At 38.8% G+C, this 72089-nt stretch overlaps 4 protein-coding genes across 8 annotated transcripts in view; all 4 read left to right on the forward strand.

Moving 5' to 3' along the window:
• Window positions 1–30315: 30315 nt before the first annotated feature.
• On the forward strand, window positions 30316–36345 carry siae (sialic acid acetylesterase). Of its 2 annotated transcripts, none has more exons than XM_043264024.1 (10): window positions 30316–30457; window positions 32889–33050; window positions 33202–33362; window positions 33445–33583; window positions 33760–33934; window positions 34593–34717; window positions 34795–34928; window positions 35034–35188; window positions 35281–35467; window positions 35617–36345. In XM_043264024.1, exons 1-10 carry the CDS (start codon window positions 30397–30399, stop codon window positions 35851–35853), a joined length of 1536 nt encoding a protein of 511 aa, XP_043119959.1. In that variant the 5' UTR covers window positions 30316–30396; the 3' UTR covers window positions 35854–36345. The 2 variants fall into 2 exon arrangements, with proteins under 2 accessions (XP_043119959.1, XP_043119960.1); XM_043264025.1 differs by having other exon boundaries at window positions 32892–33050.
• A 1355-nt stretch (window positions 36346–37700) lies between these two features.
• LOC122362993 (CLK4-associating serine/arginine rich protein) lies at window positions 37701–46625 on the forward strand. Of its 3 annotated transcripts, none has more exons than XM_043264835.1 (21): window positions 37701–37833; window positions 38608–38747; window positions 38872–38969; window positions 39102–39203; window positions 39823–39902; window positions 40012–40096; window positions 40183–40322; window positions 40432–40528; window positions 40671–40749; window positions 40848–40921; window positions 41195–41236; window positions 41882–42064; window positions 42387–42710; window positions 42832–43008; window positions 43735–43774; window positions 44767–44827; window positions 45732–45790; window positions 45886–45932; window positions 46039–46127; window positions 46291–46315; window positions 46420–46625. In XM_043264835.1, exons 2-21 carry the CDS (start codon window positions 38649–38651, stop codon window positions 46460–46462), a joined length of 1944 nt encoding a protein of 647 aa, XP_043120770.1. In that variant the 5' UTR covers window positions 37701–37833; window positions 38608–38648; the 3' UTR covers window positions 46463–46625. The 3 variants fall into 3 exon arrangements, 2 of the variants coding, with proteins under 2 accessions (XP_043120770.1, XP_043120769.1); XM_043264834.1 differs by having other exon boundaries at window positions 37714–37833; window positions 38605–38747; XR_006253182.1 differs by lacking the exons at window positions 46291–46315; window positions 46420–46625 and having other exon boundaries at window positions 37714–37833; window positions 38605–38747; window positions 43735–43778.
• Window positions 46626–47774: 1149 nt separating this feature from the next.
• On the forward strand, window positions 47775–58300 carry znf296 (zinc finger protein 296). The gene is made up of 3 exons (XM_043216652.1): window positions 47775–47970; window positions 50340–50672; window positions 55246–58300. The coding sequence occupies exons 1-3, from the start codon at window positions 47919–47921 to the stop codon at window positions 56769–56771; spliced, it is 1911 nt and encodes a 636-aa protein (XP_043072587.1). The 5' UTR covers window positions 47775–47918; the 3' UTR covers window positions 56772–58300.
• Window positions 58301–64360: 6060 nt separating this feature from the next.
• capn12 (calpain 12) overlaps window positions 64361–72089 on the forward strand; it is a 20606-nt gene continuing 12877 nt past the window's right edge. Inside the window, exons 1-5 of one of the 2 annotated variants that reach the window (XM_043216702.1) lie at window positions 64361–64628; window positions 65428–65497; window positions 67737–67855; window positions 71190–71323; window positions 71562–71733. In XM_043216702.1, coding sequence (XP_043072637.1) covers window positions 64443–64628; window positions 65428–65497; window positions 67737–67855; window positions 71190–71323; window positions 71562–71733 — 681 coding nt within the window. In that variant the 5' untranslated portion in view covers window positions 64361–64442. Of the gene's footprint in view, window positions 64629–65427; window positions 65498–67736; window positions 67856–70958; window positions 71003–71189; window positions 71324–71561; window positions 71734–72089 lie in introns of those variants that run through there. The other variant, XM_043216703.1, reaches the window with a different exon arrangement.

The following is a 72089-nucleotide window of genomic DNA, read 5'->3' on the forward strand; positions in this document are numbered from 1 at the left end:
TTGTAAGAATTAGACTAAAATGCGTATTGCATAAACATGTGCAATATGCAGTGCAATAAGTATGTTTAATAAAAAAAATAACCTGCCTTGAAACATGACCTCCTACCTACACCTTCAAATAATTTTACTAATCGCTTTGTGAACAGCCCCTTGCCTTCTAGTGTGAAACTAGTCTATAAGCAAATAAAAGCCTGCTAAACATAAGTACATTCAGGCTTGCTTGGGAGCTAAGTATTAAACGTTAGGTTAGGTTCATATCTTTCATAATTAGATGAGCCTGCCAAAACTGGACATATTGAAGAAATCTGTGTACACCGAACATAATGAAGCCAATTGCCTTTTCTTGACAAAATGTCTTTTTTTTATAACAAAATACATTTCCAAAGTGTTTTTTTTTTTGTACACAGTCTCAAAAAGTGTTGCCTCTTTATATCTTTCTAAACTAGCTAAGATGTTGATATTTTTCTGTAATTACCAGCCAGACAAATCTGCCTACGACTAATTCGCCCATTTATCCATTTATCTCATTTTCTGAAAGGCAAGGATTGGTAAATAATTGCTATGATTCCCACTTATTGCATGCGGATTACAGACATACTTGTTTGGCTTTTGCTTGGCTGTTTTACATCACACGTCCCCAAAGTTATCACACGGCAGAAATAGTTTGCTTTGTGGCTATGATAAAAACCGAAGCAAGGGGTTGAAGAGTCTCACTGCATCCTTCGACAGCACACAATGTATCGCAGAAACTGCTATTTTTGAAAATCCGCGTTTAATCATAATAACATTATGTTTGAAACCAGTGCAGTGCCTCACATTTTTAAAGGACAAATCATGCTGTCTTACTACATCAAAGATAATGATACTTTTAAAGCTTACAGCACTCAGAAAATGTCTGTTTTTAGAAAAAAAAGTCGCTTTTTATTTTACTACTTATATTAAGGATGGGAGTCATTACAGTCCTGTATAGCATGAAAGGATATTCTGCTTTCTGAATCTTTTTTCCTCCTGCTAGATATTCTGTCAGACCCTTACTTTATTCTCGGTTTTTCAAACACAACTATGACACCCACTGAACTTGTCACTGACGTACCATGGCAAACAAGCTTCCTGGCATTTTCCTCCATTATTTATGACTACATAGATGATGGAACATATTAAGTACTTTAAGCTCAGTGGCATAAATCTCTGACTTCAATGTGCTATAAATTTAGTGCTGCTGATGCTTCGAGAGTATTTTACTCATATTAAAATAGCATCTGTCTTGATCTTTCTCTGGGAGAATTGCATCCTATCCAATTAAAATCACATTGTAAATCTAGAAACACTGGTTCTCATTCCCTTTACACCCTTTAGGGTACACCTTTTATTATTATTATGTACTATGTTTTATGCGCACTGATGTTGGGGTAAATGTGTGTATATTTGCACTGGTGAAAAATATGTGTGTGTTATGTGTACAACATTTTTTTAGTCCAATAAGGCACAAATCTGAATCTGAGCTAAAGCAACCGAAGCAGCATTATTTGTAATATTTACATAAAGTACACTTTTCTTTCTGTTTTCAATTGCTCTACGAATAGTGTATTAGCTGAAATTGGAAATCAAGATGATAATAAACATAAACTGACATTTCCCAGCATTCCCTGCATTACATTTGCATTTGAATTTTATGTTTTTTCTTCTCAGCTTTTCTTATCAGTTATGTTAATTAGGGTTGTATGTTACATCTAACGTTGTTGAATGAATGTTTATTGCGTATTTCAGTTTAATGATGGTGTTTAGTGTTTGTGTGAATGACACTGAGCACCAGTTCTCACTATTAGCTAGTTGCTTATTAACATTATTACCATATTGACTGTTTATTAGTACTTATAAAGCACATATTCTTCACAGCAATGCTCTACAGCCCTAATCCAATACCTAAAACTACCTTACTAACTACTAATAAGCAGCAAATCATTCGTTTATTAAGTCATATGCAATGGTTTGTTAATGCAGAGAACTGGACTTTTAAATAAATTGGAGTTAATTAAAACTATTGATTGAACGGTTCAATTATTTAGGAGCCCCACAGGGGTTCACAAATGTAATCAAATCAATTCAACTAATATATAGTGTGAGCATTGGCAACAACTTATTTTAGGGTCTCTTAAGTAGCTGATTATTAGCATGCATGTTACTAGAATATTAGCCATTTATAAGTAGTAATTAAGTACATATTAATGCCTTATTCTGCATCCCTAATCCTACTTTATTAACTATTTATTAGCATCAAATTAGTAATTCACTGAGAGTCGTAGTTAATAGTGAATAAGTGTTCCCTTTCTCTAAAGTGTTGCAGAGGGTTTACATAATCATCTGTTAGATTTTCTGATCATTGCCAGCAAGTTATATTGTCAACTGCAAATGCCATGACACGAATATAATGGTTAAACGATGCTATCTGCCATCAAACCTCTTAACGGGGAGATTTTGACTCCCACAACGCCTCTCCAAACAAAAAGTAATAATAATAGTAATTAACTCCAGTAATTAGCACTCATGCTGTATTCACTCTTGACCAGAGAGGTGATGAATGAATTCTGACCAGCGCTCGCAGTCATGCGCTTATTGTAGGATCGATAATGAAACTCAATCTCACAGCTGACCCTCAAGGGGACAACGCTTGATGTTTAAAAAGCACCCGGATAACAGTCGTTGAGCGCTAAAGATGGATAAAGAAAAGACAAACGGCAAAACCCGAGCACCTCTCGAGATTTGTCGGTCAATAGATCTAATTCCCCTACATTCGTATCTTTCCAGATTTTAGTGTTTACAACTGAAGCTACAATGCAAGGTGTGCACATTTGTCGTTCTCGTTAAGGTATTTTGCATCGTTTCAATCAGGCGGCTTAGGGACAAGCTGTCAGTCGCGCTGAATGACAGGGATGATAATGTTCTGCTCTGTGTGACGGATTGTCATGTCAACGCTACAAAGTGGCATGGCAGATTGCTGGGGATGAGGAAATTAGGCTTCCATATCATTTACACTCACACTGATGAACCTTCGAGCCCCGTTTTCAGATAAGCAGGTGGCGACGATGCATCTAGGGCACTAACATATTTAAACAATGCCAGAAGAGGTGCTTGTCATTTTCCCTTTTTCCAAAATAATACATCACACGTATTGCCTATAGCATGCAAACACGTCTGCATCGTTCAGATAAAGGAGCGTCACCCGGCGGAGGAGAACCGCCTCGGTCCAGCCGTGGCTTTGTAAAGAAATAATCTGGCTTCTTGTTTATTTAATCTCTTTTCGGTGACAAAAAAAGACCAGGCCCTACAAAGAGAATTCCATTCATCTTTTGTCTCTCTTCATTTCAAAGAATGTCACTTTCGTCTGTAATCGCCATCGAAAAGTAGGAAGATTGAGTATTCGAGCTCAGCATGTGCTTGCCAGAGCTCGGCTCATTTGTCAAAGGCAGCGTGCTGAGCTCTAACACCAGCCCTGTTTCGGCTCGTATTGATCAATTCTGTCATGTGTATCTGCAGCAGGTGATACTGAGTATCTTTCCCTGTGTTCTGCATGACATTTTAGAGATGGCAAACAGACAGTTGGCCAACACACAAATAAGCGAAAGAAGAAAGGAAAGTTTATTTCACCTTTTTATATATACTACTACAGTGCACGCCTAATTTCCTGATAACAGTTTGGGATAATGAGATGTAAAAACCAGCTCGCATCAAATAAAAGGGGTTATAATCACATCCATGAGTTGTAAAAAGCCGGAGCCAGTCATGAAAGAGTGCAACCCGTGCAGGTTTTCCTTTTTTCCCTCTAAAGTATGTTTTCGCTGCTGGGACAAAAATATTTCTGTCTGCTTGTATGTTTCGATTACGGTGATTTGAAAAAAAAAAAACGTGTCAAATCTGTCAAGTGAAAGATATGAATAAAAAACAAATCTAGATATTTTTGATGGCATCAACTTTGAATACTGCATTCTGCTCAACAGGGCTTCTAAAATACGGAGGGGAAAGTATTAAATCATTAATCAATCTTTATTTTGTATTTTGAATTTTATCGTTATTGCCATTATTTGACGTTCATATAATATAAAACGTTACTGTACATTGGGTAAATTTACAATTTGAGCTGTCATTAACAATGTCATTAATAGCCCAGTTTGAATGAAAATACAAAGCAAATCATGGCAGCAAAAATAAAAAAGACATTTACTTTTTTTGAAAGTGTATTCGAGGTATACATAATTGAGCCGTGACCTTGCATTTTAGCCACATGCTCATACACCGTTTTGAGAAAGGTTATTACATACAAACATGCAAAGTGTTTTATTTTTTATAATAAAATACATTTTATAGGCTAACATCTTTATAGGCCGTCGTTAAACAGCCTATTACAGGCTTTTCAACAAAAATGTCAACGATAAAAAAAAATATGCAAAGCAAAATATGTGATATGATTACACCTTATTTTCATAATGCGCTTGAGACATTCTGCTAACTATAAGTAGCTTTGTAACTACATGTCTACTAGTTCTCATTCATTTTCAACTACATCTTCAAGTCTTTTTTTCAAGTTTCTCACACTCAGTATATTTTATGTTTTAGGACCCAAAAATGTTAGAAGATATAAAGCAGAAATGCAGATATGTGGTGTTTTTCCCAAGAGCCTGGGCTGAAATGCATGCAGGATCTGATAAAAAATGTATACCTTGAAATAAATGCATTGGTTCTGGATAAAAGTCTCTGTGGAATTCATTAAAATGTAAACGTATAATATTAAAAGATCTTGAAAATCTGCCTCCTAATACAGGAGTCACTTCCAGTTGTGTAATTTCCTCTTGTTGACATCCTTGTCATTTACTCCCATTGTTGTCTTCTATGGATAGGCCTCATTACCCAGCATTGCTATGCCACCTTGCTGAAACCTAAATAATTTTGAAACATGTCTCTCTCTGTTTGAAGCAGTGAACACCTGATTGGGCTTCACGTACCCAACTGTTCTCAAGCCTAATCCGCCCCAGTAAACAAAGAGCAGATGATTGGTAATGTTCAGGAGGCGGCAGGTGCTCTCATGTGATTGCATTCACCCCAGCGGCCATTAGAGGTTTATCGGCTCTCAGCCAGGCTAAGCTGGGAGGTGATGGTGGATAAATGTAGCTTCGCCATTTGAAATAGCTTGAATGAAAAGACTTTTGTTGTTGTGTCTTAGGTGATAGATTAGGCCCGGAAAGGGTGAAATATGTCTTGAGGGAAACAATGTTGGTAAAAGAGAATAGATGGCCATATTTACCATGCTGACATGCAGATGTATCCATTCCTTACACTGGTCTTCAGCTACGCTAAAAACAGCCCCTGAATTCCCCTGAGCCTGGTGGTCCAGCCAAAATGCTCATTAACAACATGACCGCAGACATGGATCCTTGCTCAGATTGATTTATTCATGCATCTCTTGTCTCCAGCTCCTGGGCACCAACGTCTGATAACAGCAGTGTACTGGAATGACACATTTACAAGGCGTTATATCAGCCGGGTTACGGGGTAGAGCAAGGACTGGGAAGTAACAGGATGACTGCTCAAAGATAAAGAGGATAATGATGAGAATAGTGATTTTTTTAAGACATCACACATACGGGTCATAAGGTGTTGCTTTGTAGATACTGGCTAGGCTACAGAGATAAACTCATTATCATGCATGAGTAAGAAAATGTTCTGGAGTTAAAAAAGGAAATGTTCACATGTATTTGATTTCAATGATGTTAAATTACTGAATTAACCAGGGACGTTTCTTTCCTTTCATCGATGCTGGGGATTCCTTCCTAGAGTGGATTGCAGGTAAAAAAAAAATCTCTTACAGAACTGTTTTTGTGTTTTTATGAAGTCCTGTAAAATATCGCGTCGCTATTTCGGTGTGAGAAATGGCTGCAAAAGTATGTCTGCTTAAACAGCTTGAATGAATCAAAATTAAGGTGCAAATAAATTTCGCCTGCACAGTAAAAAAAAAAAAAAAAAAAGTTAACCAGTTGAGTAAATTAAAAGAATATCTCTGTGTGATTTATTCTCTTAAGTGATTTATTTTCAATACTTTGTTTAGTGGATGCATTATGATAATAAACACATTAGTGATAAATTGGTCATTTAGAGGATTTTTTGCTTATTGGCATTAATCAAAAGTGCATTAGAGAGATTGCTTAACGAAACAATGGAAGGGTCCACTGATCCGTTCATCCAGCGTTTAATTCTGCAAGCTCAGCTGAACTGTTGCACAGTCTCTAATGTAATGCTAATTACTACCAGATGGAATATTACACAACAGGCCTTGACGTCTTGAGTGGCAATTGAAGCCCATAAATTAACATATCGCAAAGTCACAAGAAAATTGTGAAACTGCTACATTTTTGACCCACATAGCACTGAATATCCTAACCAAGATCCACCAAGGAACACTGGAGGAGTTAGCTTCAGTAAGAGACCCGAAAACCAGCTTTATGATAACCGCAATATAATACATCCTGTAGACATACAAAACAACATCATTCTTCTGTTGCTAATATACTTGTTTTGCTGGAAGATTTCAATGCAAAACGCAGAATTCAAGCCCATCCTGACAGTTTTAGGAATAATCATGTATAAATTATAACAATAACAATAAAATGATAAGGGTAACACTTTACAATAAGATGCATTTGTTAACATGTATTAACTAACATGAACAATACATTTATTAGAGTATTTAGTCAACTTTATTACGGTTAGTACGGTTATTTATTTTTTTAGTTCACGTCAGGTCACAGTGCATTAACTAATTATAACAAACACAACTTGTGATTTTTGCATTAATGCTGCAGTATTACCATTCCTAGTTCGTGTTAACTAATGTTGTTAACTAATGTTAACTAATGAGGCCTATTGTAAAGTGTTACAATGATCAATTCTAAAACAGAAAATGATACAAATTAACCTCAGTTAGCAACTGAAAATAGAAGAAAGAAACATGATTTGCAAAGTCAACGATCATGCTTGATAAACAACCTCTCACTGAGAGAGAAATTTAGTGATGATATTAGAGCAATGTGATTGCCCGTTATGATCACAAAAAAAAAAAACATAATAATACAGAACAATGCAATTAGCAGCACACATCAGTGACATTTATTCCACGTTGTCATGCGGTGACAAAATGTGTCACAAGTCAACAGCTCAGTTGTCTCAGCTAAATGATTGACATTTACTTAATGAATTCTAGCTGGAACTTTTTTTAATTCACTATTCATCTCAGATAATTGCACCCGCTGTGTTAGAATATATTTGAAATCTCTGCTGATAGAGTTGAATAGCAGGAAGTTATTTGCATGAAAATTAAAATTATACAACAATGTCTACAAAATTTGGAAAGTTTTCTTATCTTGCTTGCTCTGTCACACACACATAGACACACATTCTCTCATTTGAATACTGTCTCAACCTAATAACAGCACTCTGAATGGTTCCCGAGATTGGCAATAAGCCGTAATTCCCCAGCTACTGGTGACTCAATGGTCCCATAATTCCATAGATCACAGCTCTGACTCGAGCTTCCTCTATTGGGATATGATACATACGAGCAGAGATCATTTATGCTTAGTCTGGCTCTAAAGGAACTGTCTCATCTAGCGACTATACTCTCATTCTGATGTAATGATCATCAACGCAAGGATTAACGCAATGATATTACCAACCTGGTGTCATAAAAAATGTTCCCCTGTGCACTTTTTGTACAAAACTGAGTGGTACTAAAACACAGGTTCAATACGTGAACCCTAACACATTTTTATTACGTTGATATAGGTATGTATTGCGGTGGTTCAGCATTAAAATATATGCAGACTGTTGCTAAAAGTTAATGCTCTATCATGTGGGAAACCAAATCCAACCCTAAACCTTCCTGATAGCGTTATCAAATGGAAAACTGATAGAAAAACGCATTTGTTTATGCAACTGTGTAACTCCCTTTAACACAGATTTTAACTGTTTTGTCCAGTTGTAGTTACACAGGAGCTCATCGCCTCTCATGTATATGTATCCATACTTCAAGAGTGACTGAATAGACCTACTGTCTACGAAAACCCTTTAAAATTAAGCTGGATTTGCGTGACGCTAACGTTCAAAAGCATCCGTTTTGAAATATCCAAGCATAATTAATATTGTTTTAAAATCATGACAAAAAGAAACCTCAAGTAATTGTGCGGAAATTATTTTTTTATTAATAGAGATTTTGTGCATTTTTGTGAAAAGAAATAAAAGCTGTCAGAGTTTTAGTGCCTCTTTTGAAAACTGCAGTGTACGTTTAGATTTTTTTATTTTTATGCCAGAATGAGAGTATAGAATATCGCAGCTTTTCATTTTCTGTTGATCTTAGAGCACAGTGCAGCTACAGAAGGGTCAAATTTGGATAGGAAAATGATCAGATGTTTGAGCGAGATGCTAATGGTCTAATCAGATTCAATGACGCATGCTAAGCTACGACTACCGCCAAACCCGGAGACTGGCTGAATGGATTCGAAAAAAGTAAAACTCAACTGTTTTAATACAAGGGGAGTTGAAAAAATAGTCTATTTTCAAAAAGCGTGGCTTGCTCCTTTAAACATGAAATGGAACTTTGTTGTTCACTAGACTTTAAAACATGCAAAAAAAGACCATGTCCCTTCGTTTCAGATATCCGGCACGCAACGCAGAAATGTAGCCACGGGCAGGGACACTCAAGGTTATGTTATGTGAGCAAACAAACGCTTGACTAAAAATGAATTGTTTTTGTTTTTTAATAGTTTGTTAATGTCTGATAATAGTAATAGTATCCTCAAGGACATCGCAGGTGGAACTGGCTGAGTTCATTTTGTGCTCAGGTTATAATGGTTCGTACATTTGTACAAGCTTGGGGCAAAGTTGTCGCTTCTATTTACATTCAGGAAATGAATTGTGTGTTTGCGTGAGCGCGTGTGTCCCATGCCCTCTGTGTAGGAGACAGACGAGGAGCTCATGGTAACAGCCCAGAATAGAAAGTGCAGTGTCATTGTGCTGAGCTGTGTGGGCTGGAGCACTGAGTGTGCAGGTTTGGGGTGACATTGGCCTGAGCTGAGGCACACACTGCAGTGGGATTGTGTTTCAGAGAAAGAGGAAAAGGAGAAGGTTGTGTATGGAAAGGGCAGGGGCGGGGGGTTGTGGAGGTATCCTGTGGAACACCTGACAGTGCAGAATTCAAGAAGGTCAGTATTACATTGAGAGGAAAGCTATACGTTAGCATTCACACTCATCTCAATGGCAATGCTTTGGAACCCTTGTAAATGAAAACCCTGAAAATCTTGCGGTGGTTCATTTTTATTCAGACTTTTAACCACGGCTATAGCATGTACATTTTCTTTCCTTTATTCAAATTTTTTGCCTTACATTTGATCCAGGTCCAGATTTGACAGCAGTCTCGATTCGTATGAGTTTCACATGGCTAATTTGTACGAATTCATGACCCCACTCGTACGATTCATACGATTTTGTAGGGTTTGTCTAAACCCCAGTGATGGGTAGGTTTAGGGGCGGGGTTAGGCGTAGGTCGCTCTCACGAATTCATATGAATTGGCAACTTGCAAAATGCGCACAGTTTAACAAAAATCTTATGAGTTTGTATGATTGGGATTATATTTTCAGTGGCCTGGAATTTTTGTGTTAAAAATGTAAATATTCTCATAAAAAACTAAAAAGTGGTAAAATAAACCATGTATTCAGTGTGAAAATGTTTTCCAATATTAGCCAAAATGTTGGGCCAGTAATGTTTTATTTATTTTTTATAAATTCACTAAGAACACAAAATAGATTAAATGTGATATAGTGAAGACTTATACATTTAAAAAAATAATAATAATATTTCAAATAAATTCTATTTATCAAAGAACTAAAACTAAGAAACGAAACAAGACGTGTTCAAAAACACATAGGAATATATAATTTTTTTCATATTTACTAATATTTATTGTTTAATAATATAATAAAAGGTATTCATATTTCAAACTATTACTGTTTTAGTGTATTTTAATGAAGTAAATTTTGCCTTGCTGAGCATAAAAGACTTCGCTGCCACTAAATAATTTTCCTTTTTTTTCATAAATGAGTAGTGCACTCGTTTACCAAAGAAGCAACAGCACCAGTGAAGAGTTTACGATGAGATGTGAGATTTGTAGAGTTATAGTAAATATCACTTTTATTATGTATCATTTTGTGTAAGAAATTATCCTTTGTAATATTGAAACCAGTCATCTCACTTCAGAAATATGACTTACGCAGTTACCGTATAACAACCTTATAACTCTGCTGCGATGCATAAACAGTGTCTGCCACAATTAATTCGTTCATGATTCATTTAATTAGCGAGAATGAGAAACTTGTTTTTAGAGAATTCATTTATTAACGTCCGCTTAAGTCTAGGGAAGCTAAAATTGCCTACGGTTTTCTATTGTCCTTGCAAAAAAGTTTTATTTCATCGCAATGCCCAACGATATGACCACCAGAAGATGCCCTTTTGCAGCCAGATGGTGTAGTTACGGGCGTCTACCAGCCAAACCTTGACCCCTCAGTAGAAACTCTTCATCTCAACAACAGAAACCAGGCCTCCTCCAGCACTTTGAACTCAGACTTCAGACACCAAATACTCCGCTTCCATCTCACTTCACCATCAGTGTCTCTGCTCTGAAGGTTTTCAATTAGTATAAATAATGAATCTAAATGAACAGCGCCTGACGTCTCTGGTTGAACCTAATCAGTGTAATATGTTTTTACTCTTGCCCTTGAGCCAACTTGTATCAAATTATTGTTGGAGGGAACATCGATTAGCCGGAACGGTGCTGAAATATGGCGCGATGGTCACTCAGTAGACGGTGTAATTTAACAGACCTCAAAACTCATATTAATATTTCAATAGATTGTGAATGACCCTATGAAACCCAAATGGCCTGCACTTTAGCTTTAGATTGAATGTACACAAACATCTCAATCACGAGTAAAAAGGCCTAACAGAGCTGAACTATTATCTTCACAGGCCCTGAGTATTTCACGCTTGATGTGCTCTCTGCATTAAATAAACAGCTTTCATTCCTATTTGTTTCTTTGGTAAAAGGCTATACTGAGCGGAATATACCGCAGCAGCTCGTGTGTTGTGCTTTTAATACGAACGCTGAGGTTTCATCTTCTGTGATAAATAGGAAGTAGAATAGCTTTAGATCGATCGTGCCCACGCTGGCCATATGCTTGCATTATGTCATGACATAAAAATGGTTGCTATATTAAATCAAGGCATTTGTGAACACAATTAGGAAATTCTTTCTCCACCAATGCACTCTTGACTTTTTATAAAAATAATTAAAATCTCATTACCACCTATTAACCTGTCACATCTTATTACATCCCATTCAAAATCCCCTTTTAATATCTTTTTCATTACCATTCGCCCAACTAAAATGGAGATGGAGAAAAAGGTTTTGAGTTTCATTTTAAGCACTTTGTCAACAACTACTTAATCTATCAAACTATCTACTTATCTATGTGTCTATTCAAAAATGCAAGCAGATTTGTTTGTTTTTTTCTCACTATTAAAACTAATGCTGTTAATAAAACAAAATGTTTAAAAACGAAGCATAGCGTCAGTTCTCCTAGACTGCATGGATGCACACAGCGAAATCTTGCCCAGAACAGAATCATATCGTCGAACTATATGCCAATTGCAAATCATATCTGACGATAACGGTCCTGACAGAAACATTGTCTTGTAAATATTTAATCAATATCATCAATGCAGACGTGAATTTAGACATTAAAATGCTTTTGTGAGGAAATATTTTTCCTAAAGTTTAAAAAGCTTTTCTAAACTATGATAGATTATTTTTGTTGAGAGAAAATGTACTCAAATAAAACCAAAAAATTGGTTTATAATTCAAGAGATGCATTTCATGAAAAGGCCGGCCAGTCTCAGTGCCTTTCAATTCCTCAGACAACACTAATAATAAAAACAATTCCACACAGAAATAAAAATGTGTATTATGTATCCTAAGCTTATTAAGAGAAATCTGGTCTTAGTGAAATCTCCTTTAGACTTTATCTTTCCACTCTTGAAGACACTTGTTCTCAAAAGCTAATAGAATGTACATAGTTTAGCTTTATGCATAAATTTGATTTTAAAATCGTACGCACAGCTGAGAAGAGAAATCGCAAAGACATAAGTGTCCATATACTGTCTTGTATGGTTCATCGTGTTACACCCAAATAAACAAAACTTTTAACTCAAACATATAAATATTGAAAAAGCCTTCTGCTGGAGACTTGCCACTGGTTGTTGTTTCTGAATAATTAATAAAGTCTGTTCGAAGTTTGGTTGCTATCTAAGAGTGTGTTTAGCATTCAATTATAAATACAATTATGTTACAAATTTACAAAATGAGTACATTTTTTGTATTGTATGCATTAATGTACATCTGTTTAAAGAATAATGTCTTATATAGTAGGATATTGTGAAAAATAGTGAATAATATGAAATCATGTAATCTTTTTAACTACTCTTATCAAGAGTGCTTTAAAATGTAACGTAATCTTCGCAAGTTTTTAATTTATGCAACGTGATTGCATGTAATAAGTACTACCCGGCTTCTGATAAACATCCTCTTGTGGAAGGTGTGCTGGTTTAATCTGACTGGCTCATATCCCTGTGAAGAGGAGAGAAGTTGCTGAGGGGTTTAGTCATGCTGCTTGCATCTCCACTCTGCCACAGCATGAGGTCAGGAATCTGTTTGATGTCTGCCTGACGTATTTCAGTGAGACCCCCGATCAAAGTCAACAATCGTGCAACTCTGCACCATTTTTGGTCCGTGCATAGAGACATTTATATGTCAACCGACTGTACCTGTGTGCATCTGAAACCTTTTCTGGGTTTGAAAAGCATCCACATAATGACGACACGCTGGCATATTCACATAAGTTGCGAGTAAGTGATACGTCTAAAAGATAATAAGCGCGCTGCGTCGAACCAAAATTTGATTTGATAGTCTACCCAAAGATTCAGTCATAATTTGCACACCCTTATATCTTTCCTAAACTGTATGACTTGCTTTATTTTTCAGAACAGATATTTAAATCAAAAGCAAATGCTGCTCGGTTGTATAATTACGCCTCTGTGGTGATTATTCATATTCATAGATCTCATTACATTATGACACCGAATATTAAATCGGTAACACAACTGAATGTACTGACTGAGCGATATTGACCAACTGTATCGTCTTCATTGTTCTGTTGATGGGATCTTAAAATTGTTTTGACATTCGCTGTTCCCTCCGCACTGCCGCATGCAGATGCACCGTCTGCCATTGTGCATGCCTCACTGTCCCCTTCCTTTCATCTGCGTGCATAATGGATGTCCATCTGTGAGACACTCATAAACAGAAGATGGAGATGCAGATGTTAGCAGGACAATGCAGATGGCACACATCACTCTGGCTGTCATTGCACATCTGCCCCGGCGGCCCGCGGGCCGACCACATCACAGGAAAAAGAGTTTCTCTTTAGATGAGGGTGCCAAGAGCTTTTGAAAGTTATTAAATATTGATCGAACTTGATGCTGGTGCTTTCTGTTTTATAGTAATATTCAGGATGGGTGATTAGTATTTATTTGCGAGCAGATTACAAATTAAACAACCCCCGAATGCTTCATTGTGCTGCTTGCACTAATGACTGATTGCATTAATGGCCATTGTTTGGCGAGACAGGAATAGAAAATATTTTCCTTTTGCTTTCAGAAAAAAAGAGATCTACGCCAGTGGATTAATTTTATTATAATTATTTAGCATGCAATGTATTACTAATACAGCAAGAACAACAGGTATTTTTACAGGTATATTTTTTAGTTTAGTATCATAATCAATTTTAGTGTTTTGCGTAACCTACTGTTCATTTGATAAAATCTGGTTCCTCAAGCAAAACTATGTATAGCCAAAGGCTCCCTTCAAATGTTTTTTTAGAATTATCATATTTATCATTTCCTAGTAGGAAACTGAACATGAGCGGCCTCATATTTACAACAGCCAGAAATAAGATCAATTTGATACACAAGTTTCTGAGTTGGGCCACAAACTTGAAACGTGGTTAAGGAGAGAAACAGCTGTAGTACCATAAAGTTTTTTTCCCCATCCAAATCATCTGCTTAACTATTTGATCGGTATCATATTATAGAATATTATATGTATTGAACTCAGCGAAAATAGCACTTACTTGAAGGTATTTTCAGCAAGAATATGGAAGCTACTTTTTATTCAAAACCTATTTTCTATACCTTTTGGCTTCATTAAGATTTGCTCAAGAAACAGGCAAGAATGAAAAGGTCATCCGCCAAGATTTCTGTTCTTTCCAACAACAAAGCTCTTGAACGAGAGAGACAAATTCGCAATTACGACTTCAGAAAGTTGGAAGCTGGGAGTTTCCGAATGTACATCAATAATATTCTAGTTTAGTTCACGTTATCGAGGTAAGGTAGTTCACATAATGTACGTCAGCCAATAGGTGGCGACAAGTGACTGTTATTATGAATAAACGATACATTTTTCCAATTCCTTCAAAACGCGAATTAATTAAATTTAATTTGAACTAATTTCACGTGATATCCAGTGTAGAAGTTCGTTTCTAAAGAAAACAAGAACCATCGATTCGATGTATGCTAGTGCATTCACTTTAGCTTGTCTAAGGTTTTCTGGTTCTTATGTTTTTGGTAAATAGCATGTATTTTGTGCTATCTACATCTAGGACCATTTTGGTAGTTTTCTGTAAGGACGCATTGAGTAGATTACCTCAGACAACATTTTCATTTGATTCAAAAGAGAAATGCAGCGTTCTGCTGTGTATGCAGTAAAAGGTCATATGAATTCAAGAACGAATGACAGCCACATCAGTTAAACTGTCAACATGTCAGCGGTAACCTTTTGGAAGAAAAATATGAAATTATAAAATTGAGGAAATATTTCAGAGCAGCCGAGTGTGCAATCATTGCTCATTAATGAAGACCTTAAACCATCTAGAGCTTTTAATTTGTGGAGGCCAGACAGCAGAAGAGGAGAGCGTCTGTGAGAAGCAAATTGTTATTCACATCCATGTGTGTGTTGAGAAATTGTTTGCATGATTTTATGGACTTTGAAAAGGTCAGTGTAGATACTGCTCACAGCAAATATAATGTGAGGCTACTGAACGGCACATTTACAGTGATTTTAACAAACAGGTGTGTTTGCCTTACAAATGACTTCACACGACACGGTGGATATACGGATATATTTGTAAGTAAGCTCATTGGATTCACCTGAAATTCATCACAACAACAGACAAACACACTCTGCTTAACCACTTGAAACGCACTGGAACATATTTGCGATGGTTAATAACTTTTCCCCAGCAGCGTAATGTCAGACATTTGTGCTTCGAGAACAGTTTGACATTACCATCAAACTGACAAATTCAGTTGGCTTTCACGCCGACCCAGAGAGACGATGTTCCAGAGAGAATGCAGGGCCATCTGCCAACTGAAGCCCAAGCAGAAGTTGGGTGATGCAACAGGACTAAAACCCAAAACACAGGAGTGAATCAGAATCGCTCGAACAGGTCCGGTCGCAGTCCTAAAGCTTTGGCACGAGCTCAAGAGACCCTTTCACACCAGATATCCCATTGCCAAAATTAAACACATTTGTAAAAAGGGTGCAAAACTCTTCCTGACCACACTGTGAAGGCCATACTTTTGGTGGACATTTTTGGTGCCAAGGGGGTTTACTCATTTATTAATCCGAGGATTTTGTTCATGCTGCACAATGTTTACACAGAAGACATTAAAACACTGGCTGGGTTCTATTTAGTTTAAGCCGTCTGTGTTCCTGCAGCTGAAACAGTATAGTGCTAGCAACACCGGGGTTATGGATTTGATCACTGTAGGGAAATGTACGAACTGAAATGTAAGAATGCATTTTAAATATACCTTAAAGCAGGGTTTCTGAGGTTCACAAATGTTTGGTGGTTCGTGAGGGAACTGGCAGTTTAGTAAAAGTGAAAAAACTCTAAATAATAATTCAACAATAATTCAACCCGGGAAACAAAAGAGAAGCACAAACAACAAAAGAACTCCAGGAAACACTAGGCTTAAATAACAGGGATAACTAATGAGATAATTAACAGAACAGGTTAATGGAAACGGTAACTGATCAAATCATGACAGGGAGAGAGAACAAAGAAACAAAACAAAGAACTTGACAATAAATGGTGAAAAAAATCTATACTTCCAGCCTCTCAGGAGGTACTTCAAGTAAACATTTTAGGTCGAAAGCTGACAAAATCCTTGCCTTAATGATTTTTCTGATTCACTGTCAGGTTGCTGCAAACCTGTATGACTTTTTTTTCTGTGGAACATGAAAGAAGATGTTTAGTGTTTTGAAGGTTTTTGGTCCGTATTATTCAGCGATTGCAACCCAGTGATTTTCAGTGTATAGTAGAAAATGTTCCTCATATCATCTTGTGTTTTTTGCACGGGAAAGAAAGTCATACGGGTTCATACAGAGCGACATGAAGATGAATAAAGTCTGAGAGCATTCATTTTTGGATGAGCTCTTCAAATGCACCAGCATCTGACGAACGTACTCATAGAAATGCAAACATTAGGAACAATTTATGCATAAAACCCAGGTACATTTTTCTCTCTCAAAGCACCGTTTGCTTTACATATCTGCTAACCAACACATGAAAGCTTGCTCGCTGATAGAAAGCAGTGTTTCAGTTCTGAAGGTCAAGTATTGCAATTTTTATTTTGAAATAAAATGCTGTCGACTGACAGTTGCTTCAGATAACTTGTCAATTTTGTCTCTGTTAGGTTTGAGCTGTCAGAGCATAATGATGCTTTCCCACTAATGTTGTTTTCATGCAGGGCATACCGCAAAGCGCTTAGATATGAAGATTACCCACCGGGGATTGTTATGTGTTTCCATCACATATATTCCCATCCTCAGATCTTCCTCATGAGTTAACAACAAAGGGGTGTTATCTACCAAGGTCTGAGACATTCTCTAAGCCCCAAACGATAAAAGTGATGAACTATAATGAGCACCGAAAGTGTTTGGACAACAAGCTTTTGCTGTGTACGACAGCTCATTATATTGAAATGACCTGGTAACACCACTACCACGTGTATTCTGTGTGCGTCAGTAATTTATTGAAGCGCTGGTATACTGTTCATGACTCTCCATACATTAAATAAGAGAGACTGCAGACTCTAGCAGAGCAAGTGCACCTCATGTGCTGAAGGATTCACAGCTGTCCGTGTTGTTAAGGTGCTTCGTGGTGCTGAAATTCTCTATGTCCGATTTGTAAACAACCGTATTTTTTTCATTCAATCTGTTGAATCGGTTCACGAATCGCTGAACGATTCATTCGCTAATTGGACTGGTATTGTAACTGTTCTTGAGTCAAGTGACTGAGTGTCATGTTTTCATGTTTGACTCTAAACTCTAAATTCGGACTGAACTGTAGTACTGACTATTTGTATTCATATTTAGTAATGTAAATCATATATAGGATATGACTGTCAGTTATTTGTGAACTTAATCTGCTTTAAAAAGACAAACACTGTATGCTAATGTCTTAAAGGCAACACTTTAGAATAGGGAACGCTTTTCTCTATTCATTTGTTTAATAGTTAATAAGGTAGTTGTTAAGTTTAGATATGGTTAAGGGAATAAATCATGGAGAATAAGGCATTAATAAGTGCTTTATAACTATTAATAAACATAGGCCGAATAAACATTAATAAACATGTAATATGCTGTTTACAATATTTCAATTTCCAATGTTATCGTATAATAAGCGGCTAATTAATAGTAAGAACTGGCACTTAAAAAAAAATGTGTTACCATAAAAAATACCTGAGCTGGAGGACAAAATGGTGTAAGAACAGTTTAAACGTAGATAATAATAATTCTTCAATAATCTTTGATTATTTGCAACAACAACAACAACATCAAAAATATATATAGTACATGCATCTTTCCTATTGTCCTAGTATCATTCTTAAAAATGCATTTTGCCTCATGTAAGGTCTTCTGAATATTTACTGATTATTTGCCACAAAATATTTACACAAATAAAAAAATGTTCTAATTTTTAAATATATCAGATAATCAGTCAAATCTATCAGAGAATTTATATATATATATATATATATATATATATATATATATATATATATATATATATATACTACTGTTTACTTATTGATGTTGAAAGTAAAATTGTGTGCTGAAGCACTGGTCTGCATTACATTACCTTTTCTGTCATCTTCCTTAGAAGCCTTTTAATTTAATTAAAGCCAGAAGCCTCACTTACAGGGAGGGCAAAACTTTATAATAGCTTCTCAGACCTTGTTCATGTCCACTAGATTTTGATATTTTCTGAAGAAAACATGGTGCCTGCCAATGTAGAACTCACCTTCACGATACAGAGGTGTTCTGAGTTGTTGTAACACGCAGTTGCAAGGGTGTTTCGGGTGGTTGCTTGCAGACTCATGTCAAAAAAGCCTGCTGTAGATATTCTATCATATTCTGGTCTAGATGTGGCTCTAATAGGATTCTTCTGTCCCCTACAATGAAGTTTAATGCTTAAAGGGTTTTGAAATAGCATATGATCACTTGTGCTTAATACATAAATGATATATTTATTTTTCATATTTTTTAACAACCTTACTATTTTTTGTGAAACTCCTTCCATAGTTTATCATCTTAATTGCGAATAGAATTGTATTTGTGAACTGTGAATTGGAATTACAATCTATTTATTCTAAAAGATGAAGCAATTCTATCTCCACACTTCTACAATCCTCCTGTCCAGAGATGTCAACTCAGGTTGAGTAAGGATGCAAATTTCATATGGCATTATTCCTTATTCACGAATAGACTTGAATAGATAACAGGCCTGCTGGATTTGAGCCGCTGTATGTGACTGGAAAAATAAACCACAGATCTCCTACCAAGAGTTTGAGGAGCTTGTCAGAGTTTTATTTATTTATTTCTCCTATCCTCATCCTTTCTTTCTCTAGGCATAGTTCTCAGCAGAACCGAAAATATGTGCGACTATTGTGAATGTTCGCTACGAAATTGGTTTGGGTGCTGATAGGGTGGCAGCTCAACAATGGCCCAAAAGAAATCTGCAAAGTGTTATATTACAACTGAGATGGCTTTTGTTTCTGCAATTGCTCCCTGCTAATTTAGAAACACTAACAGCCTAGAACAGCTACGCACATATATCATATTTGGATGTTATTTCTATTTTCTAATTAAAAGAGGGTCAGTACGGTTTAATTAATTAAAAATAAATCTGTTTTGAAGTGTGCACTCTGCAAATTAAGCATATTGTGATTTTAAAGATGTTCGGTACGAGATTAAAACATCAAGATTTATTTTTTTATTTTTTTTTTAGTCTCGGTCTGCCATATGCAAATTTTAGAGACTGTCTGAAATGCAAATGTAGATCGGATGTGAATGCTCAATCAGTTTGTTTATTCTAAACGGGCGCAGTTGCTGAAAGATCCTAAACAGCCTTCTCAAAGCTGATACTCTGTGAATTTCAATATAAATCGTGATAATGGTATGCAACCACAGAGGACCGCTCCGTTTGTTTCAATGCGTATCATGCATGAGCAAACTCTGTGTTGGAGGGTGGCAGAACTTTGAACTTTTGTGCTACTTTCAAGGACAGCCATATGCTTTCACATGAATATTAATCATTTCTCTGTGGGGTTTCATTTTCTTCCTGCTCTGACATAGTTGTCACCAGCCGTATTCATCCCCACCCCTGATATCCCCTGTTAACTAAAGAAGGAAAAGCCTTCAGGAGGCCAGCGGGCAGCGCTGATAGCGGCTTTAGGGTGAGTACAGATGGCTGGACCATGACGGGTCCATAGGCGAGGCCCGAGACAGCCCTGTTCCACTTCTTGCCCTCAGATAATTCCAAGACATCTGACTTTGGGACGGATTTCACAGCTGAAGTGTAGATTGGCTTACGCTTATAAAAGCATGCCATCTTTTTTTTTCACTGCAACCAAGACTGCTATTTGCCTTAACAATGGTTTCTCTTCACAGGTTTGGGCACATGAATCATAATATCAGTTGAAATTCCATCTTGAAGCATTACCAGACCGAAGCTTTTGGCACATATACTATAAAAACTATACGTCGTCTTATCACTTTTAATGAATCACTATGCTACTTTTAATCTTGCCATTCCAACTAAAGATGAAGATTTGTAAGATTTAGTCATTCAAAAAAAGAAATTAAGGTTAACTGATCTAATTTGTGTTTTTGTGTTGCTGGAAATTGTGATATATGACAATGTATTATGTTTAGTGCTGTCAAATGATTAATTGATTTAATATATGGGTGTGTTCTGTGTATATTTGTTAAGTATACACATGCAGCATATAATTACTGCAAAAGGCTCATGTTGCATGTTATTATTGTTATTACTTTTTTATATTCAATATGTTTTTATAATTTAATACTTACTGTAATGGTTATAATTTAGCAATTCCATGAATTATATGAACATGTCAGACATCTTCTCTTTTCATTAACACCTATACAAGCTAATTGAGGGAAATTATCCAATCTGAATTCATAGCGTCTCTACTATGACATACCCTCATATCTTTAATTACAATATGGGCAACTGAACATGGAAACATAAAAAAATTATATCATATTGTGTAATAATTAACCAGAGGGGGCTTTTGCCCTACTTTTGGGAGCCATCTTATTCCACTAGTGAATAAATAGCAAATCTCTATTTCTATTTATTTCAACACATTGACTGACGCATCATCATATACACAGTTTAAAAAATCCTTTCATGTCAGTTTGTTACAATTTAAACAATTTATGATAGTTAAAATTCTAAATATGCTACAATTTAAAAGTAAATGCACATTGCTCTTATGGGAGGACCATCTTCCCCTCTCTTACCCTATACTTATTATCACCATGCTGTCCCATGGAGCATGCAATCAATTTTCAACCCACTCTCAGTTTTGCATTTGAAATGCATCATTAGACGCACACTGACTGTTTACATGACAATCCAAACTAAAACGTCTGCAATATGCAGCTCATAGTTCAGCCATTTTAGTGCAGACTGTCATGTAAATAGTGATCATTAGATTGGGATCATGCATGTTCTTGTTGGTGTGATTTATGACGGCCTTATTGCTGTTTGTGTCATTTTATTTGCCTACATGATGGAGCTGTCAGACCCAGGCATGATGAAGAGCATGCAGTAGGTTGGACATATCTTCTGGGATCTTCCACTGTCATGTTCAAAGAGCTTTTCTCGCTCAGAAACTGCTCACTGGTTTATTGCCTGCCTGTGAGATTAAATCTAGGGCAAAGACATACTCTTTCTGAACATAAGGCCGACAGGAGTTTTCAAACACTGACATGTGCTCTTATTGCTACTGTTTGAGCTGCCAAAAACTTGCTAAAAAACAGTGGTGCGCCAGTATGTTGTCCGAAAAAAAAAATCATATACATATCAGTAAAGAATATGTAACAACTGGCTGTTATTCTTTAGAACGTGGCTGTCTGGAGCTAACCTAGGCTACTAACTGTTACTGAGCTAATCGCTAGCAGGGTGCTAGCATCTACGCATCGTAACTATTAACTTGGCTAGCAGAAAATATGAGCACTCTTGTCCTATACACCGCACAAGCCTAAGTTTTCTGACAACAGAAGTACTGACTAAACAAACCTGAAGGAAGCAGTAATGTTGGTTGCCGGCCTCTGTGACTGGCAATAGACCCAAGATGTCCACCCCAATCCTCTCCATGGGTGCCTCGACTAGGTACTGCTGTAACAATCCGTCAATCACTTTTTTTTTATATATATATATATATATAACAATTTTACTTTTTTTATTAAAGCACTAGGCGCGTGAGAGCTTTGACTAGGTCCTTTCTGTGCTGTGCAGACATTGCAGCAGTGAACAAGCAGTTCTGTTTCCTGCTGACACCCTGGACAGTAAAAACGCTGCCGCAGCCGCCACAAATGAAATGTCTGGCACCAGCTGCCTCATGAACCCAACCGAAGACCTCCAAACACAGAGCTTGGGGAACCAGGAGTTGCAGACGGTCAACTGCCACCGCCTGTAGATCACACCGTTGTGGATCTAAGCACTGAGAATGAGAATGAGGTGATTTGATCTTGGGCCCCTGGGAGGGCAAGGCTGGCCAGTCAAGACATGTTCTGGCCTCCAGCCAACCACACACCTTCATCAGCACTTGGTCCTTCACTTGCTGTTGCCTCAGCTGCTCTGTGGTTAATGGTTGCCCATCTCCACTGCTGTAACCCAGCCCTGCTGCTGCCACTGATGGCGCCAGGCCTCGTTTTTCCTGAAGACGGCAGTATTGACACGTATCAGCAAGGCATGGGCGTCGAGAGAGGGCATGCTGTCGCCCTGGGTGGTGTTAATCATCAAAGTCATTCTTTTGGAGGATCTCCAGCCACCTTGCCACATGTCTCTCTGGGAGTGTCCAAGTTAGGCTAGCATGGTCAATCCACAGTGTGAACCTGGTGCCCAAGAGGTAGGTCATGAAATGATGGACCACCAGGACCACTGCTAGCAACTCCAGCGGGATGACATAGTAATTTCTTTCTGGGCAACTGAGGCTACATCTATAGTAGGCCACCAGGTCAGTGTCAGTGGCCACAAGGAAAGGTTGATTGGGATCAGGGTCAGGACAGGGGCATTCGAGGAAAGCGTCTTATAGCTGTTAGAACAATGAAGCAGTCGTCAGACCACCCAAACTGCCAGCCACTTTTTGTAATAGGAGGCCAGGCCCAGGAAGCTCTGCAGCTCAATGATGTTGGTTGGTGGGGTCAACACTACAAATGATTGTCGGGACCTCCCGCAATTTGTAGACAGCTTGGTCAAAGTCTTTGGCATGGACCAATTAGTGGGGGTCCAGTCCTCTGGAAGCCCTTCCGAGTGTAGACTCACAAGTGTGCCCACACTATCTCCTTCACATCAATGTCAGTTAGCCCACTCATCCCTGCTCTGCGGAGGTTCTCTGTTCAAAGCGGCGGTTGAGAGCAGTAGTGAGGGCCTGGAGATCACGCCGCTCTTCAGGGGACAGATTGATGAGGACCCTCGTGACCCTCCAGGGCAAGTCACGCTCTAATACACCTATACTTTGCTCCTTAATGGCGTCTTCTAAATAACTCAAATCCAGAAGCACTGAGGAAACAAACCAGCAGAAGGCAGTAACATCTTCTTTTGCTTTTTATTGTGAACACGGAATAAGAACTTATACAGGCTAGGCCATCCCCTACACATCTCTCTCTATGATGGTAACAGCCACACTTTTCCAAAACAGTGCAAATTAACCAAACTCACCAATAATGCATCGCAATAACAAGTGTACAACCAATACAAACTTAATGGCTAGCCGCTAGAGAATAGAGTGCTGCAGGCATGACGCATTTTTGTAGGTCAAACCCCAGAAAGCAGTCAGCATTTTAGCACTTCCAGTTTCATGGGTCTTTCAGGTCTATGGGTTCTTGATTTGCATTTGCAAGTGTTTTGAACCATATATCCAATTCAGAACTTTTTGATTTGAATTCTATTTTTAAAACAAAAACATATGTACAGAATAAGAGTGTGTTCGGCACCAAATCACAAATTGAGAATGTCTTGCTCCATCTTGCTTCATTATTTAAAAAATAGTCACTAAATATGAAAACTAGAGTCAGAAACCTTTCAAATTATATATTTCTCAAGAATACTTTAGGTTTAGACCAAGCTATTATCACTAAAAGGTGCAATCACAAACATCTCACAGGTGTGGTGGAGTGGCAGTTAAAAATAGTGGTAAAATATTTTTGTATAAATCATAAATTGAGATACTTATTCTTTGAAATGTGTGAAAGGTATTCTGATATTGAAAGTTTATTGATTGTACATAAATGTATGTTTTTTTCCATGTCGTAATCTTTGTGGAATTACATTGAATCCAATATGGCTCAATTTGACTATACAGGAAGTTACCTGTTTTTGAAAAGTACATGAAGGTTATTAGGGACATTAGACGTCATCTAGACATTGCATGTAGATCTACTCATTAGCACACTTTCGCTGCTGCTTTCCGCTGTGTTTATAATCTTGCAAACTACTCAAACCTGAACTTTCATAAACATTGTTTTTAAAATAAAGACTAAAAGAGTTGTCAAACACTTACTGATGTTAACGCTCAGCGCTCTCAACCCATTTACTGTGGTTCTGTTCCAAATCCTAAGCACACCCTAAACACTCGCAGCCGTCCTTGCTTTCCTGACATAATACTGCTTTGACTGTCCGGTAGAAGTCTGCTGCAGAAATGCGGATCGAAGGCATGCAGCAGCTACAAAGAGGGCGCTCATAAACACCATTTTAAAAGCTTAAATGACAAATGAGACAACTTATCGTCTTGCTGACTTTTCGTACACGCACATGCACCAGACATTGTAAGTCTGCGAGACCAATAAATGCATATGAAGACCCTATATGTCGTACCAAAAAAAAATCCTGCAACTCTCTAGAACAGTTTTTTTCAGGGTTGAAGCTAAACTTTTGGGTTATGGAGCTAAAGAGATTTTGGTTTATCTCTATCCTTGTTGTTTGCATGCATTTTAAAACATGGTTTAAAACCAAGTGATTTTGAGCCATTGGAATGCAATCACAAGAGAATTTTGTTATATGCAATTGCAGATGGTTTCTGAACACTGTCAGAAAGACATGCGCATGTAAAGATGGTTCTCCTGGTTCCGACAGGTATTTGCAGAGCTGAAGGCTTTGTAGATATAATTAACATGATTTAGGAGAGAAGAACATTTTAAAAACACATTTGGGGAAGCACCCAGAGGACAATGTTATTGCTCAGTGGTTGCTCCTTCATAGCTAAAGAGATTTAATGGAGTCCTTATTTCTGTTTCATTTAATGTAATTGTCTCTCTCACTCTCTTTTCCAGCTTGAGAGCAGCTTGAATTTTGATGTTGTTGATAGTCTTTTATTAATCGGCTCTCTGGAATGCTAGATTGAGGCTGGTCAATAGTGCTATTCAGTGGTGAGATGTTTTCTAATATTCGCCACTGTCCACTGCAGCTCTAAGATTGCGCAGGTAAACTTGTGCTGTGGACAATCGATCGGTCCACAAATGCGTTTGAAATGGGTCTGTGTCTGAAATCCTACATTAGTCCTCTAATATAGTCCACTGAATAAGTGAATAAAGGACTGAGTGCACTGGAAGTTGGTAATATGACCAAAATCTCGTCATGATATATATATATATATATATATATATATATATATATATATATATATATATATATATATATATATATATATATATCACAGTATAGGTTTTTCTTTGCTTTAAATAAGGTCTTTATGAAAAATTATGTATAGAAGTAATTTAGAACAGTTACATTCGAGGCCTATGAACCATCCTTAGATCTTTCTGACATTGTTCAAAAACAGTTTGCGATTGCATATAATGAAATTAGTTCTTTTTCTTTTGTGATTGCATTTCAATGGCTTAAAATCACTTGGTGTGTTATAATGCACATCTTTGTGAAGATACTCATAAACACAGTAAGTCTCAGATGAAAGCAAACAGCTGGTGAGAAAGACAATACATGTGTAAACATACACTGGATCCAGGCAGCTCTTAAAGTGACAGCAGTCTAATATTCCTGGTGTCTGTCATTAGTGTTGATCAACAACCAAAGAGAGAAAATCTCCCCCAGCTCTTGACTAAATGATCACTGTTATAACTTTAATAAGACAAAAATATATTTAATTTACACTGAAGAATATCCTGTGTTTTTATACAACGCAGCATTTCTTATTTATTTATGTTTTTTGTCCTATTAGTTTCGTACTCTTATTTAATCACTGAATGTTTACTTTTTTGTGATATTGACACTGGTGACAAGAATTCTGAAATTTCTACATTATCTTTCATATCATAAAGATTTTTTTAAAGCAAAAAAAATACTATATTGTGATATATATATAGATACCGTAAAATATAATTACATATATCATGACAAGATTTTGGTCACTTCAAGTGCATTCAGTGCATTCACTTATTCAGTGGACTATATTAGAGGACTAATGTAGGATTTCAGACACAGACCCATTTCAAACGCATTTGTGGACCGATCGATTGTCCACAGCACAAGTTTACCTGCGCAATCTTAGAGCTGCAGTGGACAGTGGCGAATATTAGAAAACATCTCACCACTGAATAGCACTATTGACCAGCCTGAATCTAGCATTCCAGAGAGCCGATTAATAAAAGACTATCAACAACATCAAAATTTGAGCTGCTCTCAAGCTGGAAAGAAAGAGAAAGAGACAATTGCATTACATGAAACAGAAATAAGGACTCATTAGATCTCTTTAGCGATGAAGGAGCAACCACTGAGCAATAACATTGTCCTCTGGGTGCTTCCCCAAATGTGTTTTTAAAATGTTCTCTCCTAAATCATGTTAATTATACCTACAAAGCCTTCAGCTCTGCAAATACCTGTCGGCATGATGAAACAGCTTAGCAATTCTTACAAAGTTTCAAAGCAATTACAGACTTAGACTCCTTTAAACCAAGAAGCGCGGCTTCGCGGGAAGTGTTAAAGGAGTGTTCCTTTACAAACACAAACAAGGATTCATTTAAGCCGGCAGTCTCTCCTCTCCTCATTAAGGGTTGCACTCAGTTAGGCCTATAGGTGGGTGTTGGCAAAATTGCAGAAACAAAATCTAACCTCCTCTCATCTGTCCAAGACTAAAAGAGAAACAGGTACATCTCTATGTCTGCTACAGCTCTATTTAATGGCACCGCTGTGCAGCATCATGTGGCTGTCATGCACACATTTTACCGTCATTCGAGCTCCCCCTGCTGATCAGGAGTCTAACTTCAGCCGGCAGATCAACCATCAACACTCGTCTATCTTTGTACCACATCCAGCTTGATTTTCTCCGCTCTGCAACTCCCATCCAATGCGCTCCTGCAGTTTTAATGCAGTCCATCTTTGCTATTTAGACAATGCTTTATTTTATTAATGCCGGCCCCCGTGTTTTATGTTTTGAAAGCACTGAATAATTTAGCCTAAGCTTGGTACTTTGCCATCCATTGGAATGGAAAATTTGACCATTTAAATATGACAGGCTTTGGGAAATAGAAAAAAAAAAATCGTGCTTTATTAGTAGAACGAGCTGAATAGGTCACACTGACAGGATTTAACATAAAAACCTATTATTTGTTTTCAGGCTTAAAGTCGCATTCGGTCATAAGGAAAAATTGCTGTGGCTTTTCAGGACACATCGCTGGGTAATTGAATATAGAATGCATCACGGCAGATGCAAAGTGCAAAGGCTGCGTTCAAAAATTATTTAATTAGCAATGCTTGTCCTCGGAGAAGAACATGCAGTGAATCGCAGGTTAACATCTGCAATGGAGATAACAGTGACTAAGCGATGCATATAATTAAATTCTGCCCAATTAATGAGATTTTTGCTGTGAAGGAACACGGTGTCATTGTCAGCCCAATTCAGTGCTGAAGTCTAAAGAGTTTAGATTATTTTTTTTATTCCTATCATTTTTGTGCGTGTTTTTATAGAATGCATTTTTAAGCCGCTCTTATGATTCTTGCTTTCAGTTTGTAGACGTTAAAAAGTTTACTGCCTGAAACAAAAGATATCAGCTTTCAACAGTGACCCCCCTCCATTTTCTTCCGATATTTCTCACAAAATATATATATATATTTTTTTTTTACATTTATTAGGTTTGGTTAAGCATAAAGGAATATCACTAGATCTATTTTATTTAATTTTGTGCATGAGACTAAAACTGTCAGGGGGAAAAAAATCTTTCTGTAGCACCAGTTTTATTAACGGTTTTAACATGATTACATGAATTTATGCTGGATATAGGTGATAAAATATATCGCTCCTTAGGTGCTGGTCAGTTATAAGACAATTAGTCAAATTAATGTATAGGTCTTCAATCTCAAGACGAATCGAGCTGATGATCAAGAAACTGGCAGTTGTCCAAGTACACAGTTCATGTGCATCTTACAGCCATCTAATAGATCAGCATGCTCGTGTTAAAATTCAGGCCTCGTGCTCTTTCTCTGGCCGTGTCTTGATTTATAATGCTTTAGGACTCAATTAAAACGCTAATGGCCATTACGATTGCTCACTTCGCATTTAAATTTTCTTCTCGAGTCATTCTTTCTCTCACCTTCAAACTGTCATCGCAAACCATTATGAAGGAGCACACAGTAAAATGCATCAGTCCCAAGTAAAATGTTAGTATTCGTGTATCAAATGTGGTATTAACTAGTCAATGTTTACTACTCAGTGTGAAAAACAAAACAAGAAAAGCTCTGTTGATTATAGCTTTAAAAAAAAAAAAAAAAATATATATATATATATATATATATATATATATATATATATATATATATATATATATATATATATATGAATCAGTAATACAGAATACATGTTAAATGCATGTTATAAAATGCAACATTTATATTCCTGTTCTGTCCTTCTATTGACCAATGGGTCCTCATCCTTGAGAAGATGAAACATAAGATGTAATTAAACCAAAGCAGAAAGGAAATACAATGTTTTATATTTCTATTTCATACTTTTAAAAGGAAGGACTGGCGCTAAGGGTGCTTCTTTCACAACAAACAAGACCACTGGACCTTGAATAAATGTTTCTCTCCTAAACTAAGCTAGTGTGCAAAACATCTCCATTAACTGAAGTCCTAAGCACAGCATTTTCGTTTAATATAAAAGCAACTGCCTTTGCAGTGTGCTTCAACTTCCTCTAATGACCTAATTATCCAGTAATGACTTCATTGACCATTTAAAACCCCTGTTTCTTCGTCCCTTCCCGCTGGGTTTTTAACTAGCTGATTGATCAAAATATTTTCTGCTCTCTCTCTCTCTCTCTGATTAGTCGTATGCAAAGCTTTTATCTTGAATACCATCCCATCAGCTGTAATGATGTTGCAAAGTTAGGCAGTCAATTAGCCTCTGCCAGGATGCAATTAGACTGATGGGATGCCATGTTTACTGAAATGTATGCTAAGATGATGAAGTGGGCCACTGGTGTCTGTATCTATTGACACAGCCTGATTGGGGCTATTTTTAGGTATGCGCATTACAATGCTGAAACTGACAATTAGACACAAGACCAAAATAAAAAAAGAATTAAAGATAGGTTTCATCAGTAAGTCAGTGACAATTATTTAGTTTTTCTTTAACAAGTATGTTTACTTGCATTAATGCACATGTCATGTAAGTATACACTACCAGTCAAAAGGTTTTGGACAGTAAGATGTTAAATGTTTTTAAAGGCATCCCTTGTGAAATATTTTTACTATTTTAAATATTTGTATATTTAAAATGAAACAAAATTAATATTTAATTTTAAATATCTTTTAAAATGTGATTTATTCCTGTAAGCTGAAAGCTACATTTTCAGCATACTTATTCAGGCTTCAGTGTCATATGATCCTTCAGAAACCATTAAAATATCATGATATTCTGTGAAATATATTTTTTCGGTATTTAAAACACTTGAGTAATTTTTATTTTCAGGATCCAAAGATTACATATACATACATTTACATATACATTTATTTAGCAAGGTTGCTTTAAAGTTCTTTGAAGGTGATAATAAAGACAAAAGAATAAAACTCACATCTATATATATATATATATATATATATATATATATATATATATATATATATATAATCCATTTATTTAGCAAGGTTGCTTTAAAGTTCTTTGAAGGTATAATAAAGACAAAAGAAAACTCTGCTTTGAAATCACATGAATATATATATATATATATATATATATATATATATATAAAGCAATTTTACATTTTAGTGCAAGTATTTAAAATATGTTGTTTTGCTGTACTTTGGATCATATACCTGATAATAAATAAATAAATAAATAAAAACATTTAAAACTTACTGCTCAAAAACTTCAAAATCCAAATATTTGGATCTGCAAGTGGGTACACTCCGAAAGTAAAAGACGGGGCTCTACGAAAACGTAAAGGTAGCTTCATCTTTGCATTATATATTAGTTGCTACTTTTTTAAGGATACCACCCCAGTGACATATTCGTTTGTATCAAGAGTGTAAATTTGACCGGTTTGACAGCTCAGCCTATCTGAAGCATGAACTTGACGTTGTCTGTTTTGCCTGCTTTAAGTGAATGCACTTCCTTCTTTCGGATCACTTGCAGAGATGTGGACGATGGTTACTACCTCGCTGCTTGTGAGCGCGCTTGCCAGCGTCTTATCGGCAGGTAAGCCCGTACGCTCTCACATAGCCTAGGGTGATCCACATTCATTAAATGCATGTACTTTAATGTTTTACACAAGGCGCTTTGCACAGAAGACTTGATAAGCGTGTGTGCATCACGTCTGCAGACTCTGTACAAACAGTTTTATCGAGGTCGAAAGCAATAAGGAAGTAATTAAGCATAAGAGTGTCGTACGACTGTTACATTGCATTATGTGCGATTCAGACCCGAAGTGCAGCGCGGAGAGGCATTACCGACGTTCTTGTTCTTTTAAGGTAATGAATGAGCTGAGAACCAGTGAACGAGCTGATTATAAGCATTTGGTCAGATTTGACCGAGAACAGAACATAACTTTAATAGCCAGATAGCAGAAAAGCTTTAAAAAGCGAAAAGTCTTGGTTTTGTAAGTGTCCTTGCACTCTAGCATGTTTGCAGCGTGTCACGCGGGGTTTGTTATGGATCACGTGCTGACGTATTAGCGTCATGACGTAAAAACATGAAAATTGCTGGAGTAACACATTTTGGGAGAAAATATAAAAGTCATGGGTTTTGTTCATATCGGAAGGCCCCGCGCCCAAATGGGACAACGTTGAAATTATTTTAATCTGTATTACTGTTATTTGTATCTAAATACCTCAAAGCTCTTTTTTTTCTTACGTCCACAAATAATTTGTCAACTGTGTTACTAACCAACCACGCCCCTGAAAAAAAATGTGATGTAATTTTCTTCTATGGCATTTTGAAAATAAGTGACTTAAGTGTCCTATTCATTTTACGGTATTTAGTTGATCTTAAGTGATCTTTAGTCAAGGATTATTATTAAATTCCATTGCTCAATATATATATATATATATATATATATATATATATATATATATATATATATATATATATATATATATATATATATATATATATATTGTTGAGGGAAACAGTAAGTTTGCCTAGTTTATTTGAGTAGTACCTTATATTGTGAACACAATGTGATGTGTTACTGATTTATCAAGAAGAAGAGACCACACAGAATATTATATTATTTTATTAGATAAGGATTTATAAGATATACAGCATGCATAGTATTGTATTCACTTTATTGAATAGTAGAAAGAAAGACCACCATAGCATTATATTTAAAAGTAGTTTATTGAGAAAAAAATATTAACCACGGCATATGTAACATTTAGTTAAAGTATAACCAGAGATAAAAATATGTATTAGTAAGAACTTTGAAGAATAGGAATGTTACCGCTGAGTGCTGAGTTCCCGACGCGGAGAAGAAGACATCTTAGAAAGATCTTCGCAGAAGAGCAGAATGCTAAGATAGCTGTCTTTTGAGCTTCTTGAGAGTGAGGGTTCCAGCTTATGGGACTTTCACAAAATCGGCGACTTTGAAATGCACCTGTAGTCTGTAAAGGAGGGCTGCACTTAGAAGTGAACCAGAAGTTAAAGCTTTACCTCGGCGACACGCTTCTCCGATTCCAGACAGCCTCGCCACGACGCCTCTGAACGACCGAGATCGCAGATTACACAACCTTGTTTTTATTTCTATTTTATATTAGTATTTTATTTGTACTGTATTTAACCTATATGTAATACAGCTATATCTAATTATAACCAATACGCTCGTCTGCCAAAAGTCTTGTGAGTATGATTAAACGCTTATGAGAGATAGGACAGACTCGACTTACTTTACCTAACTTGAGGATAAACAAAATAAGGTAGATCTAAGCACCATAAAACTATATATATATATATATATATATATATATATATATATATATAGATATAGATATAGATATAGATATATATAGATATAGATATATATATATATATATATATATAGATATAGATATATACAGATATAGATATAGATATACATTCTCTATGTTCTCAATCAATATTTACACAAAGTTCAACATGCCCTTTTCATCACAACTCAGATATAGAATTCAATTGTAAATACAATTATAATTTCAGTCATGTGGTTTGAACTCATAGTTACAATATTTCTGACTCCGCCTGAAAGACACATAAGTCTGCTTGGCTACATCCCAAACGTTTCCACCCTGTGGTCATTAGAATACAATTAAAAGACTGGAAAAACACTTCTACCAAAATGTAGGACTATATAACTGTATCATGTTGAGAGGATTGTGGGACGTGAATGATGCACTCGATTCATCCCTGAAAATATGCTGAATGAAGGATGCAAAACAAAGACTACCTTCTAAGGTTCCTTCAAATTAAGATGACCATTGATGGTGCTTCATGACGTGGCTGCAGAGGTCTACAGCTGAATGCATTTTTCAGACACCTAGATTGTCTGAAATTAACTGTTTGCAGAATTAATCCAGTCACATGAATTAGTAAGATTTCCCTATCACTACAAAACATTTGCATCAAAAAGCTTAATCTCATTTCCTTATATTCCCAGCAGAAGTGTTTCGGTTCTCTTCTTATTATGGGAATCACATGGTTCTCCAGAAGGCCCCAGCCAAAGCGGCCGTGTGGGGATTTGGACAGACAGATGCCACGGTCGTTGTGTCATTGTCAGGATCTAACAAAGTTTCTGAATACTCTATTATTGTTATCAATGGTAAGTATCAGTTAATCATTTTCAGTGAGGTCTCCTTTTTCCATTTCAAGCCTTGTGTGACTTAGGCTGTTCTGTGAAACTCAAAAAGTGATCGCTTATTTAATATCCATTCAAAAGAGTTCAATGCAAACAGTGCATTAATGCCTCACAGGTATTTGGCGCACAACTCTAGAAGCTGTGGAGGCTGGAGGTCCCTACAAATTAACTGCATCTCAGAGCATAACCAACAGCTCAGTCACACTCACAGATGTGCTCTTTGGAGACATCTGGTTATGTAGCGGACAAAGTAACATGGCCTTCACTGTTGGTCAAGTAAGCCAATATCTCTTGACTTAAAGTCTTTAATATGGTTACTCCTCTATTTTCAATGTGAATGTCACTTGTTCTTCAAAAGGTGATCAATGCAACAGAGGAGCTGGCCTTGGCTCCTAATTTCACCGACGTGAGGATCTTCCAGGCTGCCTTGGAGCATAGCGACGAGGAACTAATTGATCTCGCAAGAGTGGAAGTTCCTTGGTCCCTACCAACAGCGGGTATGTTAATATAGTCTGAAACACAAGCTAATGAGATATTTGTTGCATTTCTGTTTTGTCTTAAGGATGATGTCCAACCTGTTTTTGTCCCTAGAGGAAATTGAAAATATGTTAGCAAAATGAAAAAGAAGTATAAGCAGCTGTTCTTGTTGTCTTTTTTGCGTTCATTGTTCAAGAATTGCTGGGAGGGAGGAAATTCAGCCATTTCTCTGCCGTTTGCTGGCTCTTTGGTCGCTATCTCTACAAAACTCTGAAGTATCCCATAGGACTAGTACACTCAAGTTGGGGAGGCACACCTGTGGAGGCCTGGTCGTCCCCAAGAGCACTTTACAAGTGCGGACTGATGAACAGGTATGATGCCAGAATATGATACTTTATGTATTCCGTATTAAGATTTCTGTTTTAAATGAATGCTGCTCTTTTAAACTTTCTATTATTCAAAGAATCCTGAAAAAAATGTTTTACAAAAATATTAAGCAGCACTGCTTTCAGCATATAAAAAGATATGAATATATGCCATCATGGAATGAATATTTTTATATATTAAAATACAAAAGATTTTTATAAATTGTAATTTTACATAGTATTACTGTTTTTACTATATGCAGCCAAATGAGCATAAGAGACTTTATTCTAGATACTGTTTATGAAAAAGGACCCTGCAGACCATTATGACTACCTTACAATAACTATTAAAAATGATCAAACAATTCCAACATTTCATAGACAATTATCTATCTATCTATCTATCTATCTAACTATCTCTATCATCTATCTACTATCTAATATATATATATATATATATATATATATATATATACATGTGTGTGTGTGTGTGTGTGTGTTGTATATATGTTTTGTGTATATGTATGTATGCTCTTAAATATCATTGACCTACATGAGTCAAAATAAAGAAATGAAATGTTGGTGCAGTATTACTTCTCACTGAACAGAATTACTTCTCATTGTAGGTGTTCAGCTTCTGAATTTCTTTCACTATTCCCCATAGTAATTTCCTAGTACAAACTAGCTTCCCGGAGAGTGTCTCTGCTCGATGGAACAGTTCAGTGCTCTGGAATGCCATGATCCATCCATTACTCAACATGACCATAACAGGAGCCATATGGTACCAAGGTATTAATTCTCTGTGTAATGTGTATCAATTATAACACGCAAAGACTTGCTATTTTTACATCTTTTTTTTATCTCAGGTGAGGCTAATGCGAACTATAACAGGGATAAATACAACTGCTCTTTCCCCGTGATGATTGACGACTGGAGGATGACTTTCCATGAAGGCTCAGATGGCCAGACTCCACTAGACTTCCCATTTGGATTTGTACAGGTGCCACTGAATAGTCAGTAATGGAAGAAAATATCAACAAATTCTGACATGTGCCATGTGTCATCAATACTTAAACATCGAATTGTTCCTCCATTTCATCCCTAGCTAAGCACATATCTCAAAAACAATCCACGAGATGGTTTCAGAGAAATACGCTGGCATCAGACCGCAGGCTATGGCTATGCCCCTAATGAGCGCATGAAGAACACCTTTATGGCTGTTGCTGTTGACCTGCCTGATGATGGATCCCCTTGGGGCAGGTGAGGAGGAGCACAAACTGGAGTTAAAGTGTTATTCAGATTGTTTAATTGAAGTCCAACATGCTGACTTGCTTGTTTTGGTGGAGTAATAGTATCCACCCAGAGGATAAACAGGATGTGGCATACAGACTTGTGCTCGGGGCAAGAGCTGTCGCTTATGGGGAGAAGAATGTGTCTTTCCAAGGACCTTTCCCTTCTCGGGCGGTACTCAAACAGGATTTTGTTTGCATTGTGTTCGATCAGGGTATTAATGTCATAGCCAGTGGTGTTTTTTTTGAGGTAAGATCACGCTCGCATATGTTTCTCATTTAATTTGATTAAAAAAAAATCATATATACCTTCAGATAAGGGCCAGGTTTAAGTTTGAAGTGAGATTGTTTCTTTTGAACTGACCTTGGTGTTTTCATTTTTATGTTTTTGTACCACAGATCTGCTGCTCTGAGGATAAGGCGTGTGAATCAGATGATAAATGGGCGCCTGTTGTCATTGTAAAACATGACTTTGATTATGTCCATGTATCTACACCAAAATGTCCAGCTGCTGATATTACTGCAGTGCGTTATCTATGGACGGACTGGCCTTGTAATTTCAAAGCCTGCCCTATCTACAGCTCTGATGGACTCTTACCTGCACCGCCGTTTATCCTGACTGTAACAAAACAGTGACCAACTATAGTATACTGAAAAATCAGGTTTAGAAAATATCACTGAATATCATATAGCAGTGATTTCAATCTCAGAATTTCGTTGATAAAGTCTGAATTAAGTGTGTAAGACAAAATAAAACAATAATTATATTAATTTGTAAAATATACAAAGTGTTTATGGAGAGAGATTTTTGAATGCATTCCAGTACATTTTTTGGAGTTTGCACTTTAGATGTTCCCTTTTGTGAAATGTTACTTTGTTTACTTTTTATGTGACTTGAAATTAAACATCTGAGGCTGAGTTTTGTCACCGTATGATAAAACAAAAGCCCCCCAAAAGACACTCACAGGAAACCAGATACGTCTTCATTTTAGGAAACGCTGCTATAAAACGTTGTTTTCAGAAAGGCACTGCTGATTAGAACCAATTATAATAGAAAAAATTATATAAAAAAATTATTGCTTTTAAACGATTAATGATATCCAGAATAAAGGTTTTAGCTTAAATAGATGTATTTGTGCTGTGTATATTATGTATCTATAAACACACACACATGCATGTATATATTCAAAAATATTTTATGAAAACGTTAAACAAATATATTTTGTGAAGATTCTTATCAAATATGGACTTAATATCCACATATACCTACATAGACCCACATGGCTTTAAAAGGAAAGAGTCTTGAGGTGTTAAAATTGAGGCAAATTTCACATAACACATTCTAGATTCTTCCTAAATTATCTGTATCGATCATTTCTAAAATTGCTCGCTTTATTCAATTCATTCTATTGGTAGACTAACCTTCAGTTACGCTGTGAAGGTTTTGCATTCAAATAATACGATTATTTTTATTCTCTTGTTCAGGTATGTCCAGAACACCGCACAAAGAGCTAGTTATCTTTTTATACCAGTCCTCTCGTATTCATAGGCTAACTGATGTCTGACAGTACGGAGGACCATGCTCCCATTGAAAGCCTACCTTTTGGAGTAATTTTTGTATTTGTGGTGAATGTGTAGTTTTTGAACAGACGACATATGGTGTGTTTAAAACCTACCATGCCGAGTGAATTGTATGTAGCAAAACCGTGGCATTTATCCCTTGGACCGTACCAACTATATAAAAAGCATATAGCATATCTGTGAAATGTGCCAGTATTGCCACCTAATGGCCGGTTCATTAAACCACGTTTTTATGTTTTACATAGGCTATTTCAAAAGAATGCAATGGAAACCTTTAGCTTTAACCTTTAACCTGCAGCACAACACATATATTTATTACTGACATATTTTATGAAGTAATGTTTAATAAAGCTCCATTTGTTACCATTAGCTAACTACACGGACAGACACTGAAAAATACTTTTTTTGCAACATTTGCTAACGCTTATTTAATGGACATAAGATATTAACAGTTTGGTGATACTAACAATGAACAGCTGTACGCCTATATTTTATTAACTAATATTAATAAAGATTAAAATACCGTAACAATGTATTGCTCGTTATTGTTAGCAGATGCGTTAGTAATACACTTATACGTTATTGTAAAGTGTTTCCTTTACAGTGCAATATATATTATCAGCTATGCCAGTTCCACAAAGAGCAACCAACACTTTTATTTACTACCAAATATATAGGCTAACCACCAGATTGATCACAGTTACTAAACTGAATAATTAGTTATTTACAGCTACATGCATCCATACCAATTTACGATATGCATATTTGGACTTTACTCCAAACAGCATATCAAAGCATATCTAAAACGCACACAAATGTACTCAACAACGCCTATGAGCCAGAGAGCGCTCCCTGCAGGAGAGATCAGGTTCTACAATACAATGCATACTTCAGACGTTCAGCTCAATGGTCCGAGAGCGCGTGCGCTGGGAGGCGTGTGCGCGTGTATGTAAACTAGCGGCCTTTTCCATTTGGTGACCGCCGTTTGTTTTCTATCGAGATAAACCACACTATACAAATTGTAAACAGAAACAGGTAATTAATTGAATTCTAGAAGTCGCAAAAGATATCCGGAGACGGTCATATCGCTTTACCGGCGGTTGTTTGTTAACGTTGTAGGTAAAATATAGCCAGCTAGCCCGCTAGCTTTAGCGGCTCCGTCAGCGTTTAATAACATTATATATAATCTGGCTTGAGCTGTAAATCTCAACACTGCGTTAAAGTTGCACGACCTAAGTAGTTAATAGTCTTTGATGTGCGTTCAAAATAATATTTTGAATAACTTTCAGAATTGACTTGTATGTGAAGTTAGCCTTGGAGGCTTTAGCCACTTTGCTATCAATGTTGTTTTAACTTAATTAATTTTTAACCGAGTAGTTAAATATGTGCTATTACGCACTTACTATGCAAAGGTGACGCGTTTCAACCATTATTATTGAGTTTTGATGTTATTTATGCAGCAAACCCAATCCTTTTGTACTCAGAAGTTGACCGTGTCAAACTTTTTTAATTAAGGTTAGTTAATCTATAACCTATAAACCTTTTCTGTAAGTTTGGGCACTTGCTGTTCAGTAAGACTAGTTAACTAGTTTAGTTAACAATATGACGGCTGTATTGCACAATGACTGACACGTGACACAATTTTGTGTCTCATTTTTCATTTATAATTATTGCAGTTCGTTATTAGCATAATGTTTTTGATGTGCATTTTCCTGTGGTGAAAGCACTTTTCTGTAAGTGAATTCAAAAGATGAATTCCTATTCAGAATGGCATTCGTAATCTTGTAACCTGTGTGTTTTGCATAGCAGCAGCCCTGCCCCGACGCGCCCCAACCCCAAGCGGAGCCGTCATGTGGCAGGAGGCCCGCAAACATGAGCGCAAACTGCGCGGGATGATGGTGGACTACAAGCGGCGTGGGGAGAGACGCAGAGAGTACTATGAGAAAATCGTACGTCTCTGACCTCGATTGCACTTTCATTCTTAGGTTTTTTTTCCTTTTTTTGAACCTGGCTTAATCTTGGTTCTGGACAGACGTTTTAAATGAACCGTCGCACTTCTCTTATTCTGTGTAGAAAAAGGATCCAGCCCAGTTCCTGCAGGTTCATGGCCGGGCGTACAAAATCCACCTGGATTCAGCTGTAGCTCTGGCGGCTGAAAGCCCCCTCAACATGTATGTGACTAGCGTGTAGATCAGTGATGTGTTATCGAGATTTTGAGTTCATTTCAGTTAAATAATGCTGACTTGGCTCTCACAGCGACATAACATCGCAATCCATAGATTTTTCATCTTTTGTTCTCACAGGATGCCTTGGCAAGGAGATACCAGCAACATGATTGATAGGTTTGATGTCCGAGCACACCTCGACTACATCCCCACCTATACACCGCCTCTCCTCAACACTACGTGAGTAGTTTGATCTTAATGCATCTGTCATGTAGCAAAATGGATTTAAAGGGACTTCATGCTAGACAGTATTCATTTAAATGAGCGCCATTTATTTCTATATAAAAATGTAAACGCGAAAAAATCCTATTATAAACATAAATAAAATAAGTTAAATTAACACGTTGTTAACGTTAAAAAAACGTATTTAAAATCCAGTGCATGAAAGGCAGATTGGTGCATTTGGTAGGAGAAATAAAGAAAATCATATTTAATACCATAGATATTAGGATGCATGTTCTTTAAATGCTTATAACAATATTTATAGACATGTATACATCTAGTAGGTTGCATTTTAATATATATTTAGACATCATGTTTGATATATATATCCCATTAAAGTGTACTATGGTGGTGGTTCTTTGTGAGAAATTATTATTATTATTATTTTTATTATTTTTATCTTGTGCTCAAAGTTAATTCACCATCTTTTGTGCAATTCTGATTAAATAAAAAAATGCAATTTAAAACAAAAATGTTCAGTTCAAAATGACTGAAGACCTACCAGTTTTGATAAAATTATGCTGAAGTGGTTTCTGCTTTGTGTAATTTTTGATTGAGTCCATTGTTTCTGTCACAGCACCCCAGAGCAGGAATCAGAAGAGAGGAAGTGCAATTATGAGCGTTATAGAGGTCTGGTGCAGAATGACTTTGCGAACAGTGAGTTTCTTTTTGATTTCAATCTGCTTTTTTTGCTTTTTTTTAATGAACCGTAATATTTGTGATGAATTTGGAAGAATCCACAAAAAACATTATTTTCGTGTTTTAGTCTCTGAAGAGCAGTGTTTGTACCAGATCTATGTGGATGAACTCTACGGCGGCCTACAAAAACCAAATGAGGATGAAAAGAAAAAGTACGAACTTGTGCATCAGTACTTAAAACATGTGTGGCTAAAAGTACACTCTGTCAAATCACGATTTTTTTTTTCCTACTGTTAAGACTCGCTGAGAAGAAAGCTCAGATTGGTTATACATACGAAGATAGCACAGTGACTGAACCAGATGAACAGATGGAGAAGGGAAATGAGGATGACTCAGAAAACAGCGAGTCTGAGGAAGACGAAGTCATCCCTGACATTGGTGTGTTTCTTCAAACTCTGAACACTTTCGTTAATTCATTAAAAACGCTTCAGAAATTTGATACACTTGAATAATACAGTGTGTTTGTGAATGCTTTTCCAATTTGTAGATGTTGAGGTGGATGTAGATGAACTCAGTACAGAGCAGGTGACTGAGATTAACAAGATGGCCACCACTTACGGCATGGCAGATGGAGACTTTGTATGGTTCGTTCGCTCGTTCTTAACTAAAATTCACCTCTTGAGTGTATTTGGGCAAGATCTGAATGAATGCACTGTAATGATCTCGTACAAATGTGATATTTAAAATAGTTAAAAGCAGTTAAAATCCCATCCGTCTTTCTGGCAGGATGTTGAGGAAGGACAAGGAGGAAGTGGAGGCCATTAAACATGCAAAAGCACTGGAGGCAGAGAAGGCCATGTACTCTGTATGGGCCGAATCTTATTAACATCTTCCCTCCCTTTTAAAATGGTCGTACTTTTTATTATTACAAACAATAATAATCATGTTGTTCGTTTCCATCAGGGCCGGCGGTCTCGCAGACAACGAAGAGAGTTTAGAGAGAAGTATATGAAAGGCAGGCAGATCAGCCCACCCAGGTAATAACTCAAACAATATCAGATTCAAATTTCCAAAGATAATGAGAGATTGTGTTTTGTTTTTTTTCTCAATAATGAAAAAGTGTAACTTAGTAGCATCTTATAGTGTTATAGTTATTTATTTCTGGTTCTACTGACTACTACTTGATTAACTGACATTTACAATTCATCTCATGTATGTATATGTTATAGTATGCAGCGGTATACATGTTTGTGATTTTTATTTTGATTAGAAATTGGTTAACTGAATTGAATTCAAACATTTCAAAACAGCTATGCCAGAAGAGACAGTCCCACATATGACCCCTACAAACGGTAAGCGTTCATGGATTGATACTTTGCACATTCGTTTCAAATGATGTATATGCAATGTAATATGAAGCACTAAAATCAGTGAAATTAGTTGCTTCAAGACTGAATTTCTGACAAATACTTTTAAATGACTTTTCATGTTGCTGATAACCAATAAATAGATCATACTTTAAAGTCAGTAAAAAAAACTAAAGTTTTAAAAGATATTTAAGAGTTTTATTCATGTTTTTAATTTCTAGTTTTGAGTGTTAGAAGATGGCAAAGGTAATCTAAATGTCAAAATAGGGTAAATGAACAAGCACAATACGGTACGACCACAAAAAAAAATTAAACCTTAACTGATTACAACTTCATACACTACCTTTCAAAAGTTCGGGATCAGGGGTTTTTAGTTTTTGTTTTTTTTTTTTTATTATAAATTGATCTTAAGTGACATTTTGTTTTCATCCTAAAATGGTTTAAATTAAAATACTAAACAGCAGCTGTTTTCAACATTGGTGCTAATAAGAAATATCTATGACGCACCAAATCAAAATATTAAAATGATTTCTGAAGGATCATGTGACAAAGATTGGAAACTTTTGTACAGTAGTGTACATCACGCATTAATAGTAATGTTCCTTAATATTTTTTTTCTCTCTCTCTCAGGCCAGAGTCTGACTCAAGTTCAGAGTCACGTTCTCGTTCTCGAACACCAGGCAATGATAAGATCACCTTCATCACCAGCTTCGGGGGCAGTGATGATGAGGGAGCCTCAGCCGCACAAGCCCCACCTGCAGCAGCGTCAAGCCACACCTCCTCCAACACCGCAGGTCATAGCAGGGGCTCCCGGTCGGTAACTTCCCCTTTCTACTTTATGGCTCCTTTAGTAGCTTTTTTTTTTTTCTTCATTTATTTATAATCGTGTTCAGCAGTGATAGCATGTACCCAGTGTGCTAAGAGAACGGCCGCGAGTTGAGGTTAAGTAATATTTTGAAAAAGTTGAAGGACCAGCCAAACCATTATCTGAGTTGCTTATTTAGCCTGTTGATTATTTTTTTTGTGGCAAATTCAGGGTAAAAAAAAACGGTATGGGATAATTAACTGGAAGCTCTTTGGCTTGTCTTTTATTTAGTTGCTTGTAATAACATAGCACATTGTGTTTCTGTTTTAGCCGAAGACGGTCTTCCTCCAGCCATTCATCCTTTTCCTCCCGTTCCTCTTCACATCGGTCCTCGCGCTCATCCTCGCGTTCCCGGCGGAGTCGCCGTTCTCGTGGGGGCAGGGACCGGGACCGGGACAGCCGTTACTCCAGGTCTCGATCTCGTTCTCGCCGGCGGTCTGATTCCCGCTCACGACAGCGCAGTGGAGGAGTTGGTTCAAGGAGACGATACGACAGGACTAGGTCCCGTTCCACAGATCGGGGTAGAGACAGAAACCGTGAAAGGGACAGAGACCGGGACAGGGGGAGGCGGTACACGGGACGCAGACGAACCAGGCAAGAGATCTTGCTAAAGATGCTCAAACCCTTAAAGATTCTTTGATTTTTAAAAAGAAAAAGAAGAGTTTAAAGAGTTTTCTTTAGTGAAACTGATCGGAAGAATCTCTCTCTCCCTCAGGTCTCGCTCGCGTTCTCATTCGAGTGATCGTTACCGCCGTCGGAGTCGCAGCTCAGCATACAGGAGGGGCGGGAGCATCAGTCAAAGTCCCTCCCACTCACCCGCTGCGAGCCGCAGCCTTTCCCCCTCGTCCCATTCTGCTCCACCTGCCTCTGCTTCTGCAGACAAACTGAGAAAGTAAGCTGCAACAAAACTATAGCGCTAAAGACACCGCCTTGTTATCAAAAAGTCAAAGCTGCGTTTTTCCGACCAGAAAAATGTGATCCATGTAAATTTCTTGATTTTGAGGAAAAAGTAAAAAAAAAATTCGAATACATTTAAATTTAAAAGGTTTTGGATTGGTTTTGAGAATAGGATACGGCCTAGTGCAATAAAAACCGGCAAATATTACAATTTAGTTCTGAATGGAGATGCTCGTAAAATTATGTCAGATGACAAATAAGTCATGTAGTAGATTTTGTTCAACTCGTTTTGATAATTTAGGCTACATGTTCACACTGTGTGCTTTAGTTCTCAATTGCTCAAATCAGTTTTTTTTGGTATAGCTGGCAGCATTTTTGTTTTAAATGTGGCCAATATCAGGTTTCCAGTGTGAACAGAACATGTTTCTGGACTGACCCACATGTGCAAATGAACAATACAAACAGGGTTTGCTTCCATCTCGTGTATGAAACTAAAGTTTTTCTAGCTTTTTCCTCTGCCGTAGGTGGCTGACCCCTGATCAGTCTGTGGTCACATTGCAAAACAAGTTTTATTAGTAGTATTGAGATTTTTTTTATTATTATTTTTTTTAAATAATTGTTGTTATCATTAATATAACTGTCCTATATTACTGTTTGTATTACTGCCTCAAAAGTAATTACTGACCAAAAATGTTTTGTTTTTTTTTCCCCTCTCCGCCAGACCTGAAACTCCGGGTGGTAAAGAGACTGGAGCTGCCAAAGTCAGTAAGAATTTGATGTATCTCGAATTTGTTGCTAAAGACTCCGCCTCCCTCACCCCTGACAGGCTGATGCAGTTAACAATCAGACTGGGGCTCCTGCCCATCTCTTGGCTCTGCAAAGAGCCCATGTTCTCATTTGAAATGTGTTTTTGATTGGCTGTCCACTTGGTGATCAGCTGCCATCTATTTGCAGTATGCAATGGTCTTTTAAAGAGCAGCCATATCTGAGCTTTACCCAACTCAACTTTTTCCCTTTTGTTTTTTTTTTCCGGATAAGAAAGAGGCAGGAAGTGACCGACTATCTCTCTCTAAAGGACCCAGATATTTCTGTGTGCTCTTTGGAAACGCTATAGATTTGTCTTCCATTTAGGGAAACGATACATGTACGTCTCATTTATCTTGCTAAGTATTATCTGAATGATGGGTTGTTGAGAGACACCTGTGAATGAACATGAGCTGATGAAAGGAAATCTACAAAGGAATAAAGGTTCTTAGCAGGTTTGCTCAGCAGTTAAACAGCTCAGGTGTTGCTTCTGCTCTGGGCTTGTCAAGACAGGCAGAGCAACTTCATTCACTCGCACACACAAACACACCTGCATAAGTCAATACAGATTGTCCTTGTGTGTAAAGGTTGAACAGCTTCAAGGCAGCGCCTTCTGAAATGGCTACAGTAGCTGCCATTTTGTAACTGTTCCATCGAGTTGATGTGCCCGACCTGGTGAGAAGACGAGTCGACATAGAGCTGGCTGCCTTCAATTGTCTGTTCGCGCTTTGCCGTGTCCCTGCAAATGCATCTACAACATAAACATCACGGCCATTTCTTAAAAACAGGACCTCCAAGCATATAAATGATCTGGATGTAGATTAAAACACTCTCTTCCTTCTGCATGACACAAGTTTAAGCTGGTAAAATACATTCCTTGTTGTCAGCCGCTGTTCTTTGCATAAACTTCTCCATCGTACTTCTTCTAAAGTCTTTGTGTCCATTGCAGCCCAAGATGACGCCACAAGAGAAGCTCAAACTCCGTATGCAGAAGGCTCTAAACAAGCAATGTAAGTGGCTGATGCAGGCGTGCACTTATATCAGTTAGCTTTATATTTGTACTTATTTTGCAATCTCATTTCTGTCGGTTCTTACTTTCGACATCAAGTAATGTTCAAAAATGAAAACTCAAACTTTGACGTCAATTAACACTCAAATTAAAACTCAGACTTTAATAACAAATGATTTTATAACACTGGTGAATGCAATCTTTAGCATGTCTCTAAATTAAATTTTTTTTTTCATTTCTTATGCTCAAGGACGCATTTACTTGATCACATATACAAAAAAGGTGTAATATTTGGTGAAATATTACTTAAATTTCAATATAACTGTTTTCTATGTCAGCTTTTAAAAAATATAATAAAAAAAAAAATTTCAGCATCATTACCCCAGTGTTCAGTGGCACATGATCTTTCAGAAATAATTCTAATATACTGATTTATTATCAGTGTTGAAAACTTGTTTTCAGGATTCTTGATCAATAAAAGGTTCAAAAGAACAGCATTTATTTTAAATTAAAAAAAAGTTTTACAGTGTACACTACGGTTCAAAGGTTTGGGAACAGGTTTTTTTTTTCCCAAAGAAAGTAATACTTATATTTACCCCTGTTGTGGTAAATTAATAAAAGGTGATCGCATAGATATACATTGTTACAAAAGATTTATATTTTGAACAAATGCTGTTCTTTATAGCTTGTTATTCATCAAAGAATCATTTGAAAACATGATTTATTCTCAGCAAAGAGTATCACTTTGGTCATAAATTTTTAATTTCGTCAAAAGTATGCTTTTTATTATTTTACTGACTACAGAGTTTTGAACATTAGTGTATATACCGTTTTCTTAAGCTGTGTATATTATGTAAAATAAAAGCCTTTTGACCCTGCCTCACCTTCCTCTTCACCTTTATCAGCCAAGGCGGATAAGAAGGCAGCACAAGCCAAGATCCAGCAACAAGAGCACAAGCGTCAGGTAAAAGTGTGGGTGTGCAGTCGGTATGTGGGTAGGAGGGGTGACTCCAGGTAGTTCTTCACTTTAACGCTTCTGTTTTTCCCCTCCCATCGCAGGAACGAGAGGGAGTCCTTCGCGCAATGGCACGGAAAATACGCATGAAGTGAGTCCGAGCATGTATATACATGTGCAGCTTGTTCATGTTCTGGTAACTGTCCTCTCGGTTTGTAAAGAAGAGGATACAGTTTGGTCATTGTTTGGTCTTGTAGGGAGCGGGAACGGCGGGAAAAAGAGAGAGATGAATGGGAGAGACAGTATGGACGTCAGAGTCACTCGCCCTTCCCCAATGCCAAATACGGTGAGCCAAAGAACAAGCTCTCCGTATAGAGATACTGAAACAAGACTTTTTCTGTGGATTGAATTAGTTTTTAGTTGTAAATAACAGTGTGGTAACCATTAAAGCATGTGCAGAAACTCAGTCGTGAAGAAGATGCTAATCATAAATCTTGAACACCCTACAGGTCGGGACTACAGCTCATCCAGAAGGTATGCTGAAACCAGTCTGGACCAGCCACACTTGTCCATTTCTTCTTAACCTACTACTGTTCCGGCTCATTTCAAATCACGTTTCTACTGTCTTCCTTTAATAGGAGATCACGCTCAAGATCACGGAGCCCTCATTACCGGTACTGAAGGATCAGCTGATTAGACAAGTCAAGACCACAAGACGTTAAAAACAGAATGGTGACCATGATGGCAAGAGAAAAATATCAATAAAATGAATTTCACTCACGTCCGCTTCTCTTTTACATCTTCTAAACTGAAGGATGCAGTGGAAACGAATCATTTCTAAAATATAAAAAAATAACACCATCATACTCTGAAAACACATTTCGCCTTTCGTTCTTGATGATATACAGCAGGGCTGCCAGGAATGCTTTGAGCTGCTAGGATTCTAATAAGATTTGCTGATTATTTGGAGTTAACCTCTGCTGAATTTGGAGAAATAAGACTGAAATGCACTGTATGCTCTTCCTTGTGTCTCGAACCCCCAGTAATCATCAGATTTCACCTAAAGAGGCAAATTCTGTCATTTACTCACCCTCATGTTGATCCAGAATCCTTTTTAGGAAACACCATTCTGCCTAATGTCTGCTATGGAAGAAAAACGACATAAGTGAGGGTGATTAAAAGACTTTTAGGGGGGTAATCCGACTCTTTAACTGGTGAATCTACCCATTTTACCTCATTGTGTGTATATAGCCCCTTCATGTTAAGAGACTTTTTTTTTTTTTTTTTTTCACAGAAAATAAACGCCCTTTTGACCTTTTTCACTCGACGGTGTAAAATGTCTGGTGGTTCTTGCTTGTGTTAGGATCACGGATTTTGACATTGAAATAAAAAGCTAATCACGGATGGGGAAAAATAACTGGCTTGTGCGTTTTACTCGTGTACGTAGGAAATAACCGCTACCCATTGCGGCCGCCAGGTGGCGCTCTTCGCTATTAGAAGCGCGTGCGCTTCGGCAAAAATTGCCGTCGTTTGGGATTTTGACCGCTTCATACACACGAAGACGAGTATCAGCACTCCCCTCGTGCTCGTATTTACCTCCGCCGTCCCCAAAAGAGAAGCAAGTGTCTGAAAGTCAAGCGGCAGTTACTTCGGGTTTCGAAATAAGCCGGACAGCAAAACAAACACCTGTCTCAGTCGACCTCGATAAAGCCACTTCCTCTTCACCCACATCCTTAAACAGCATTTTATTGGTGTCAGAGCAGCAGCTGCGTGCCATCAAAGCGACTATTTACATAATTCCTCTAATACGACAGATAGATAAGGATAAAACCAGTTTAGATCGCTTAAAGCGGCCCTCATGATGTTGCCCAAGAAGAGTTGTTTAACGAGGTCAATTATGATAAGACGGGGCAGAAGAGGATGAGGAGGATGATGATGATGGGCGGGCTGAAGGGCTGGAGGCGTTGCTCATGCCCTCCTCCTCCTCCTCCTTGTGGGCCAGCAGACAGTGTGAACTTGAACACTGACGGGCACAGCACTGAACGACAGTCGAGACGCACATCCCTGCCGTTTTATGAGATTCATAACGTCAGCGTCCGCTTAGTCCTGGTGTAGTTTTAGAGGATCTTCTCTCGCTATGTCCAGACGTAAACTCGGCAGCAGACCGCAACACCTGAGCGCTATGCAAGGTGAGCTGGATTTAACACAACTTTATCCTCTATAAACGGGAAAAACGCGCATGTTTACGGAAAACGAATGTGAATAACGCGGGAGTGTGAGAACGAGAGTATCGGTGATCAGTTAGGCGTAATCAATGTAACTTAACTTTTCACGTGGTTTGTGGCTCGCTCCGGTGTGCGCGCAGAACTTGACATTGGAGTTGAAATAATAACCTACCCTCATGTTTTTATTTATACGTGTCGCTCACGAGCCTCCAGTGTCGTATCGGTAGCCATTCTGTGTCGGGTTATATTTAAGGGCTATTTTAAGAGATTTTAGGTTTAAGTTTCTTCACCCTGACCGAGCTGGTGCAATAACATAGCACTTCCTTATTGCATCTTCACAATATCTTTATGTTTCGTGTCGCCACTTTCATACCTTAGCGCCTGTACTTCTACAATTTTCCGTCAGGTTTCGTTTCATTTACACGAATCGTAATTTTCCGATGCTGGCGAGCACGTTATTTTACCCGCTGACAAGTGCGCGCCGCTTGAATATTGTTTTGTTTATTTATATAAATAATTGATTGATGAACGCGGTCCCCTTAAAACGTATGCGCGTTCATATTGCTGCGAAATATTGTTTTGATCATGACAGGATCTTTTCTTTTTTGTTGTTGCTGTTTGTTTTTATCTTTTAACTGTGGGCAGCTGTGCGTGCCTCACCTGACCACAAGACTTGAGTCTAGTTTAATGTGCGAGTCGTATTTGTTCAGTGAATCGTTTGATTCAGAGAGGGGCTGAAGCGTAACTGTTAGCTGCTTTAAAAAACCAAATAGCAGGGTAAATGACAAATTAAGCTTAATAAAATATATTTACGGCGTCACTGTTACTATGACCGTTTTGTGAACGCGGATATGAGACATTTGTTTTTATTTTGTTTAAATGCTAATTGATTTAATTTTGAGATGCAATTTTAATATTGTTCATAACCCAAATACGAATTACATTTAGGCTCCAACTGACTGAGCTAAATCAAGGCTGAGACACTAAATTATAAACAAGCGTGAAAAGAAAACCGCAATAAGTCGCAACGTGCCTATAAATAATGTTGTGAATGTTGATATTTTATATATATATATATATATATATATATATATATATATATATATATATATATATATATATATATATATATATTATAAATACACACAGCGAGATGTTTTCACGTGGTCCGTGACAACCGCTGAAAGCTTAAAACGCATCGCTCGAAGGAACCGATTCACTCAAACGAGTCGGACTTCCAGTTACTAATGTGTGTGTGTGTGTGTGTGTGTGTGTGTGTGTGTGAGAGAGAGCAGCCGCGCCTTTTGCGTGTCGGCACAAACAACCAGAGCTGTTGAAACAGGAAAGGTGACATTTTTGAGTAACCACCGGTGAAATCCTCCCCTCCCCGGGACTGTCTGTACCTGCATCGGCATGGACAGCCTAGCCCGGGCAGGTGGATCCAGTCCAGGCTGTAAGGTGTGTGTGTTTGTGTGTGTGTGTGTGTGTGTGTGTGAGTGAGCGCTCTGGAGTCCATGACCACAACAGCGGCACCCAGGCCAAAGGGCAAGTTCCTCTCCTAACTCGAGGTCTCTACACAGCCAAGTTAAAGGTGCTCCGGGTACAGTCTGCACAAATTCACTGTGTGTAAAAATTAAATTTAAGCATAAAATATGCAGATTTAGTCCACCTCGGGTGGCGCCGATGCCGTTGTGCTGCTGTGTAAATGAAATGCAGCAACGTTGCATCCTTAAACACTGTCTGTAGTAGTTACAGTTTAGCGTTTTTGTATGTTCAACAACATCATATGCACCAAGGGACAAAATATTAAAGTGACTTACAGTTTCATTAAAAGTTTTATCAGCCATTCTCAAAGTAAAGCTGTTTTCATAGTATTTTTAGAAAAAAAAACAGCTTTGGTCTGTCTAGATTTACATAGTGCATCACTCATTCGCTACAGCGGTTATGAGTGGTGTGAAAGACACCTTGTTTAGATCAGCAGACTTGTGAGCGTGGTAGGACGACTACAGTGCAAAGTGCCTGATACATCAGCATGCTCTAATGGGCGAATTGCTCAAGCGGGTCGGAGCTGCATCGCGCTGCTTCCTGTGCAAAGCAGACCTCGGTGGCAGAGACACAGGAAGTGGTCAGTATCTGCTGACCAGACAGAGCCGTGCTGATGATGACAGTTTAGCAGCGCGCCGACGACTGCAGAGAACTGAAAGTAGCACATTAGAAGAGAAACGAGGCTTTTTGCAGAGACGCTCAAGTTGGGTCATTTCAAGAGTTCCAGGGGACTCTTTGAACAGTGTTTTTACATCTTTTTTTTTTCTGTGGCGTTGCTCCACTCGCAGACGCTCCGGATTCCACAGCCATCCCCGCCGACTCTTCGCCGTCGCCCGAGCAGGTGCCTCAGACGGACGACGGAGGCCGCGACCTGTTGACGTGTGGCCAGTGTGGTCAAGCCTTTCCACTGGCCCACATCCTCACCTTCATCCAGCACAAACAGGGCGGGTGCGGCACGGCCAGACCCCGGTCTCAGGTCCACACTCCTCCCTCTCCGGCCAATTGGACGCAGCGATTCGGCCAAGGAACCCAGGTGGAGACGGGTTACGTGGAGCTCCGGCGTGTGACGGACAGGAGATGGAAGGAAGAGCCAGGTGTGAGGGTGGAGGCCAACCGAGCCGGTGAGTTCTAGGTGCTAATTAGTGTCTTTTTTTGTAAAACTGTCCCCTCGTTTAACGACCTCGTCCCCAGTCCGGCTCATTAGGTTGCCGTTGCTGTGGCACTGAGGCCTTTGGTGAGTTGGTGAGTTAGAGACGCCAGGCCTAATTGTGTGGAAGAGATAGGCAGTTCTGCTACACACGCGAGCAAACGTACACTTATACATGCACCCTGGGGGACGGCGGAAAGGCACCTGAGCACACCTGAGCATCTCCTTAGCTCTGTCTCTCAGGTGAAGTGGCCAGGTAAACACAGCACAGTCAGGCCACCAAACTGCACAACTCCCAGAGCTCTCAGTGCGACACACACACACACACACACACACACTTTCCTCAAACCCCTCATTATTCCAGCAATGTCAGTCTTAGCAGGTGCTGACATGGTGTGTTATTCTCAGAGTCCTTTGTGAATTGCTTCGCTCCCATCCTCTTACTGCGCTATTCAAAATAAAGTATCAAAATTTGACACTTTTTCACCGCTGACCTTGAGTTATGAATCTATTGCACGTTGAAGCGGCGCACCGTCTTAAAAAAAAAAGGGGTGTGTGTGAGCGTTTGCGACGAATTCGTTTTGGGTTCCCAAAAGAGCCTTTTTAGTGAACAGTTCGTAACGGGACGCTCTCGTCACGATGGGACGTTCTCTCATCATGCGTGCATCCTCATGCTCTCCCAGATGTATGTGATTTTCTTTCTTCAGGTGAACGCAAACTACAATTTTAAGATATCTTAGAGTTTATATAATACAAGCGCACATGGTTGACGCTTTGAGAACCAAACAAAGCAAACACGATGGTTATCCAGACGAATCCAATAAAAGAATCCGTGTCTTCTGAAGCAAAACTATAGATGTGTAGAGAAAAAACGAAGTAAAAAAACTAATATGCAGGTTTGAACGCATTAATATTAAATGAAAGGCTAAAGGCTTTCAGGGATATTGAATGCTCTTTAACATGAGGCCAATAAAGAACCTTTATTTCTAAGAGTTTTTGGTAAAACATTACTTTGACTGTTAAACAGGATGTCGGCGTGAGTGTGTGTGTTACAGTAGTGTGTGTCAAAGCTACTTCAGTGTTTTTCAGTGCAGTAGTTGGCCCTAAAGGGAATCGTCGGCCTGTGCAGGTGTTGGTGTTTCTCAGCTTGATGCTATTGAACCGTGACCTGAACTGCTTCCTCATATGGGCAGGATTCTTTCACCCTACAGCATGAGCAAAGCAAACATTTGTTAGTTTGTAGTTACTGAGTGTTTATAGAGGCAAGCGAGTGATTATTGATTATTATCAGCAAAACTTGTTTCGTTTTTTTGGGTCACTCCCTTATGTACGTACACATGTTTGCGCTTCCTTCCTTTTTGTGCTCTGCTTCCGTCCGTCAAAGTTTCTTGTTACTCTGGGTTTAAGTCCCTTTTGCCTCCTCTTTGTGTGTGTGTGTGTGTGTGTGTGTGAAGGTGTACGTTGCTGATAAAGGTGTGAGGGCGAGACGTGCAAAATATACTAATGTGTTACTTCCTCATTTCCTTACTGTCTTGGGTTATTATTGACGTAAAGATTTTCAGTGACAGAAGAATGAGATGAGGTCTGATAAGGAACTGTTTGAAGTGTAAAAGTTGAAAAAACGAGTATGTGATAAATAAAGTTGTTACAGTTGTTATGGTTTTTGCAGTTCTGTAATATTTCTTATTATCGGTGTTCAAAATGGTTGAAACAGCATTTGTTACGTTATTTGTATGTAAAACAATGTAAGTGTCATTACTGTCGGTTAGAAGCAATTTAATGCATCTTCGCTGCAAGAAGTATCAGTTTTATAAATGCATCCCGAAGCAAAAACAAGAGTTCTTTTATTATTTTTATTTAACATTTGTAGGAATAGGGATAACATATGATGTTTGTTACAGCATTAAAAAAGCAAAGTTTAATAATCGCAACCAAAGAGGAAAAAAAAACTGATTTTGCCACATGTAAATAATGCTACTGTATTGCTTATCTATTGATATCAAATATTACCACATACTTGATTTGTAATCATACATATTCATTTCCGATTTTTTTTAAATGTAGATTTAAATTTTTTTATTACGATCGATCGCTCACATAGCATTTTGAACGCTTATGTGCTTAAATAATTGAATAACCTGTATGGGTTTAAAAGTATTTGTATTGGTTAAAAAAACGTTATGTACTGAGAGTTTAAATGTATCCTAATTCTTGGCGAATCTTGGACCCCAAAAGGATACATTTTCTTGCTACTTGGGTGGATGAGGGCGTTTTGTGTGCGTTTCATTTTGACTCATCCAATGAAAATTCAGTTAGCCCACAACCCATCAGACAGGAGTGTGTGTGTGTGTGTGTGTGTCTGTGCTCATGTGTGGGTGTAAAAGAGTGACAAAGAGAGATTTTGGAGACGGCGGTGCAGAGGAATGGATTATTGAATTAGTGTAGACAATGTGTCAATAGTCTTATTTTTATTTCCTCCTGCTTTCTCTTAGCTCTTCATTTCAACTGCCCCTTTATTCTCTTTCTCTCTCTCTCTCTCTCTCTCCCTCTCTCACTCTGTTCCCTAGAGAGAGAAGATTCTGCCTGCTGCTCGTTAGCGCTCTCAGCCAATCTGCATTTTTAATTAGCGGTTATTGCTTCTGCTTAATATGCAATTGCTACCCTGGGCCAAATGGGAATCCTTACAAAAAGAGTGAGGGGAAAGAATGAAAGAAAGGGAGAGAGGAGAGAGAGAGAGAGAGACAGGCTGGGTATTGTGTTTCACTCCAAGACCCTGAGACAAAAGCCCCCCTCCACCCTCCTCGCGCTCTCCACCCGAGGGAGAGATTTGGAAGCAGAAGGGGTGTTGTTTGGAGGGGGCGAAGGTGCAGTCACAGGGGCGACGATTTTTCTGTTGTTTTTCATGACCTGTGCAGCTATTTCTTTTTGTTCTTAAATTAAACCCTTTTCTTCCATCCTTCCCCTTTTCATCCCCGTTTTAACCTCCGTCCCCGAAGGCTCGGAGATCGACTTCTTGCTTGCTTTTTTTGACTAGAGTTCTTCTCCGGGCACCGAGTACGGGAGAAGAGAATAGGAGAGGCTCTTTTTAATCTTCTTCTTTGCCCCCTCCCAATAAAATGCAGAAGGATTTTGACTCGAGGAGATGTAAAAGAGGCTTATAGCACTCTGCTTTGAACCCTTTGTAAGAGAATGGAAAAAATGAAATGAATTTTCCTCTCAGTTTCGGGATCCTCTTTGCAGACAGACCCCATTTATCAAGGAGGCTGAGTCAGGACTCATTTGCATAAAACCTTCGTTTGCCCCGTTCCGCTAATTAGCAATTTGCAGCTTAATTGGCGAGCGGCTCTCTGAAATAGAGACAAAGCTAACCACGTTTAAAAATACCACCAGAGCTGCTAAAGGAGCCCATCCGTGCTCATTTGCTTCTGTCTCAATCATTCTCTCCGCAGTCATCCTGCTCTCCTGTGAGCACACCTTTAATCAAACTAGGCTTTCTGCTCAGGTCTGACTCAACAGCGGCGCTATTACCCGCTCATTATTGCTCTGACACCTGCAGGGGTTTGTGACATGAAGCTTTCCTGAAAAATGTGCCTGAAAAAATTAGACAAATGAGGGAAACGTGTTTCCGTGAGGTGATGCACTAGGTCAGGAGGATGGTTTCTGTCTCATGTAGACTGTAGCATACCGCTTGAACTGTTTTAGCAGGATGCAGATGTAGGTGATTAGCAAGAAAGCATGACCGGTTCCAATTTCAGGATTAAAAGAAAAATAGCTACATAAAAAATTATGGTGCAGATTTCATTTGACACCAAGAAAATATTTTCATTCTGAAAGTTCAGACCACTTTTTATTTTTTTTTCCCAAGCATGATGTATAAATAGTTTACAATTTAAATAATACATAATATAATATGTGATTCCACTTTACAAATCGTAATGTTTCGTAAAATATTCAAATTTCGAAGTTGTCATTTCTTGCCTTCGGATTTTGGATCACTATGATATAGACACGTTTCAGTGCAAAGGTACCCAGACAACAAAAGTAAATCTCATTCACCATGATTTTTCTTGAATGTATATTCGATGTATTATTTTATTATAGCATTGTGACAACATTCAGACACATGCATTCAGAATATGGTTTGATTTCAGCCATGCAGTATGGCATAAGAATGTTTTTTTTTTTTTTTTTTTATAGCCTTGGACTGTACCTGCCCTGTTTTCACATGTATTTGTGGTTTTACCTGTTTTGCTCTGTTTTCTGTAAATGATCAAATACGCCTGCAGCTTTTTCTTTCTGATGTTTCATTTTCATGTCGTCATGACGACATCTTTCCGGTCCACTCAGCATGTTTTGTTAGAAATATACAAGGTTATAGCGTGAGAAAGTTTGTTTGCATTTAACCTACATTGGAATCTCCTGAATGTTCTGCCATTTACAATAAATAAATAAATGTTTTAAGTACTTTTCACAAGCAAATACACAATTTTTTTTTTTTTTTTTTTCTTTCTGACAAACTAAAATTTCTTTCTTTCTCTCCAAAACAGAAGAGCCTTCTATTTTCACCTGCCAGGTGTGTCAGTGCATGTTCTCCAGCGCATGGACTCTCCTCCAGCATGCTCAGAACGCACATTCCCTCAACATCTACCAAGTGGAGGACGACAACAGCCTCGTACAGACATCAAAACCGCCAGCCACAATGGATCCACGTCACCTGGGCGCCGCACTGGCCTCTGCGTTCCAGCCATCCTCTCGGCGATCCGCCCCCCTGCATAAGCCTCCCCACGGCTCCAGCATCGCACCTCGTGACCTGCAGGGCCTGAACTTCTCTATGTGCTTGCAGCGCTTGGCGGAGGTTAGCTGCAACAGCGGAGGAGTAGTCCCTTCCCCATCCCCGTCTCCACCGGCCGCTTCACCTTTTCCCCACTCAACTCCTCCGCTTCACGCAGCCTTCTCTTGCGAGCTGTGTGGCCAGGCTTTTCAATCACTGCGCAGCTTGTCCGCCCACCGCCGCACTCACGCCTGCGATAGGCCCTACCACTGCGGCGTGTGCCAGCTCACCTTCTCCCAGAGCGGCGAACTGGCACGACACATGAGGAGCCACCGCCGGCCTGCCACTGGACAGGAAACCGATCCCAACTCTGTCATTGCAGATGAAGAACGAAAACTTGCTGGACAGGGAGATAATGATATTTCCATTGGTCACGGAGCAGGTACGGAGACTGCGAAGCCTCCGGGAGGTACTAGCCTGATCTTAACGTCTTCGCAGTCCAATCGCAGTCTGCTCCGATACTACCAGGCTCATAGAGAAGCCGACGAAGAGGGTCAAGGTGAACCGCAGCAGCCATCACCCTATGGCAGCCCCTCAGAGGGCTCTCTGGAGAGCGGAGATACAGGTGGAAGCGGCGAGAGCGGGATTGCCAGCGGCAACTGCACACCAAAGCGTCCAGAACGGGAAGATCATCCTCAAGGCGAATGGGAGCGGGAGGTGGAAGCCGTGGAGATGCTCCAGGACTGGCAGCGGGAGAACGAAAGGAGGCAGGTCACCAGCGGAGCAGGGAAGAAGAAGAAAGAAGAGGCTTGCGAGTTCTGCGGAAAGTGTTTCCGCAACAGCAGTAATCTGACGGTCCACCGGCGCAGCCACACAGGCGAAAGACCGTACCGCTGTGGCCTCTGCAGCTACGCCTGCGCACAAAGCAGCAAACTCACACGCCACATGAAAACACACGGAGCCCGTGGGACACGTGCTGCCTTTCAGTGCCAGCTCTGCTCCGTTCCGTTCACTGTCTATGCCACGCTGGAGAAACACCTTAAGAAGGTCCATGGACTCACTCATGCCAGCGCCGGCGCGTACAGCCAGGGCCCGCTTTCTGATTATAGTGGCCTCGGCATCAAATTGGAGGACGACTCTGTCAGTGATCAATCAGCTCCCATCACAAGGCTCACAGAATCCAATGCGGACCTATCGGAGGAGCTCAAAGAGGAGGACGCTGAGATGAGGGTCAGCGCTGATGAGCAGTCTACCTCTGAGGAAACGGGCAGCACTGTGGCGTTAGGTCAAGCCACGGTATAAACATAGCATATGACTGATCGTGACCAAAACCACCAAGCTTGTTGATCTTCTGCCCACAACCCAATATGCACATCTTATCAAAAATCGAGAAGTCTTTTCTCAATTTCACCACAGTACTTAGAGACGCTTTAGAGCACAATGCTGATACTGTCCGAGGCTTGATAGATTCTGTTATCAGTACAAGTGCCTGCTGTTAAATCCTGAACTCTTCATCATCGTCAAGGCACTTCGAACCCCAGAATTGCATCTAGTAGAGCACAGTCAGAGACGTATGGAGATGGTTGTAAGTCACCTTTTTTGAGCCCAAAAGACAATCGCACAGAAAGACTAAGCAACCTGTGATTTTTGAATTCTACAATGCAGTTACGAAGTGGGATTACACTGTTGTGGCACTCTACCACAGGGCCTTAAAGGTTCATGGTTCATAAAAATCAAAAATTGTGTTAGAGAGTGTTCTACATCAGGAGTGTTCTACATCAGGGGTGTACAGTCCTGCAGAGTTTGGCTCCAACTCCAATCAATCAATCACACCTGAAACAACTAATCAAAGTCTTTAGGTGTGTTAGAATAGCTGAACTTTGCAGGAGCAGGATTGTACACCCCTTGGTCTAGTTAATACACAGTATAACAGTAGACCGATTTGAGCTTGTTTTCCCAACTATCTGACAGGGTTGTTTTCATTTGATTACTGTATATTAATAGGACTGATTGGGTCTGTGGCAATACATGTTCACTGTCACTTATTACTGTTAAAGAGCATTTGTTTGCCATTTTGTTTGTTGTTTAGTGTGTGTGTGTGTGTTTGTGCTGACATTTTGTAACATTCCACAAAAATGTATCACATATTTGTTTATATAACCTCTATACTGCACAACAAACTCATTTTCCTTGTATTTTGTGAGCCTGTTTAGTCTGTTTACAGACTATATTGTTTTACTGCCGAGCACATAGAAATGCTATGAAAAGTTGTTTATTTTGTTTTTAAAAAAAAATTCTCCAGGTTTTTTTTTTTTTTTTTTTTTGTGGTCGTGCGAATGAAAAGCCTCATTTCTGATGAAAGTCTGGGTAGGAAACGACAGCACTGACCTTCTGAAAGGCGGACCCATTGAGAGAGCACTTGCGTTTGTGTGAGAGATATATGATATAAATCTATACAGGGAATGTTTGCTTTGTTACAGTTTTATACGATTATCATTGTCAGGGAACTGTTATGTTACGGTTTATGTTCGTGTGGTAACATATATGGTAGAATAAATAATCAAATATAATAAGCAATTTTTTTTTTTTTTTTTTTTTGTATTAACAAATGTGAAAATGGTTGGACATCCAGTTGTGTCCGTTTCTTCAGGGAGCAGCGAAAACAAAGCTCTTTTTGTCCTCTGTATATTATTATAATAATTTCTGTTGATCGAAATGTCATGTCTTGCGTGATTTCTCCCAGAATTCCCTGCGTAGCCCACAACTTTGCTGTGTATTTTGTATTTCCATGCCTATTTGTATGATAATTAAAAGACAGAGGCACAGTCGGAGGGTGTGTGTCTGTGTGTGTGTGTGTGTGTGTGAGTATGTGAGAAGCAGAAAGTGTGACGGCACGAACGGTGAAGTCCAACCTGCCGCTACATGTCTCAGATCGCATCACGAATTCACCAGTATTTGCACAGATGAACCGCTCACCTCTAACGGCTACTGTTGAGTCATAGTCCGTTAGTTGTACAGTCATATCTGACTAAAGTGCTGGGTCATTTAGGCTGGCTTTCAAAGAATATGGTTTGACAGAATAAATGAGATTTGTCAGGTAGATTACGCGTCTATAAAAAAATGTGTGATTGTACATCTGGAGAGATGATAAAGACAAAGCCGGAAAGAATCGAAACGGGATGTTGAGAAACCCGAGGGGGAGCAGAGTCATCTTAACAGCTCTCTTCTTTTGTAATGGGACAAAACCTTCACTCCGGTGTCTCTGGCCCCTCTAATGAGTGGGATGCTCCGTGATCCCTCTAGCTCATTAACAAGCAACCTTTTTAATGAGCTTTCAGCCTGGGCTGGGGGAGGTTGGGTTGAAGGGACCATATGTAGCTCTCACCCCATCTCCAATTATCGCCATCTCTGAGAAAGATATCGAAGCATGAGGGAGGGCTCCGAAACGTCATTTACAACTCTGGGAGTTCTGCAAAAATTCCCGATTCTCTGAATCACAGGTGATCGCCCTGGGACCTGCATCGCTTCTCCTCCATTAAAACCTTATACACCCACCCCAGCCACGCACCATTTGGTGGCCGCACGGGCCCAATTACATAATGTAACACGAGCTTCTCCTAGTTAAGATGGCCTCTGGCAGACGAAAACATTCCCAGGTGCCCTTTGTCTCTTTTGGGCCGCCTCTCTGCACCTTTTTTCGAACACATCGCCCCTTCTGAGCTGGGACTGGCCCATGTTTATCTCTACTGACCAATCACGTTTATGCAGCGTGCCTGTCAGGGTGTGGTGACGGCTAACTGACCGAGCAAGCTTGCAGGTGCGTGTGGACTTTGAGATGTGTTTGAGTTCGAGCACAGACCACAATAAATACCCCACTTACGTAGCACTGCTACTTAGGCGAAAAGGGAAAGTTTGTGGTTTTGGGGTCTCAAACCTACATCTAAACTTGCATGAGTTCTCAGGGCCTGAATGCATTTAACCCTGCTCATTATGAATGTCTTCACAAAGCTCTCAAGATGTTCATTGACGTTCAATGTCTTTACGATGCTCTTGAGACATTGACAGAAACCTCTAAATCAGGCCAAGGACCCTTTTGAATAGAGAGGCAGAGCTGGGGGCCCCTGTATATATTGTATAAAACCCATTGTCTGTCTTTGATGCATGTAGTACCATATGTGTTTACATATTGTGCTATGTTGATTGTGCATTAAAATTATATTTGAATACATTTAATATAGATAATGATTTATCACCCGCATTGATTAGGGAGGTTTTTAACACATTTATTGATTTTATTACTATATCCAAATGAAGGGTTCATTAGCAAAAACAGATAATTCTGATGGAATTTTCTCAATATTTTCATTGTGCATTCCAATTAATCTCAATCAAACTGCATTTGGGGATTTGAATAAATAATAAAAAAAAAATAAAACAGCTAACTAACTCAACAAAAACATGAAAAAAAAAAACATGTTTTTTGAAAATGTAAAAAAAAAAAAGATCAGTTTCTGCGAATAAACTCTTCAAATGTTTTTTTTTTTAAGTATTAGGTTTCAAATGTAAATATATAATATTTTATGTCCGTAATGATTTATTGGCTGTTATTAAGGCGAGTAATTTTTTTCAGCATTTTATTTATAAATGTTTTACATTTTACTTATACTACATATACACAAAAAAATATATAATCTTTATTCATAAACTGCTTATTTTTATTCGTGCAGAATTATAACGTTTATTGTTTATAGTAAGTGTTCATTCATTTTCATTCTAATTTTTATTAATACGATTTTACACTATGTTTTAGTGTATATTTATTTATCAGCCGAATCGGGTTAGGGTACATTTATTTTGTTTTAATCATTTTATTTATTATCTAATAAAATAATGAATTAATACAGTAAATTACATGACTTAAAAACACAATGTAGGAGAAACAATATTTAACAAAACCTTCAAATCGCGCTTAAGGTTTCCACCCAAATTTCAGTTGTCTTGCAGTAACACAACACACTCCCTAAGAGGTCACGGACCCCTGCTCTAACCGCTGCTGTTTCTCAAGTGCCTGCAATCACTTTCCTTCATGGCGAGATCAAAAGATGCCAAACCGGTTCTCATGAAACCTGATGTGAATAGTAAGACGGTTGCTGATTGGCAGGCTGGTAGATTTACAGATAGTAGATCGTATCAGATGCACATCTGTAGACAATTAAATAGCTGCATATCGTCAGGAGGGTTGTGCATTGATACGCAATAATAATGGACACCTATGCACATGCTGGCCAAGAAACATATGAACGTATGGTATATTATTATTATTATTATAACTACTTTTAATTATTTTAAAAGCCAATTCATTCCTCAAAATACATTTACTGCTCAATTCCTCACCTTTCTTCCCACAGGACCATTTCTAGCGTGATAGCATCAGTGAGACGGAGGCAAACGAGGGAGGGAATGGGCAAAGGGAGGTTGTGTGAACAAGATAAACCACAGAAAAGCTCCAGTGTGTCTTTACCCTTGTTCCCAAACCTGCATCCAATACCATTCTCCTCCTCCTCCTCGTGGTAACGTCCCTCCTTTCTTCCGCAAAGACCACAGAGAGAAACCTGAACCCTAAAATTAACCCCCCCCTTTCCACAGCCGCAGCGATGTGTTAGTGGACTTGCACGGGAGAGGAAGAGAACGGTCCAGCTGTCCACAGACAGTCTCCGCTGGATGAACAGGTGACAATTGCACAAATACGGGTTTAAATATGAGCCACTCACCACAAAAAACAGGGGGATAATCCTGTTACGACCGATGCTCCAGAACATTTACCAGCGGCTGTGGTGGAAGTGCTTTGGCATTTCATTTTGTTCATGTCACTGCGATCTTTCCAAGCAAATGATTTTTTTTTTTAAAGAAACAAGTTCGTGCGGCAGTTTCGAGCAGCTTTTTGGAGAAAACGGATTTGAAAAATTTCATAAATGCACTCATTAGTCATCGTCATGAACTAGTACGATTTTTCAGCGGCTTTTTTAAAATATATTACATAACAAAAATAACGTAAAGTGACTGGTGAGCACGTTTGAAAGAAAAAAAAAAGAAGGAAATTAGTGGTGTTTGGCAGCCAACGGCAAATAAAATGAAAAAAACTCTGAACCTGAAAATGAGTTGCTGTTTCTGTTGAATATCCATAAAAACTGGACAACTCTTAGAATTTGTTAGTATTTAGGATTTTCATGTATGTCCAAGAAGTCTCTTATACTCGCCAGGGCATTTGATCAGAAATACAGTAAACGATAAGTATTATATGTTATTACAATGTAAAAAAAAAGTTTCTATTTTAATATATGTAAAATTATAACTTTGTCACACACACACATATATATATATAATTATATAAATTTAATAAAATAATACTTTTTCTCTTGAAACTGTGAAATGCTTTTTCTCAATTACTTGTCACACAATATTTCATAGACCATTCTAACATTATATAATATATAACATATTTATTCGTTCTATATTTAATGAATAGAAAGTTTGATATAGAAATGTCTTCGCTGCACCTTTTGATGAATTGAACGCTTCCGTGCTGAATAAAAGTATTTATTTTTGAACGGTAAATTATATATTTATATAGAAACTTTTAAACTCTGGCGAGGCTTGTGGCACAAATGAGGTCAAATTCGGTGACGGTAAGCCTGTGCGACATCTCTGCCTTTCCGCACACCAATTCTATGCCACTCCTTTATAACCTCTCAAACAAGCTGTATGTGATATTGAGAAAATGTGCGGTGGGCGGTGGGGGGGGGGGATCACACAACACCTGGTGACCTCTACTCTCGCACAATGAGTGAGATACAGGTCAAAACAGCCGTCTGACGCCGGACAGACAGACCGGTTAAACTAGCCTTTATTCCAAAGAAGACCTGGCAGGTCTGGCTGTCAGGTTCACAATCCTGTGACCTGCCCCGAGGGATCAACCCATACTTGCGCGAGTTAACTGACTCGTCCTTCGCCCCTCACAAACGAACGCCTTTTCAGTTTCTCGCACATAATGCAGCGTCTAATAACGCAGGCTGGGAAAAGAAAATGTAAATAAGATGTTTGTATCACTCGCCGCGCGCATTGAGCGACCGAGCTCTTTCTACATATGCATGTTGTTAAATAGGGAACACAAATATATGGAGTTAGACATGGTTAAATAGAGTAAGCGACGCATTGAGGCAGGATGGTTAAATAGCAAGATACAGAGTAATTGTCTTTCTGTTCTTAACCCCCTGACCTTCTTTCATCCCATTCTAACGCGTCCTTGCATTGGGCACCGCAGCAGTGCCTGGGAACCGACTGGTGTTAATTGATGCCTGTGAGCAGATAGGCTCGGGTTTTGGGTTGTGGGAGCAGTAGGGGTCATGGACGTGCAGGGAGTGTGATAATGTTCTGGGCGGGTCAGCGACCTTTGTCGTTACGGCATAATCCTCTCTAACTGAAAGACCATATGTAGCCTACAGAACATGGGCATCAATAACAAGTTAATCGTGAGCGATTGTTCACATCCGTCTCATTATGAGCCTTGTTTATTTAGCCCCCGCAAGCTTGTCTGAATGTCTTTAGCAAAGCGTGGGCGGCTAAGTTTCGAGGCCAGGTGACTTGACTGGTACAAATTGTGTTGGGTTTTAAACATACGTGTTTACCTTCGGTTAACCTTAATATCACTTTTACTTTTGTGCGGGTTTGAAAGTTTCTGTATGCGACACTGGACCACAAAACCAGACTTTAAGTAGCATGGGTATATCTGTAGCAACAGACAAAAATAGGCTACGTCGTATTCTTTTATGCCAGAAAATTATTAGGATGTTAAGTAGAGATCATGTTCCATAATGATATTTTGCAAATGTATTACCGTAAATATATTAACTATTTTTTTATTAATAACATGCATTGCATTTCAATAATTTGATTTTTTTGCACCCTCAGATTCCAGATTTTCAGGCCATATACTGTCCTATCATAACAAACCATACATCATTTAAAAATCATTTATTCAGCTTTCAGGTGATGTATTAGTCTCTTTTTTTTTGTTGTTTAAAGATGACCCTCTCGTGACAGGTTTTGTAGTCCAGGATCACACGATGTCCCATAATGCTGTGTGTTGTTTGACTGTTAGTGTAAAATGCAGCCTGAAAGACCCAGAAATAGGAATGTTGTAATAAATATTTACAATCTATATTTACTTAGTTATCTCTAAAACTCCCCTGACTGGATATAGCGAGCTAGCTGCTCGGCGCGACGCTACTGTCTGTCAAGACTCAAAACGTTATAAAACATTTAAGAAAACGAAGTACTTTTTATTGGATAATATTTAAGCAATTTGTCCCAGATGTGCTTTTCTTTATAGAAGGGTATCGTTTAACTAGATTAGTAATATATTCTAGAAACACAAGTCCAGTGGCATAACTGGTAAGAAACTGGTATTAATGTGTTCATTTAGAAAGACAACTCACGAGCGAGAGCTAGAACGGCGAGACCGAGGTAATGGCGTCGCAGTGCCATCTAGTGGAGAAAGTGTTATTTCACACACAACAGATGTTCGTTTTCTGCATTTAAATTCTCTGCTGTATGTCACAATATATTATATTAAAGCACGTTAGAGATTCAGAGACACGTATCGTCACCTATATTGATTTTTTGTCCCAATATATCCATCAACGACTTCCTGTTTTGGTATGGAAGTGTTAGGTTTGTGACAGACAATTGATTTATCTAATATTGGCAGCAACGGCAAGACCAGTTTAGATCGATTAGCTGGCGGTGTACCCAAGCTGTACTCGTTCATTAGCATACGTCTCGAGTTTCTACGCCTCCCGGGGCCAGTAAACTTGAGAGGGTGGGGACGAGATGGGATGCGCTGCTCCTACGAACTTCTTTCAGAAGTTCAGAAATTTCAGCACGGGCTGCGACAGCACTACCCCATCCGAAGAGATGTCCGAGTTAGGCTCCATTGACAATCCGGTGAAGTTCAATGATCAAGACTACGACGCCCTGCTGCAGAAGTGCCTCAAATCTGCGGCTCTGTTCTCTGACACGGTGTTCGGGGCGAACCAGAGCTCCCTCGGTACTCCAGCGGATCCTGATCCTAAAAAGGCAGTGAAGTGGCTGCGTCCGAAGGTAACTTCATCTGTGCACAAGTTCGGCTAGCTTCTATTAAAAGTAGGATTTTTATTATTAGCGTACCGAAGGTTCAAATGGATTATTTGAGGGGTTTTTTTCTCCTGTTCATTAGATTGTGACCCTGATTTTGATGGAAACGCAATTAGTAATATGTATAATAACATTCATCAGCAACTATAAGTTAAAGGAAACATCAGAAAGGGATGTAGAAAACAGGAAGTTTCATTACCAAGCAGTAAAGTCCCTTCACACTTTATGAGGTCATAAGGTGATTTTGCACCTCAAGGGAAAATCACCTTTGAAGTCATTTATTTATTAACTATAAACACTAAATTAAACTAGATGAAAACAAAAATACATAGCCTGTACGAACTTTGCGGCATTTCTCAATATCAGTCAATAATTTAGATAAATCGTTTAAAAATGCTGTGATTTAAAGGACAGTTCACTCAAAAATGAAAAGTCTGTCATAATTCGCTCATCGTCATGCCGTTCAAAGTCGTCTGCTGAACGCAAGAGAAGATATTTTGAAGAATGTAAACAGTTTTGGTTCTTTCTCGGTGAGAGTTAAAACGGTTTAGATATTCTTCCAAATATCTCCACAGGAGAAAGAAATGCATAGGTTTGAAATGACAAGACGCTAAAAGAATGGTTTATTCCTTTAAGACAGACCGACCCTGAACCTTTATAGTTCCTGCCTGTGTTTTCAGATGTCCTCATCAGCTCTTCGCATGTACTTGCAAATTGTTTTTGGCTCGCACCCATCTTTCTTCCCCACCTCTCTCCCCCTCTTCAGGAAATCACAAGTAACGCTGTCTTTGTTGAGGGCACCATGGGCACCACCGATATCTGCCAGGGCCAGCTGGGTGAGTGTACGCCCGTGTTAGCGCACGGTTGTTCATATTTTATGCCAGGATAATGGGATAACGCCTTACTGCACTTCTCAGAAACCGAATCACCCGAAAGCGCCCTCAAGGCACGAGCGCTATCAGTGAAATATCCGTCTTTGGCAATGCTCCCACTCTTCCTCTCCTTATCATGCAGATGCCCTCCTCCCTTCCCCCATCTTCTTCCACCCAGATCTTCCTCATCAGGCTTAATGTACTATCCCAATTCTGCCCCGTAGCCTCGAGACACTGCGCTGATCTCAGAGCCTCCTGCAGAGCCTCTGCTGAGAGACGCAACACGGAGCCGCCGCAGGCCACTCACATCAAAAACATGACAAATGTACTAGAGACGGGGAGGGATGAAAGCAGAGGGAAGAAGGAGGGAGAGCGAGAGGTCGGATTGGCATCATCTGTACACCCCTCCTTCTCCCGCCCCCCTCCCATTTCCACCCACCTCAAGAATCACAATTATTGCGCACAGCGGGTATTGTTTTATTGTTTTGCCTTATCCCTCTCGCTTCCTTTCTACACATGCCGTTGATTTGGTGTTGATGGAAAGCGTTGTCTCTGACGTGGAGCGTTGGCCAGATATTTAACGTTTGCTGTGTTCTGCGGTTAAGTGTTTTCCAACCTTTTTTGTTTTACGTCCCCAGAAAGTTCCATGAGAGAGGGTCGAGTTACCTCTTTATCAGCACCAAACCAGATATTTGTCCATTTTCAAGTGATCAAGAGCGTATATCAAGTAAAATCATAATTCAGTAGGAGTCGGTGATATGTTAGACGTCTTTGTCGCTGAAATAAATGTATTTAAATCCATTAAGAAAAATGAGCGGATGCCGAATTAGTTCAGGGTTTATTTACCATGCATTTTGAAAACAAGCCCTACAAGGTGCAGCATATCAAAAAAATCATTGCTATCATTACTATTACTTTCTCTCTTAAATATTGCTTTCATTTGCATTGATTTTCTCAAAAATTAGTCCACCTCATTCATTACCCGCTTTCCTTTTCACGTAAATTGGAAATGACCTTTAAATGCCGCACCATTCTCTGAACATGCACAAAAGCACTTTAATTGTAATTAAATCGTTATGTCTTATATTTCGAAGGCTGCACCCTTCGGATGTCGTATCTGTTAGAGGCGTATGTCAAAACACACCCAAAAATTCAAGGAACACTGAAATGCACACACACAAACAAACATGTTTTTCTCCACAGAGAGCTATGTTTTTTTAAACATTAAAATGCATTCTATATGACTGTTTTCGCATTCCTCGCTGCAGCTCTTCCATTATTTTTTTAAACGCCCAAAGGGACACATTTGACATTTGCGTTCCCATCTTTTGAACTTTATTACTGGCCTAATGTGGCTCTCGTGCTTTGTTCACACAATGCATCAAAACGGTAATCTACTTGTAATGTCACAACTTCTCATTCCTGCAAACTGCAGCATTTCTCAAAAGGTCCTGTTCACGCGTGATCTTTAAACGGTAATTTACCGTTCCTTTTCCAAAAAGGGCTGACTTCCATTTTTGTATCCCCCAAGGTTACAATGCGATTTAAGGGGTATCCCTAGATACTTGAGTGGAAACAACAATCCTTGTCATGGCAACATCTGGCTATCATTTATTTGCGAAATCCAACATTTCTGACTTCCCAGAGTTTCTCGGTAAAGCACGCATGGGAAGAACTGCAGTCCTCTTGCATCAAAGCTTAAATCGCGCTTAAATCATTTGCCACTCAGGATTTGGATGGCCCCTCTAAATAATATATGAACATCGCAACGCATCACTGGAATAACAAACGCATGTAAATAATCTCATTTGAATGAAAATCTGCCCGATAATGCCTTATTCTTAGCACATCAAGCAGAAATTTTAATTATTTGTTTTCAAGTGGCTTTCCACATCAACATATCCAGCCCGTTTTCTTGCGGTTTGAAGATTAATTGGACGTACTCCATTGTAGAGCTCTGTTTGGTGTCATTCCTGTGGGAGCTGGCGTGTTAAGTATGTTTTTTGTGAAGTGTTGTCACGCCGAATCCATTTCAGTTTCCCTCACACGGGGCAAACGAACAGCTGTTACCTGTTACAGAGGAATGTCACGGTGCAGGAGACAGACCGCATGTCTCCTGCTTCTTCAAAGCCTGAATTTCTACTTTGTGTTTGAGGCTTGTGTCGTGTGTCATAAATATTGATGTAACTGTGTCTTGCTACAGGTAACTGCTGGCTGTTGGCGGCCCTGTCCTGTCTCACCATGCATCCGCCTCTGTTTGTGAAAGTGGTTCCAGCTGGACAAAGCCTGAGTGAATCTTACGCTGGCATCTTTCGTTTTAGGGTAAGGGGGAAGAAGAAACCTAGATTTAAAACAACATTTAAGACACAATTTATGAGGTTAGCCTTTAGAAGTAATACAAAACGTTGTGTTTTTCATCCACAGATTGCTATTTAATCTTAAATTAAACTGAGATTAGTAAATAAAAGGCGCATAGGGAAAGCATAAATATGTTTACATCCAAGTCGAAGCGAATGCATCCAGAACTTAGATCCTCATTTGAATGTCTTCTGTGTAAATTATGCGTCTGGATTTACCTTTAGCTGGAGACGCAGTGCGTCAAAGGGAATGGTAATTACAACCAGTCTTCTTTGACCTTACCATCCCTAACAGCTGAGGCCTTTTCCCGTCATCTTCCTTTTGTCCCGATGACATGTGCATCTGCATGCCCCTCCCCCTTTATACGCGCACCACATTGGCGCAAATTATCATACTGTAATTCGGTTGTCTGTTTTTCATTTGCAGAGAAGGAACATTGCGTTTCTGTTTGTACATGTGTTGCAGACCCCTTTAAAATCAGCTTTTACCCTCTAGCTACTATTTACTTGGTTCACTAATGATCTGATTAGAACCATGCTGGTCAATTAAATCTAAAGCTCGGAATGACCACGCCTCTCAAAACGATCCCAGAGACGCAAGCTCTCGTGTATCAGTGTAAAAAACAGATAAGGCCGGAATAGCCTTTATTTGGTACGCCCCTCAGGAATCTTGTCGGCCTTGTAATTTAGCAGGAAGCATTAGAGAGAGGGAGACGCGCTTTAAAAAGAAAGCTGTGCTTATAGTGGCAGCCTGAAAAATAAGAGGCCCGCTGTGAAGCAGTGAAAAGAAGTGAAGGTCCTGACATGGTGCTTGCAGCCCTGCACTTTACATCACTTGTACTTTATTTCAGAATTCTTTAGGCAAAAGTTCTGTTTTTATAGGATTGTTTGGATGATCGAAAACAAGTTAACTGTTAACTGGCAAATTTATCTTCTAGAACATCTAGAAAATATAAAGTCGTTTCAAGTCGTTTGTTTCCTTTGTGCACAAAAAGCATTCTAGCTTTGAAGCTTGGTAAAATTAGGATCGAGCCGCTGGTGTCACGTGAACATTTTAATGATTTTCTTGCTACATTTCCGAGTCTTGTGTAAGAATCCGTGCTGTTTTGGGGAGAGCCAGAGAGCGAAATGGTGACATGGTGAGTGATTAATGACAGAATTGACATTTTCGGGTAAGCTATCCCGTTGAAACAAAACCAAACGAACATCAAAACAAAAGCTTTTTTGGCTGTTCACTTTCTCTATGCATCTCTCATATGCACTTACAGGCTGTTGTATATAATAAGCTCTTTCTATATAAGTGGTATATGTGATAAACCGCACATTTTACTCACCTAGTGTTTATTTTTCTGAAGCACAAAGTGACGAATGAACCTCTGCATGTGTAATTATCACTGCAACGCTATTTGTTTCGGAGAGTGCATCTTGACAAAGCGTGCAATAAAACAAGCCACTACAGCTCTCGTGGTTTTTGTGCTGTTGTGTGCGTGGTTGTAAACTGAGGTTAAACTTGTGAGATAACAGCACATTTAATTAAACAATCAAAACATATTAGCACTAAAGAGCTCTTATGGAAGGCTGCTCTGCGTTATGTAATTGTTATGGCATTCTTAATTATCTTCTGCCCGCCATATTATTAAATTCAGAGGCTAAACAGGAATGCGCAACATGACTTGACCTGATCCAGCAGGGTTAGAGAGGACAGGAAAGAAAAGGAAGATGCTTAAAAAACTGAGTGACAGAAGAGAAATGAGAAGAGCGTTGATTGGTGGAAGATTCCTGAAATGTCTAGACTTGTTACTGTAGCCCAAGGACATGGACACAGACACATGGACATGCACATGGTGCTACCTGCAGACCAACAGGTCAGTACCTGCCTGTCTAATGTCACATAAAGTCCTTTAAACTTCACATTTAAGATGTCATTCATACAACGTTTATTACTCTGATAATATATTAAAAAGCGTTTTACAAAAAAATAGCCAACATTTAGTTTTTTCATTTGACCATTTTCCACCATTTCCTCTCCCTTTAGAAGTTTGGGTGAGTATGTTTTGTTATTTTGTTTTGTTTTTATGAAGAAATTAATCATTTTATCCATCAAAAAACTGTACATAATGTTATAAAAAAGTTTTATTTTCAATAAATGTTATTCACCAAAAAATGTACATACAGTTAAAATATTAAGCAGAAGAACTGTTTTTAACATTAATGTTAACAAAAATGTTTCTTGAGCACCAAATCAGCATATTGAAATGATTTCTGAAGGGTCATCTGACACTAAAGACTTGAGTAATGAAAATTCAGCATGTTATTAAAAGAATAACACTTTTAAATGTACAGAATTAGAAAATGTTATATAAAAGTTATATTAAATGTTTCTGTTCATTGCGTATTTACTGCATTTCTGGTCTAATTAACACATTTTATATATATATATATATATATATGTATATTGTGACAGGAGGAGCCAACGACAGACACAGTGGGCGTGGCGTCAGGCCTCGGAGAGGCTTTTTATTATTAACAAAATAAATAATAATACAAAATAATGAAGTGTCCAGGGGAAAAGTGTCCAAATAAAAGGGGGATCTGGTGTCCTCGTCGTGCCGCGGGGAAAGTGAAGGTTGAGGCCGTGTTCCAGGGGGGAAGGGTCCAGGTAAGGGGCGGAGTCCGGCGGTCGCACGCGCTCCCCTTTTTCTGGTAGGGGCGGCGGCTTCTTCGCGGCGTCTCCGTCGTTTCTTTGCTCCGGCGGCAGAGTGGGATGAGCTGTGTGCTCACAGCCTGGACTACGGAGGTCCCACGACGCGCTTCTCGGACGGCGGGGTGAGGTCCATCACGCACCCTTCCTGGACCCACGAGGACACCAGCGTGCATGCACGGGGGAAGAGACCGGTCTCGAGGAGAGGCGCGCAGGGCATTTAACGGCGGCGGTGACAAGGCTAAATCCCTTCAGGTGTGCCTCGTCACACGCCGCCAGACCTGGCCAATACCACGCCCCTCCTCTCGAACACACCCACTCCCGTCGGGAGCCTGGTGAAGGGCGGCGAATAAAGGACGGGGTGATGGTGACAATAAAGAGGAGGGGCAGCCGACTCGTCACAATATGTATGTATGTATATGTCTTATTCATTTTCTTACAATGTAAATTAAGTTCAAGGTATAGGGTAAAAGTTTTCTCAAATACAGAACAGTAAAACATCCCAATTTTTGGGTAGATGAACACCCAAATACGCTTGTATAGACCAAATGTAACCTTGTTTTCTCTCTGTCTCTTTCTCCGTGTGTGTGTGGAGCAGTTCTGGCAGTATGGTGTGTGGGTGGAGGTGGTAGTGGATGACAGGCTGCCTGTGAGAGAGGGCCGTCTGCTTTTCAGCTACTCTCGCACCACCAACGAGTTCTGGAGCGCCCTGGTGGAGAAAGCTTATGCCAAGTCAGTTCCAGCATATGTGTCCTTGACCGTGTGGGCGTGTGACTCTTCATTAGTGACACCGCTCACGTGAAGGCCATTGTTCCTTTGTGATTATTAAGAACTGATATTTTTGGGAAAACATCCAGTTGTGTAAAATAATCAAATGCATTTCATAGATGCACAATAATTAATGTGAAAGCAATCTAACCGATGGAAGCCAATCGGTAACATCTGTGCATGCGTCTGTTTGTTCTTAAAGGCTGATTGGTTCTTATGGCAGTCTGAAGGGGGGAATCATCTCAGAGGGAATGGAAGATTTTACTGGGGGCATTGCCTACTCCCTCCCCGTGTCTTCTCGGGCCCCTCGCATGCTCTGGAGGGCCGTCACCGCTGCCCTGGCTAGGAACAGCCTGCTCAGCTGCTTCATACATGTACGGTCACATATTCACACAGATGCATAGACACAAAAACACTACCGTTAAAATTTTGGGGGTAAGATTTTTCTTTCTTTTTTAAGAATGTTAAGCTCTAGATGGCTTACTGCTTTACATTGAAATCATTGGTTAGCATGGGATGCGTTAAATTAATTAAAAGTGACAGTACAGATGTTTATAATATGTGATCCTGGACCACAAAACCACTAATAAGTGTCAATTTTTCAAAATTGAGATTCATACATCATGTGAAAGCTGACTAAATAAGATTTCCACTGATGCATGGTTTGTGAGGATAAGACAATATTTGGCTGAAATATGAATCTGAGGTTGCAAAAAAAATTAATCCTGAG

Source organism: Puntigrus tetrazona, chromosome 18, assembly GCF_018831695.1.
Source record: "Puntigrus tetrazona isolate hp1 chromosome 18, ASM1883169v1, whole genome shotgun sequence".
Taxonomy (NCBI): domain Eukaryota; kingdom Metazoa; phylum Chordata; class Actinopteri; order Cypriniformes; family Cyprinidae; genus Puntigrus; species Puntigrus tetrazona.

Bases quoted from the DNA above. Each gene is read 5' to 3' on its own strand.
- siae (XM_043264024.1), top strand. From the start codon at position 30,397: ATGTGGACGATGGTTACTACCTCGCTGCTTGTGAGCGCGCTTGCCAGC. The intron at 30,458-32,888 runs GTAAGCCCGTAC...TTATATTCCCAG, and splicing joins TGCCAGCGTCTTATCGGCAG to CAGAAGTGTTTCGGTTCTCT. The intron at 33,584-33,759 runs GTATGTTAATAT...TCATTGTTCAAG, and splicing joins TTGGTCCCTACCAACAGCGG to AATTGCTGGGAGGGAGGAAA.
- LOC122362993 (XM_043264835.1), top strand. From the start codon at position 38,649: ATGTGGCAGGAGGCCCGCAAACATGAGCGCAAACTGCGCGGGATGATG. The intron at 45,933-46,038 runs GTGAGTCCGAGC...TTGGTCTTGTAG, and splicing joins GCACGGAAAATACGCATGAA to GGAGCGGGAACGGCGGGAAA. The intron at 46,128-46,290 runs GTGAGCCAAAGA...AACACCCTACAG, and splicing joins CTTCCCCAATGCCAAATACG to GTCGGGACTACAGCTCATCC.
- znf296 (XM_043216652.1), top strand. From the start codon at position 47,919: ATGTCCAGACGTAAACTCGGCAGCAGACCGCAACACCTGAGCGCTATG. The intron at 47,971-50,339 runs GTGAGCTGGATT...CTCCACTCGCAG, and splicing joins ACACCTGAGCGCTATGCAAG to ACGCTCCGGATTCCACAGCC. The intron at 50,673-55,245 runs GTGAGTTCTAGG...TCTCCAAAACAG, and splicing joins GGTGGAGGCCAACCGAGCCG to AAGAGCCTTCTATTTTCACC.